At 41.0% G+C, this 63,885-nt stretch overlaps 2 protein-coding genes across 2 annotated transcripts; one reads left to right on the plus strand and one right to left on the minus strand.

The window, feature by feature from the left end:
• The first annotated feature begins 42,271 nt into the window (after nucleotides 1-42,271).
• On the plus strand, nucleotides 42,272-42,789 carry LOC122723116 (protein DOWNY MILDEW RESISTANCE 6-like). Its single transcript, XM_043954072.1, has 2 exons — nucleotides 42,272-42,478; nucleotides 42,556-42,789. The coding sequence occupies exons 1-2, from the start codon at nucleotides 42,272-42,274 to the stop codon at nucleotides 42,787-42,789; spliced, it is 441 nt and encodes a 146-aa protein (XP_043810007.1).
• A 1,128-nt stretch (nucleotides 42,790-43,917) lies between these two features.
• Nucleotides 43,918-47,297, minus strand: LOC110625905 (caffeic acid 3-O-methyltransferase). The gene is made up of 4 exons (XM_021771599.2): nucleotides 46,721-47,297; nucleotides 44,599-44,909; nucleotides 44,443-44,507; nucleotides 43,918-44,373 (listed from the first exon to the last, which is right to left on the minus strand). Exons 1-4 carry the CDS (start codon nucleotides 47,137-47,139, stop codon nucleotides 44,071-44,073), a joined length of 1,098 nt encoding a protein of 365 aa, XP_021627291.1. The 5' UTR covers nucleotides 47,140-47,297; the 3' UTR covers nucleotides 43,918-44,070.
• Nucleotides 47,298-63,885: the final 16,588 nt, after the last annotated feature.

Consider the following 63,885-nt stretch of genomic DNA (forward strand, 5'->3'; position numbering starts at 1 on the left):
TGGTTTTGGCCTATGTGGGTCATAAGCTATCTATGTGTGTTTTGATGTTGTTTTTGGAGTTTAATCAAGCTATTAAGCTCCTTTGTGCATGGTTAAGGGTTTATGCATGTTTTGGTAAGGTTGGGTGCTTGTTTTGGGGTGTTTGGAAGGTTTGGGAGGCTTGAATGCATGTAAAGCTGAGTTCTGCCCTTCTGGGAAGAACTCAGGTTCGGCCGCCGAAGGTGGTTTCGGCCGCCGAACCTGTCTGTGGATGCATGGTTTGGCCGCCTAACCTTGCCCCCGAAAGTTGAGTTTTGGCTTGAAAGCAGACTTTCGGCCGCCGAAGGAAGGATTCGGCCGCCGAAAGTGTCTGACTTTCGTCTCTGGAGTGGGACTTTCGGCCGCCGAAGGTGCCGCCGAAAGTGCCCTAGTTTCGTCTCTGGAGAGAGGGTTCGGCCGCCGAAGGTGCCGCCGAAAGTGCCCTGTCCAGCCTTTTCAAGGTTGTTTTCTATGCATGTTTAAGTGATGTTTTAAGGGGTTTTTGGGTAGCTGTTTATGAGTTGTTTAGAGTGTGTTGGCACCTCATTCGAGTCCACCTGTGTAGGATCGGACCCGAGGGATCGAGGAGGCCATCAGTGTTAGCAGTTGCAGAGTCAGTTCAGCGTCTGCCAGAGGTGAGTAGAACTCAACTTAATCTTTTATTTTATGAAATCAAATGCCTAAAGCATGCTCATGCATCATGTTTATATGTAATAGGTTGATTGCACTAGTTACACGAATATGAAGCATTGCATTATTTACTGTTGATGGAGATTGGACCAAGGACGACCCCACTAGCCCGAGAGATGTTGTGAGACCTGGCCAGGCCAGGCATACATTTACAGTTGTTGTAAGACCTGGCCGGGCCAGGCATACGAAGGTTGTGAGACCCGGCTGGGCCGGGCATACTGAGAATGGAAGGGATGTTTTGGGGTTGGGTCCAATCCGTGATATGATTTGTTTGTGCTGTGACGCATTTCATGAAAGCATGTAATTAATGAACTGTTTTCTTTGTTTCTACTCACTGGGCTTTTTAGCTCACCCCTCTCCCCTAACCCCAGTGTTGCAGGTTTGAGGTTGATCGGGAAGTCTCAAGAGTAAAGGCTTTGCTTTTGTAATAGTATTAGCTTAGTACTTTTAGTGTGGACATGTAATGTAATTTGAGATAAGGTTATGTAATGTAAAGTATAGTAGAGTTATGTTTATGGATTAGTACTGTGCTTGGCCCTGAGACTGGGTTAGTCCCTGTTTAATACATGAAGTATGTTTTGGTTTATTGTTGAGTTATGTTTGAACTAATCTTGTGGCATGTGTTGTTTACCACGCTATAGTAATGGATGAGGACCCTAGAGGAGGTCTTATGTTTGTAGTTTGATGCATGCACAGGTTAGGTTCTAGTTCCTTGGATGTAATCCCAGCTTGATGTATGTTATGTTTACCCAGCTAGAGTTTTGATGAGGGCTCTAGTAGGGGATCCTTTTATGTTTTCAGTTATGTCGCATACAGGTCAGGCTCGGTTTGCACATCAGATGTTTGAGTTTTTATGTTAAAGTTTTGATCATGTATGGGATTTGACCAGGTGATAAGAGGTTTGTTTGGCTTGCTACGGGTCCCGGCGGCCTTAAGCCGATCTGGATCCTAGCGCCGGTGGCGGTTCGGGATGTTTTTCCTGATGAGCTTCCAGGTTTACCACCTGCTAGGGAGATAGAGTTCGAGATAGAGTTGGTGCTTGGAACTAGACCGATCTTTATCCCTCCCTACAGGATGGCCCCAGCAGAGTTGAAGGAGTTGAAAGAACAGTTGCAAGAGCTGGTAGAGAAGGGCTTCATCCGACAGAGTACCTCACCTTGGGGTGCTCCGGTCTTGTTTGTGAGAAAGAAGGATGGGTCCCTCAGACTTTGTATCGACTACAGGCAGTTGAATAAAGTCACTACCAAAAATAGGTACCCTCTGCCAAGGATCGATGATCTATTCGACCAGCTAGCAGGAGCGGGTTGTTTCTCCAAAATAGATCTAAGATCGGGGTACCATCAGCCAAGGATAAGGGATGAAGATGTGCCGAAGACAGCTTTCAGGACCAGATATGGGCATTTTGAGTTCCTTGTAATGCTGTTCGGGTTAACCAACGCCCCTGCAGCATTCATGGATCTCATGAACAGAGTATTTAGCCAATACCTGGATCACTTTGTTATTGTCTTCATAGATGATATCTTAGTGTATTCTAGGAACGCAGAGGAGCATGCCCATCATTTGAGGTTGGTTCTGCAGACTTTGAGGGAACATGGCTTGTATGCTAAGTTCTCTAAGTGTGAATTCTGGCTGAGGAGCATTTCGTTCTTGGGGCATGTAGTGTCAGAGAATGGGATAGAGGTAGACCCCAAGAAGACAGAAACTGTGGCTAACTGGCCTAGACCCACTTCAGTGACAGAGATCAGGAGTTTCTTGGGTTTGGCAGGTTACTACAGGAGGTTCGTTCAGGACTTCTCAAAGATTGCAGCTCCTCTGACCAGACTGACCAGGAAGAATCAGAAGTTTGTGTGGACCGACCAGTGCGAAGAGAGTTTTGAAGAGCTTAAGAAGAGGTTGACTTCAGCACCAGTTTTAGCTCTGCCATCTAGTGATGAGGACTTTACAGTCTTTTGTGATGCATCCCGTGTGGGACTGGGTTGTGTACTAATGCAGAATGAGAGGGTGATTGCTTATGCTTCTAGGTAGCTGAAGAAGCATGAGTTGAATTACCCCACACATGACCTGCAGATGGCAGTAGTAATCTTTGCACTCAAGATGTGGAGGCACTACCTCTATGGGGTTAAATGTGAGATCTTCACGGATCATAAAAGCCTGCAGTACATCCTGAGTCAAAGAGATTTGAATTTGAGACAGAGGAGATGGGTGGAGCTGCTGAGTGACTATGATTGCAAGATTCAGTACCATCCGGGTAAGGTGAATGTTGTGGCAGACGCCTTAAGCCGGAAATCACTCGGTAGTTTATCCCACATATCGGCAGAGAGGAGGCCAGTAGTGAAGGAGTTTTACAAGCTCGTTGAGGAAGGTCTTCAGTTGGAGTTGTCTGGTACAGGTGCTTTGGTAGCCCATATGAGAGTGGCACCCATGTTTCTAGAGCAGGTGGCTCAGAAACAGCATGAGGATCCAGAGTTAGTGAAGATTGCCAGGACTGTTCAGTCAGGCAAAGATAGTGAGTTCAGATTCGATAGCAAAGGGATCCTCCGCTATGGGAGCAGACTATGTGTACCAGATGACATAGGGGTAAAAGGAGACATTATGAGGGAGGCTCATAATGCAAGATACAGCATTCACCCCGGAGCCACCAAGATGTATCAAGATCTGAAGAAGGTTTATTGGTGGCCAGCTATGAAGAAAGAAGTGGCACAGTTTGTGTCAGCCTGCGAAGTATGTCAGAGGGTGAAGCTGGAACATCAGAAGCCGGCTGGAATGCTTAACCCGCTACCTATTCCAGAATGGAAATGGGAAAATATTGCTATGGACTTCGTAGTGGGGTTACCGGCGGCGTCCAACAGAGTGGACTCCATATGGGTGATTGTGGACAGACTCACCAAATCTGCTCACTTCATTCCTGTCAGGAGTGGCTACTCTGTGGACAAGTTGGCGCAGGTATATGTGGACGAGATCGTCAGGCTGTATGGGGTTCCTGTTTCGATAGTGTCAGATAGAGGGCCCCAGTTCACCTCCAAATTTTGGCGGAGTCTGCAGAACGCCATGGGTACCAGGTTGGATTTTAGCACTGCTTTCCATCCACAGACGGACAGACAGTCAGAAAGGACCATCCAGACCATAGAGGATATGCTTAGAATGTGTGTGCTGGACTTTGGCGGTTCTTGGAGGCAGCATCTACCTTTGGTGGAGTTTGCCTACAATAACAGCCATCATGCTAGCATCGGGATGGCTCCATATGAAGCTTTATATGGAAGGAAGTGCAGATCACCTGTTTACTGGGAAGAGGTTGGAGAAAAGGCCTTGGCAGGGCCTGAGCTTGTAGAGATTACCAGCAGGGTAGTACCCATAATCAGAGAAAGAATCAAAACTGCTGCAAGCAGACAGAAGAGTTATGCAGACGTCCGCAGAAGGCAGTTAGAGTTTCAGGAGGGGGATCTGATATTGCTCAAGGTGTCTCCTATGAAGGGAGTGGTTCGCTTCGGGAAGAAAGGTAAACTAGCCGCACGATACATCGGACCCTTTGAGATCTTGCAAAAGATTGGGAATGTGTCGTACAAGCTGGATTTACCTGCTTCAATGGAAAGGATCCATCCGGTTTTCCATGTTTCAATGTTGAGGAAGTTTGTGTCAGATCCGAGCAAGGTTCTTAGTGAGCCTGATGTGGAGGTCCAAGAGGATCTCACCTATGTTGAACAGCCAGTACGGATCATAGATACCCAGATCAGAAAGCTAAGGAACAAGGAAATCCCGATGGTGAAAGTCCTGTGGAACCACCACAATTTGGAGGAATGCACTTAGGAGACACGGGAGTCTATGCTCCAGCAGTACCCTCATCTCTTTTAAGGTTAGATCCCTATGTGTTTATGTGCTATGTATGTATGTTATGTTTTATGCCATGCTATGTGTGCTAGTTGAGGTACATTCGGGGACGAATGTTCTTAAGGGGGGGAGAATGTAATACCCGGCTAGACTCCGGTATCGGAATTCCTACCGTCCGGTGGAATCTCGGATGTCGGAAGCCTCTAGTAGGGTAGAAACATGTTTTCATAAAATGTTTTAAGGTATTTCATGGTTTTAAGTAAAATGGAAATGAGTTTTTGCATTAAAACAACCTTGGAGGAAAACTCAGGTTCGGCCGCCGAACCTCAAGTTCGGCTGCCGAACATGCATGCCTTCGGGAGCGCCTTTAGGCCCCCGAAAGCACAAGTGAGGGAAGTCCAGGTTCGGCCGCTGAACCTCAAGTTCGGCCGCCGAACATGGCATGCATGCGGAGGCACATTCGGCCCCCGAACGTGGCCTGGCCAGCCACTATAAAAGGGTCCCTTAGCCGAAAACGGGCGAGCTTTTTCCCATTTTCGGCCAAGGTGAGCTTTCCGCCGCCCCTCACCGATCTTTGATGTTTTCCTCTAGATCTTTCAAGTTTTTCACTTGATTTAACTTCGTTTTGAAGATTTGAGCTTTTGAGCAAAGTTTTGGAGCTTTGAGGTTCAAGAACTCGAATCTCTTCCAACTCCAAGTTTGGTCACCTCTACTCTCGATCTTCAAGAGGTAAAAGTCGATCTCTAGCTTATGTTATGTTTTAAGTAAGTTTTATGAAGTTCATGGGGGTAGAATGCATGTTTAGGTCATAGTTATGTTTATGGGTTTTTGGTGTGATTTTTGAACAATGTGAGTTGCTTGTGTATTGTAGTTGGGGTTTTTGATGGTTTGATGCCCCTAGGAACTTGTATGTTTGCTTGTGTATGTTTGGGAATGTTGTAGAATAGGTTTATGCATGTTTGGATGAGGTTGGAGGCACAAATGCATAAGGGAGCTGAGTTTCTGCCATTTTGGGAGAAACCAGGTTTGGCAGCCGAAGGAACTTTCGGCCGCCGAACGTGCTTGTGGAGGCAGCCTTCGGCTGCCGAAGCTTGCCCCCGAAAGGAGACTTTCATCTCTGTCTGGGACTTTCGGTCGCCGAAAGTGCCGCCGAACATGCATGAGTTTCGCCTCTGTCTGGGAGTTTCGGCCGCCGAAGGTGCCGCTGAACCTGCCTGACTTTCGGCTCTGGAGGGACTTTCGGCCGCCGAACCTGCCGCCGAAAGTGCCCTGTCCAGCCCTTTCTTGCATGTTTTTCTATGATTATTACATGATGTTTGAGGGGGTTTTTGGAGAATAGTCTAGAGTTATGTTCACGTATGTTTGGTCCCTCATTTGAGTCCACCTGTATAGGTTCGGACCCGAGGAACCGAGGACCCCAGCAGTGAGTCTGTTGCCCCAGTGTCTGGTCGGAGCTACCCAGAGGTGAGTGCAATAACTTATTATGTTTTAAAGAAAAGAATGAACTTTTCAGCATGTTTCACGCATCATGAATGCCATGTGATGAATTAGGTTGCTTGCATTAGAATTCACGAATATGTTGCATTGCATATTTTTATGTTGATGTGGATGAATGTTGGATGATCCATAGCCCTCGATCTATGATATGACGATGTGATATGTACGGTACGGAATGTAAGACCAGTGGGACCCATTCTACGTTCGCTAGCACTATGTAAGGGAAAGACCAGGACCCATTCTACGTTCTGGCACAGTTGGACACTGTTATGTTATGATATGTAAGGGAAAGACCAGGACCCATTCTACGTTCTGGCACAGTTGGACTATGTAGAGGGCTATTGGTGACAAGTTCATCCTTGATGTGATTAGCTGTGATGTGATGCATTCCATGATCCATATGATTTAAATGTTTTTATTATTCTGCTCACTGGGCTCTAGTAGCTCACCCCTCTCCCATTTCCCTAGGATTGCAGGTACAGGGTAGACCAGGAGGTTTACAAGAGTAATGAAGTCTGGTTTATGTAATAGATAGTGTGGACATGATAAATGTATTAATGTTATGTAAAAGTACAGTTTCAGTCATGTAATGATATTGAGGATTAGATATTGTGCTTGACATTGTGTATGAGGTATCCCTTTTATTACATGATCAAAAATGTTTTATAATGTTCATGAAAGCCAACTCATCTCATGTTGTATCGCCCGTTGGGGCATTGATGAGATCCCACAGAGGGATCACGATTATGATTATGACTATGTACATGTATGTTCAGGTTGAGTTGGATGTTTGAAGGAAAAGTTTTAAATTTTTATGCATGTTGTTGATCATGTATGGGATTATACAGGTTTACAGGTTATATGTTAGGCTTGCTACGGGTCCCGGCGGCCTTAAGCCGATCTGGATCATAGCGCCGGTAGCGGTCCGATTTTCGGGTCCTTACAGCCTGTAACCCCACTACGAAGTCCATAGCTATATTTTCCCATTTCCATTCTGGAATAGGTAGCGGGTTAAGCATTCCAGCCGGCTTTTGATGTTCCAGCTTCACCCTCTGACACACTTCGCAGGCTGACACAAACTGTGCCACTTCCTTCTTCATAGCTGGCCACCAATAAACCTTCTTCAGATCTTGATACATTTTGGTGGCTCCGGGGTGAACACTGTATCTTGCATTATGAGCCTCTCTCATAATGTCTTCTTTTAGCCCTATGTCATCTGGTACACATAGTCTGCTCCCATAGCGGAGGATCCCTTTGCTGTCAAATCTGAATTCACTGTCCTTGCCCGACTGAACAGTCCTGGCAATCTTCACTAACTCTGGGTCCTCATGCTGTTTCTGAGCCACTTGCTCCAGAAACATAGGTGTCACTCTCATCTGGGCCACTAAAGCACCTGTACCAGACAACTCCAACTGTAGACCTTCATCAATAAGCTTGTAAAACTCCTTCACCACTGGTCTTCTCTCAGCCGTGATGTGGGATAGACTGCCTAGTGACTTCCGGCTTAGGGCGTCTGCCACGACGTTCGCCTTACCCGGATGATACTGAATCTTGCAATCATAATCACTCAGCAGCTCTACCCATCTTCTCTGTCTCAAGTTCAAATCTCTTTGACTCAGGATGTACTGCAGGCTCTTATGATCTGTAAAGATCTCACATTTTACCCCATAGAGGTAGTGCCTCCACATCTTGAGTGCAAAGATTACTGCTGCCATCTCAAGGTCATGTGTGGGGTAATTCAACTCATGCTTCTTCAGCTGCCTAGAAGCATAAGCAATCACCCTCTCATTCTGCATTAGTACACAACCCAGTCCCACACGGAACGCATCACAGAAAACTGTGAAATCCTCATTGCTAGCTGGCAAAGCTAACACTGGTGCCGACGTTAACCTCTTCTTGAGCTCTTCAAAACTCTCTTCGCACTGGTCGGTCCACACGAACTTCTGATTCTTCCTGATTAACCTGGTCAGAGGAGCTGCAATTTTTTAGAAGTCCTGAACGAACCTCCTGTAGTAACCTGCCAAACCCAAGAAACTTCTGATCTCTAACACTGAAGTGGATCTAGGCCAGTTAGCCACAGCTTCTACCTTCTTGGGGTCCACCTCTATCCCATTTTCTGTCACTACATGCCCCAAGAATGAAATGCTCCTCAGCCAGAACTCACACTTGGAGAACTTGGCATACAAGCCATGCTCCCTCAAGGTCTGTAGAACCAACCTCAGATGATGGGCATGCTCCTCTGCATTTCTGGAATACACCAAGATATCATCTATGAAGACAATAACGAAGTGATCCAGGTACTAGTTAAACACTCTGTTCATGAGATCCATGAATGCTGCAGGGGCGTTGGTTAACCCGAACGGCATTACAAGGAACTCAAAATGCCCATATCTGGTCCTGAAAGCTGTCTTTGGCACATCTTCTTCCCTGATCCTCAGTTGATGATACCCGAACCTCAGATCTATTTTGGAGAAACAACCCGCTCCTGCTAGCTGGTCGAATAGATCATTGATCCTTGGCAAAGGGTACCTATTCTTGGTAGTGACTTTGTTCAACTGCCTGTAGTCGATACAAAGTCTAAGGGATCCATCCTTCTTTCTGACAAACAAGACTGGAGCACCCCAGGGTGAGGTACTCGGTCGGATGAAGCCCTTGTCTACCAGCTCTTGCAACTGTTCTTTCAACTCCTTCAATTCTGCTGGTGCCATCCTGTAAGGAGGGATAGAGATTGGTCGGGTTTCAGGCATCAGTTCTATCTTGAACTCTATCTCCCTAGCAGGTGGTAAATCTGGCAGTTCGTCTGGGAACACATCCAAAAAATCTCTGACTACCGGCACCGAGGCGGGCTCTCTAACCTGACTGGTAAGCTCTCTCACATGAGCCAAATACCCCTAACATCCCCTCCTAAGCAACCTACGAGCCTAAAGAGCTGATATCAGACCTCTAGGTATACCCCTCCTGTCTCCCCTGAAGACGACTTCTGACCCATCCTGACCTCTGAACCTGACTAACTTGTCCCTGCAGTCCAAGGTAGCACCATGGGTAGATAACCAGTCCATCCCTAGAATGACATCAAAATCTGTCAAATCTAGAACCACCAGGTCGGCGGACAAGCATCTTCCCTCAAAAAACACAGGACTACACTGGCAGACTGACTCTGCCACTGATGGATCACACTTGGGTCCACTGACACAGAGGGGACACTCTAACCCAGACGTCATCAAGCCCACTCTCTCTACGGCTCTCGGTGCAATAAAAGAATGAGATGCACCAGGGTCCATCAAGGCATACACATCTGAACAACCAATGACTAAGTTACCTGCCACCACGGTGTTAGATGCATCTGCCTCCTGCTGTGTCATCGTGAAGATCCGTGCTGGAGCTGATGGACCTTCACCTCTGAAACCCGCTGAAGAAGAGGCTACCCCTCTCCATCTACCTCTGCCACTGGCCTGAGTCGTGGCTGGAGCTGCTGGCTGCGCTACACTACCTGAAGCTGTCTGCTGGGACTGTGCCATCGGGGCTGCTCTTGGACATTCTCGAGACATATGCCCCTCCTGACCACATCTGTAACAAGCTATTGTCCCAAACCGACATACTCCCCTGTGTGGCTTACCACACCTTGCACAAACTGCATTATCCGCACCAGAGCTTGAGCCACCTCCAAATCCCAGACTGGACTTAACCTTGTTCCAGAACTTGTTCTTCTTGGACTTCCTAGAGCCTCTGTCCCACTTTTTACTACCTGAAGCTGCTGCACTCATAGAAGAAGAGCCTGGGGTCTTAGAACCAGAAGGCTGTGCCACTGACTGCTTGACTTTCCCCTCGATGATAGCACTAGCCTCCATCCTCCTAGCCATATCCACTATGGCATGGAAGCTCTCCCTATCTGCGGACTGGATCAAGGAGGAATACCTGGAGTGAAGTTTCATGATATACCTCCTTGACTTCTTCTGATCTGTGTCAAGAGTTTGCCCTGCAAACGGCAACACCTCTAAGAATCTGTCGGTGTACTCCTCTACACTCATTTCCTCTGTCTGCCTTAACTGTTCAAACTCAATCATCTTCAATTCTCTTGAACTGTCAGGAAAGGCCCATCCTGCAAATTCATTTGCAAACTCCTCCCATGATAGGCTGTCCAACCTCGGGCTCACATAGTTCTTAAACCATTCACGGGCCTTTTTGCATTTTAATGTGAACCCAGCCATCTGAATGGCTCTACTGTCATCCGCCCCTATCTCATCTGTAATGGTTTTGACCCTCTCAAGGTACATAAATGGGTCATCACCGGTTTCAAACTGGGGAGCACCCAGCTTCATATAGTCGGTCATCTTGACCTTGCTCCCACCAGATGAGCTAGGCTTAGGCATATGGGTTGCTGGAACTGTGGGTTCTGCTGATGGTGGAGGAGGTGCAACATTTTCTGAGGTAGGGTTTGCTGGATTTGGATAGTAAGGTGGGGGTGGATACATTGGGTATTGTGAATATGATGGGTAGTAGGGTGGGTATGGCATGTGTGTGGGATAAGGGGTAAAGCTAGGGTAATCCGATGTACCTCCCATCGAATACCCGGAATTTTGTGAGAAGTGTGGGTAGTGGAGTGGCTGAACAAATCCCGAGGCCTGAGTGCCTCCTTGGGACTCTCCCATTCCCTCTTCTGACATGCTGACTCCTAGACTGCCATCCCTCCTCTGCTCTACATCCATATCATCCCCCATGTCCTCTGACATTCCTCCCTGAACTGTTCCCCTCACTGATCTGCTCCTACCCAGATCCAGAGACCTTCTAGGGTCTCTTACTGCTCTTTCTCTGTTAGACCTACTAGACATTGTCCTAGGCAATGTGGGAGGACGGGCGCTCATGCCCTCATCCTCAGGTGGCACTCCAGTCAATCGTGCAGATCGACGAGTTCCTCTCATCCTGTTTTCTGAAAAACAGCACAAAACACATAAACATTAGCATCATATGGTTCATGTGGGCACACATAAACCCGCATCACATACATATCATTCATATCATAACATTAATGCACATGTATATAATCATGGCATTTCACATCATTATACAAGACAGGACTCCACATCCTATCCTAGTGGACATGACCTTTCCTATTGTGCTTGACCTTCTATAACATCTATGAGCCCGACACTCTAGGTCCGATCATATGAACCTAGGGCTCTGATACCACTCTGTAACGACCCGAAAATCGGACCGATACCTGCACTAGGATCCAGGTCGGCTTAAGGCCGCCGGGACCCGTAGCAAGCCTGACATGCAACCTGTGAACCTGTTTAATCCCATACATGATCAACAGCATACATAAAATTTTAGAACTTTTCCTTACATTCATACACCAAACTCAACCTGTGCATGCACTAAATATAATCATAATCATGACCCCTCTGTGGGATCTCATCAATGCCCCAATGGGCGGTACAATATGTGTTGAGTTGGTTTACATAAACATTATAAAAAGATCTAGGATCATGCATTAAAAGGGATACCTTATACATAGGTCAAGCACAACCTCTAATCCTCAATGTCATTACATTACATAGCTATTCATAACTTTACAATTCATCATGTCCACAACTTCTAACTATTACATACACAGACTTTACTCCTGCTGACCTCCTGGTCTACCCTGTACCTGCAAACCTGGAGAATATGGGAAAGGGGTGAGCTACTAGAGCCCAGTGAGCAGAATAATAATAACTATTTAAAACACATGCTATCATGTAATGCATCACATCACAACCATATCACATCAAGGATGGACTTGTCACCAAGGGTCCTCTACATAGTCCAACTGTGCCAGGGGCGTAGTGCAGGCCACACCTGGTGTAATACCCGGCTACATTCCGGCATCGGAATCCCTGCCTTCCGGCGGAATCTCCGTTAGAATCTGGAATTCTGAAGATGCCAGAGGTTTCTAGAGGGGTGAAATGTGTTTCTATAATGTTTTCACTTGATTTCATGGTTTTAAATAAAAAAGAATTGAGTTTTGAAAAGAAAAGACCAAGGAGGCATTTGCCAGGTTCGGCCGCCGAACATGGGAAGGCTTCGGGAATGCCTTTGGCCTCTGAAAGTCTTGTTTGAACGAGCCAAGGTTCGGCCGCCGAAAGTCAAGTTCGGCCGCCGAACATGCATGAGTTTAGGGGGCACGTTAGGCTGCCGAAGGTCTTCGACCAGGCCACCTATAAAGGGCCCTCAGATCGGAAATGGGCGAGTTTTCTCCCCTTTCTCGAGCTCAGGTGAGTTTTTGTCCTCCCTTGGCCGTTTTCATGTTTTTCTTCATCTCATTCATGTTTTCATGAGTTCCATGGTTATTTTGAAGAGTTTTCAAGCTTAGATCAAGTTTTGGGAATTTGGAGACCCAAGGAGTTGGTTTCTCCCATCTCCAAATTAGAGCTCGCACAAACCCTCGATCTTCAAGAGGTAAGTGTGGATCTATGCTTTCTTTTACATTTCATGAAGTTTTAAGTAAGTTTTAAGAGGTTTTAATGGTTAAAGTATGGGTAGATATGCATGTTAGGCTTTATGTGGGTTTTATGCCCAATGTATGTTATGTGATGCTCATGCATGTTTATATGATGCTATGTTGAATGTTTAGGCTAGGTTATGCATGTGGGAGAGTGTATGCATGATTGGGAAAGAGCAAGTGAGATTATGGGTTGTTTTGATGGTTTTGGCTTATGTGAGTCATAAGCTATCTATGTATGTTTTTGATGTTCTTTGGTTGAGTTTAAGCTTGTTTAAGCTCCTTTGTGCATGGTTAAGGGTTTATGCATGTTTTGATAAAGTTGGGTGCTTGTTTTGGGGTGTTTGGAAGTTTTGGGAGGCTTGAATGCATGAGAAGCTGAGTTCTGCCCTTCTGGGAAGAACTCAGGTTCGGCCGCCGAAGGTGGTTTCGGTCGCCGAACCTGCCTTTGGATGCAAGGATGGGCCACCTAACCTTGCCCCCGAAAGTTGAGTTTTGGCTTGAAAGCAGACTTTCGGCCGCCGAAGGAAGGATTCGGCCGCCGAAAGTGCCTGACTTTCGTCTCTGGAGTGGGACTTTCGACCGCCGAAGGTGCCGCCGAAAGTGCCCGAGTTTCGTCTCTGGAGAGAGGGTTCGGCCGCCGAAGGTGCCGCTGAAAGTGCCCTGTCCAGCCTTTTCAAGGTTGTTTTCTATGCTTTTTAAGTGTTGTTTTAAGGGATTTTTGGGTAGTTGTTTATGAGTTGTTTAGAGTGTGTTGGCACCTCATTCGAGTCCACCTGTGTAGGATCGGACCCGAGGGATCGAGGAAGCCATCAGTGTTAGCTATTGCGGAGTCAGTTCAGCGTCTGCCAGAGGTGAGTAGAACTAAACTTAATCTTTTACTTTATGAAATCAAATGCCTAAAGCATGCTCATGCACCATGTTTATATGTAATAGGTTGATTGCACTAGTTACACGAATATGAAGCATTGCATTATTTACTGTTGATGGAGATTGGACCAAGGACGACCCCACTAGCCCTAGAGATGTTGTGAGACCTGGCTGGGCCAGGCATACATATACAATTGTTGTAAGACCTGGCCGGGCCAGGCATACGAAGGTTGTGAGACCCGGCCGGGCCGGGCATACTGAGACTGGAAGGGATGTTTTGGGGTTGGGTCAAATCCGTGATATGATTTGTTTATGCTGTGACACATTCCATGAAAGCATGTAATTAATGAACTGTTTTCTTTGTTTCTACTCACTGGGCTTTTTAGCTCACCCCTCTCCCCTAACCCCAGTGTTGCAGGTTTGAGGAAGATTGGAAAGTCTCAAGAGTTAAGGTTGTGGCTTTGTAATAGCTTAGTTTGTTAGTGTGGACATGATGTATTGTATATTGATATAATGTTTTGTAAGAGAATGTAATGTAAAGTGAAGTGGAGATATGTTTATGTATTAGAACTGTGCTTGGCCCTAAGACTTGGTTAGTCCCTTGTTAGTACATGATGTATGTATGGTTTAATGTTGAGTTATGTTTGAACTAAACTGGTGGCATGTGTTGTTTACCACGCTAGTGTTTGATGAGGACCCTAGTGGAGGTCTTATGTTTGTGGTTTGATGCATGCACAGGTTAGGTTCTAGTTCTTTGGATGTGACTCCGGCTTGATGTATGTTATGTTGACCCAGCTAGAGTTTTGATGAGGGCTCTAGTAGGGGGTTCTTTATGTTTCCAGTTATGTCGCATACAGGTCAAGCTCGGTCTATACATCAGATGTTTGAGTTTTTATATTAAAGTTTTGATCATGTATGGGATTTGACCAGGTGATAGGAGGTATGTTTGGCTTGTTACGGGTCCCGGCGGCCTTAAGCCGATCTGGATCCTAGCGCCGGTGGCGGTTCAGGCCGTTATAGAGGGGTATCGGTTCCGGGTCGTTACAGAGAGAGTGGTATCAGAGCTTTGGGCCTCATTAGTACGGTGTGTAGAGCAAAGATGCTCAAGGATTAGAGATATCCCACATCAGAAAGAGGTTAGCTTAGAGGTCATAGAAGGGCAAGCACAATAGGTAAAATCATGTCCACTAGGATAGGATGTTGAGTCCTGTCTTGATTGAAGATGTGAAATGCCATGATTTTATGCATGTGCATTAATGTTATGTATGTTATGTTATGTATGTTGCAGGTTCATGTGTTTTCATATGAACCGTATGATGCTAATGATTGATTGTATGCTTGTGTGTTGTTCTTCAGAGGAGCCAGAATGCAAAGTGCTCGTCGATCTGTGGAATCGACTGGAGTTCCATCTGAGAGGGAAGGTATGGACACCTTTCCCCCTGCTCTGCCAAGAGTCGTGGGGAGTCAGCAGATGGGGAACATCAAGGGACCCTGGAAGGTCTTTTGATGTAAGCAGAGAAGGAATGGCTCCAAGAAGGATGTCAGCTAGTGCGAGAGAAGTGGAGTTGGATGTTCAGAGAAGATATGTCAGTTTGGGAATCAGAGTGTCAGAAGAAGGTATGGGAGATTCTTAGGAGGATGCTCAGACTCAGGATTCCAGAATCTCAGGTTCAGGAGGGATTGATCCCTCCACTCTGAGTATAGACTCCACGAAAAGCAAGAAGTGGGGTAGAACCCTGAGGGGGAAGAAGAAGAAGTTGTGGAGTCGGTTGAAGTCTAGTCTGGGTTTAGGTGGTGGTTCGAGCTCTGGCTCAGGCAGTTCAAGATGCTTGAGGTGCGAAAGGCCACACAAGGGAGTCTGCCGTTATGGGACTAATCTATGTTACAGGTGCGGATAGGAGGGGCACATAGCACGTGAGTGTCCCACTGCGCCCGGGTTGGCTCCGTCCCAGCGGACAGATGCAGGTAGAGCGGCTCAGCCAGCAGCTCCAGCCATGGTTCAGGTTAGCGGTCGAGGCAGAGGAAGAGGGTCAGCCTTTTCTTCTGAAGGTTCCCGTGGAGAAGGTCCGTCAGCTCCAGCTCGGATCTTCACCCAAGCTCAGCAAGAGGCAGACACATCGAACACAGTGGTGTCAGGTACGCTCACTTTTGAATGTTCTGATGTGTATGTTTTTGTGAACCTTGGTATTCTCTTTCTTTAGATGCTCTAGGATTCGTCGAGAGGTTGAGTTGATAGTTTTTGGGCTAGAGTGTTCTCTTTGGGTCAGTGGACCCGAGTGTGATCCATCTGTGGCAGAGTCAGTCTGCCGGTCCAGTTCTGTGTCAGTTGAGGGTAGATGCCTTCCACCCAACTTTGAGGTCCTGGACTTGACTGTCTGGATGTCAATCGAGGGATGGATCGATTTCTGCTCGTGGTGCTATCTTGGTCTGTAGAGACAAGGTAGTTAAGTTCAGAGGACAGGATGGGTCAGAGGTAGTCTTCTGAGGGAGCATAGTAGGGATGCCTAGAGGTTTGATGTCAGCCTGTCAGGTTCGTAGGGTGCGTAGGAGGGGTTGTCAGAGGGTTCTAGCTCTTGTTTGAGAGTTTAGCCGTCAGGTCAGGGAACCAGCCTCAGTGTTAGTTGTTAGAGAGAGTTCTTAGTTGTTTTCCTAGGCTAGTTGTCAGGTTTACCACCTGTCAGGGAGTTAGAGTTTGGAGTAGGAGTGGTGTCTGGAACCAGAACCATTTCTTTCCTTCCCTACAGGATGGCGCCTGCGTAGAGAGAGGTAGTAGTCAGAGTAGAGGCGAGACTTGGTAGACAGGGGTTTTATCCGACCTAGTACCTCACCCTGGACTGTTCCAGTGTGGTGGTGGAAAAAGAAGGATGAATCCTTGAGACTTTGTAACAACTGTAAGCAGTTGACCAAGGTCACTACCAAGAGCAGGTATTCCCATGCAGGATGGATGATCTATTGGGACAGCTAGTAGGAGCTGGTTGTTTTCCAAGATAGATCTGAAATCCGGGTACTACCTGTGAGAGTTAGAGTTAGTTTTGGGTTAGCAATGAGCAGAAGCCAGTTGGTAAAGATGAAGAGAGAAGAGTAAGGATCAGAGTAGCGCAGTGGAAGCATGTCGAGCTTCAGGAGTAGGTTGGGTACTGCTAAGGTGTTTCTTTTGGTAAGGGTGATTTCCTATGGAGAAGTCCATTCGGATTTTCGGATTCCTGTGTTATGGAAGCTCGTGTCAGATCCAAGTGAGGTTCTTAAAGAACCAAAGGTGAAGGTCTCAAGGGATCTCACCTATGTTGAGCAGTTAGTGCGGATCATGGACACATAAGTTAAGAAGTTGAGGAATAAGGAAATCCCGATGGTGAAAAGTTTTGGAAATCACCACTGGTTGATAGTGAGTGTTTGGGAGACCCGGGAGTTTATACTCCAGCAGTGCCTGTGTCTCTCTTTTAGGAGAGAGATTTTTAGGTTTTGCTTGCTGGTTTGCTTGCTTGTTTATGTATGATTGATGCTATGATTTGAGATGCTTGTTTGTTTGTGAAACATTCGGGGACGAATGTTCTTAAAGGGGGGAAGAATGTAATACCCGGCTAGATTTCGGCATCGGAATCCCTGCCTTCCGGCGGAATCTCCGTTGGAATCTGGAATTCTGAAGATGCCAGAGGTTTCTAGAGGGGTGAAATGTGTTTCTATAATGTTTTCACTTGATTTCATGGTTTTAAATGAAAAAGAATTGAGTTTTGAAAAGAAAAGACCAAGGAGGCATTTGCCAGGTTCGGCCGCCGAACATGGGAAGGCTTCGGGAGTGCCTTTGGCCTCCGAAAGTCTTGTTTGAACGAGCCAAGGTTCGGCCGCCGAAAGTCAAGTTCGGCCGCCGAACATGCATGAGTTTAGGGGGCACGTTAGGCTGCCGAAGGTCTTCGACCAGGCCACCTATAAAGGGCCCTCAGATCGGAAATGGGCGAGTTTTCTCCCCTTTCTCGAGCTCAGGTGAGTTTTTGTCCTCCCTTGGCCGTTTTCATGTTTTTATTCATCTCCTTCATGTTTTCATGAGTTCCATGGTTATTTTGAAGAGTTTTCAAGCTTAGATCAAGTTTTGGGAACTTGGAGACCCAAGGAGTTGGTTTCTCCCATCTCCAAATTAGAGCTCGCACAAACCCTCGATCTTCAAGAGGTAAGTGTGGATCTATGCTTTCTTTTACGTTTCATGAAGTTTTAAGTAAGTTTTAAGAGGTTTTAATGGTTAAAGTATGGGTAGATATGCATGTTAGGCTTTATGTGGGTTTTATGCCCAATGTATGTTATGTGATGCTCATGTATGTTTATATGATGCTATGTTGAATGTTTAGGCTAGGTTATGCATGTGGGAGAGTGTATGCATGATTGGGAAAGAGCAAGTGAGATTATGGGTTGTTTTGATGGTTTTGGCTTATGTGAGTCATAAGCTATCTATGTATGTTTTTGATGTTCTTTGGTGGAGTTTAAGCTTGTTTAAGCTCCTTTGTGCATGGTTAAGGGTTTATGCATGTTTTGGTAAAGTTGGGTGCTTGTTTTGGCGTGTTTGGAAGGTTTGGGAGGCTTGAATGCATGAGAAGCTGAGTTCTGCCCTTCTGGGAAGAACTCAGGTTCGGCCGCCGAAGGTGGTTTCGGCCGCCGAACCTGCCTTTGGATGCATGGATGGGCCACCTAACCTTGCCCCCGAAAGTTGAGTTTTGGCTTGAAAGCAGACTTTCGGCCGCCGAAGGAAGGATTCGGCCGCCGAAAGTGCCTGACTTTCGTCTCTGGAGTGGGACTTTCGGCCGCCGAAAGTGTCCGAGTTTCGTCTCTGGAGAGAGGGTTCGGCCGCCGAAGGTGTAATACCCGGCTAGACTCCGGTATCGGGATTCCTACCGTCCGGTGGAATCTCGGTTGTCGGAAACCTCTAGAAGGGTAAAAACTATGATTTTATGAAATGTTTTCATGTATTTCATGTTTTTAAGTAAGAAATTTAATGAGTTTTTACATGAAAAGTCTTTGGAGGAAAACCCAGGTTCGGCCGCCGAAAGTCAAGTTCGGCCGCTGAACATGCATGCGTTTTGGAGGCACGTTAGGCCCCCGAAAGCATGAGTGAGGGAAGTCAAGGTTCGGCCGCCGAACCTCATGTTCGGCCGCCGAACATTTGCATGGATGCGGAGGCACATTCGGCCCCCGAACGTGGTCTGGCCAGCCACTATAAAAGGGTCCCTTAGCCGAAAATGGGCGAGCTTTTTCTCCCCATTTCGGCCAAGGTGAGCATTCCTCCATCCTTCCCCAATCTTGAGTTTTTCCTTCCTTTTTCCCTGATCTTTACAAGTTTATAACTTTGTTTTTGAAGATCTTGGAGCTTAGAACGAATTTTGGAGCTTGGAGACCAAAAGTTGGAACTTCTCCCATCTCCAAGTTTAGATCTCCTCAACCCTCGATCTTCAACAGGTAAGAGCCAATCTTAAGCTCAATGTATGATTTAAACAAGTTTTATGAAGTTTTAAAGGGTAGAATGCATGTTAGGGTTTATGTTAAACCTATGGGTTTTTTATGACTTTTTGAACAATGTAGCTTGATTGTGTGTGATTGAAGTATTGTAGATGGGGTATATGCATGTTTGAGGCCCCTAGGAACTTGTATGCATGCTTTGGTTGAACTATATGCATGTTTGGAAGGTTTGGAGGCGAAATGTGCTAAGGGAGCCAAGTTTCTGCCCTTTGGCAGAAACCAGGTTCGGCAGCCGAAGGTACTTTCGGCCGCCGAACATGGCTGGGGAGGCAGGCCTTTCGGCTGCCGAAGTTGCCCCCGAAAAGAGACTTTCGTCTCTGTCTGGCACTTTCGGCCGCCGAAGGTGCCGCCGAACCTACCTGAGTTTCGTCTCTGTCCAGGACTTTCGGCCGCCGAAGGTGCCGCCGAAAGTGCCCTGTTCAGCCATTTCTTGCATGTTTTCATGTGATGTTTTTAGGATGTTTTAGGGGGTTTTTGGGGAGTATTTTAGAGTCATGTTCATGTATGTTTGGTGCCTCATTTGAGTCCACCTGTGTAGGTTCGGACCCGAGGAACCGAGACCCCCGGTTGTGAGATAGTCGTTCAGAGTTCGTTGTTAAAGCTTCAGTTACCATGTGAGTGGAACAACCCCCTTAAGCTTTAAAGTAAATAAATGAATGAATCATAAAGCATTGCCCATGCATCATTATGCCATGCAATATTAGGTTGTTTGCATTAGAATTCACGAATATGTTGCATTGCATACTTTGTTGTTGATGTGGATGAATGTTGAATGATCCATTAGCCCTTGTATGCCATGATAGCCTATGTGAGTCCAGGTGTGCCTGCTACGGCTCTACGCCCCTGGCACTATGACTGATTATGGAAGTCCGGGTGTGCCTGCTATGGCTCTACGCCCCCGGCATGTATAAGTAAGAAAAGATTGGGGCCTAAATGGTGACAAGTTCATCCTTGTTGTGAAATGTTTGTGTTATGGCGCATACATGAAAGCATGAATAAGAAAAAGAAAGAAAAAGCTATATGATAATAATAATAATAAAATGAATAATAATATACCTAAAAATGGAGGAATTAAAATAAATGTTTTTAGTTTCTGCTCACTGGGCTCTAGTAGCTCACCCCACTCCCTTTATCCCCAGAGTTGCAGGTACAGGATAGATCAAGAAGTCGGCTAGAGTGAAGTCAAGTCATGTATGTTGTAATAGATAGTAGTGGACATGAGCATGATGTAATGAGTATTTATGACTATGTAATGTAATGAATGATTTGATGATGTATTGAGGATTATAGTAGTGCTTGACCTAGAGGTGTGTGAATCCCCACTATGTACAGAGTGTTTAATGAGTAATGATGTTAATGACCATGATTATCCAAGCTGTTATGTATGATGATGATACCCCATTGGAGTATTTGATGAGGACTCCAGTGTGGGGTTTATGTATGATTTTGTGCATGCACAGGTTTTGCTTGGATAAGAGAAAAGAAAAATTTTTACAGATCATGTATATGTTGTTATGTATGGGATTCCACAGGTTTACAGGAGGTATGTAGGCTTGCTACGGGTCCCGGCGGCCTTAAGCCGATCTGGATCCTAGCGCCGGTAACGGGTCGGATTTCCGGGTCGTTACAGAGTGGTATCAGAGCCCTAGGTTCATATGGTCGGACCTAGAGTGTCGGGCTCATAGATGTTATAGAAGGTCAAGCACACTAGGAAAATCATGTCCACTAGGATAGGATGTAGAGTCCTGTCTATATGATGATATGATATGCCATGATGATATGCATGTGCATAAATGCTATGATGTGATGCTATGTATGTGATGAGGGTTCATGTGTTTCCACATGAATCATATGATGCTAATGATTGCTTGTGCTATGTGCTGTTTTTCAGAAGATAGAATGAGAGGAACTCGTCGATCTGCACGATTGACTGGAGTGCCACCTCAGGACGAGGGCACTGATGCCCGTCCTTCAGCATTGCCTAGGGCAATGTCCAGTAGGTCCAACAGAGACAGAGTAGCTAGAGACCCTAGAAGGTCTTTGGATCTGGGTAGAAGCAGATCAGTAAGGGGAACAGTGCAGGGAGGAATGTCTGAGGATATGGAAGTAGACCAGAGGAGGGATGGCAGTCTCGGTGTGAGCATGCCGGAAGAGGGCATGGGAGAATCAGAAGGAGGCACTCAGGCCTCGAGTTATGTCCAGCCACATCACTACCCACCCTATTCACACCATCCAGGGTATTCGATGGGAGGTACATCGGATTACCCCAGTTTTAGCCCTTATCCTCCACATATGCCATACCCACCTTACTACCCACCATACTCTCAGTACCCCATGTACCCACCTCCACCTCCCTATACCAGTACAGCAAACCCTAACCCAGGGGATGTTGCACCTCCACCACCACCAGTACCTACTGTCCCGGAAACACCAGTACCCAAACCTACCTCATCTGGAGGGAGCAAGGTCAAGATGACCGATTATATGAAGCTGGGTGCTCCCCAGTTTGAAACCGGTGACGATCCGTTCGTGTACTTGGAGCGGGTCAAGGCAATTACAGATGAGATAGGGGCTGACGATAGTAGAGCCATTCAGATGGCCGGGTTCACGTTTAAGTGCAAGAAGGCACGGGAGTGGTTCAAGAATTATGTGAACCCGAGAGTGGACAGCATGAATTGGGAAGAGTTTGCAAACGAGTTTGCAGGATGGGCTTTCCCTGATAGTTCAAGGGAATTGAAGATGATAGAATTCGAGCAGTTGAGGCAAACTGATGACATGAGTATAGACGAGTACACAGACAGGTTCCTGGAGTTGTTGCCATATGCTGGGCTGAATTTGGACACAGATCAAAAGAAGTCAAGGAGATATATTATGAGGCTGCACTCCAGGTATTCCTCTTTGGTACAGTCAGCAGAGAGAGAGAGTTTCCATGCCATAGTGGATATGGCTAGGAGAATGGAGGCTAGTGCTATCGTTGAGGGGAAGGTAAAACAGTCAGTGGCACAGTCTTCGGGTTCCAAAACCCCAGGTGGGGAAAGGGTAGACTCTTCTTCTCTAAGTGCAGCAGTTGCAGGCAGTAAGAAGTGGGACAGAGGCCACAGAAAATCTAAGAAGAATAAGTTCTGGAACAAGATCAAGTCAGGTCTGGGTTTAGGCAGTGGCTCAAGCTCTGGCGCAGAGGTTACAGCATGTATGAGATGTGGGAGACCACACAAGGGAGTATGTCTGGCAGGGACAAACACATGTTTCAGATGCGGACAGGCGGGTCATTTGGCTCGAGACTGTCCTAGAGGAGCCTTTACAGCACCGTCTCAGCAGACAACCTCCGGCAGTGTGGTGCAGCCAGTAGCTCCAGCCGCAACACAGGCCAGTGGCAGAGGCAGAGAGAGAGGGTCAGCCTCTTCATCAGCAGGATACAGAGGTGAAGGTCCATCAGCTCCGGCACGGATCTTCACTATGACTCAACAGGAGGCCAACACATCCAACACCGTGGTGGCAGGTAATCTCATCATTGGTTGTTCTGATGTGTATGCCTTAATGGACCCGGGTGCATCTCATTCTTTTATTGCTCCGAGAGTCGTGGAGAGGGTAGGATTGATGGTCTCTGGGTTAGAGTGTCCCCTATGGGTCAGTGGACCCAAGTGTGACCCGTCAGTGGCAGAGGCAGTCTGCCAATGTAGTCCAGTTTTCATAGAGGGAAGATGCCTTTCCGCCGACCTGGTGGTTCTAGATTTGACAGATTTTGACATCATTCTAGGGATGGATTGGTTATCGACCCATGGTGCTACCTTGGACTGCAGAGACAAGGTAGTCAGATTCAGAGATCAGGATGGGTCAGAGGTCGTCTTCAGAGGAGACAAGAGGGGTACACCTAGAGGTCTGATCTCAGCTCTTCAGGCTCGTAGGTTGCTTAGGAGGGGATGTCAGGGGTTTCTAGCTCATGTGAGGGAGTTAGATAGTCATGTCAGAGAGCCCGCCTCAGTGCCTGTGGTGAGTGAGTTCTTAGATGTTTTCCCAGACGAGCTGCCAGGGTTACCACCTGCTAGGGAGATAGAGTTCGAGATTGAGTTAATGCCTGGTACCAGACCGATCTCTATCCCTCCCTACAGGATGGCACCAGCTGAACTGAAAGAACTAAAGGAACAGTTGCAAGAGCTGGTAGATAAGGGTTTCATCCGACCGAGTACTTCACCTTGGGGTGCTCCGGTTTTATTTGTGAGGAAGAAGGATGGATCCCTTAGACTTTGTATCGACTACAGACAGTTGAACAAGGTCACTACCAAGAACAAGTACCCTTTGCCGAGGATCGACGATCTATTCGACCAGCTAACAGGAGCAGGTTGTTTCTCCAAAATAGATCTGAGATCAGGGTATCATCAGTTGAGGATAAGGAATGAAGATGTACCGAAGACAGCTTTCAGGACCAGGTATGGGCACTATGAGTTCCTTGTGATGCCGTTTGGGTTGACCAACGCCCCTGCAGCATTCATGGACCTCATGAACAGAGTATTCAGTCAGTATCTGGATCACTTCGTTATTGTCTTCATAGATGATATCTTAGTGTACTCCAGAAATGCAGAGGAGCATGCCCATCACCTGAGGACAGTTTTGCAGACCTTGAGAGAGCATGGCTTGTATGCCAAGTTCTCCAAGTGTGAGTTTTGGCTTAGGAGCATTTCATTCTTGGGGCACATTGTGTCAGAACAGGGTATTGAAGTAGACCCCAAGAAGGTAGAGGCTGTAGTTAACTGGCCTAGACCCACCACAGTGACCGAGATCAAGAGTTTTCTGGGTTTAGCAGGTTACTACAGGAGGTTCGTTCAGGACTTCTCAAAGATTGCTGCTCCTATGACCAAATTGACAAAGAAGAATCAGAAGTTCATATGGACCGATCAGTGAGAGGAAAGCTTTGAGGAGCTTAAGAGGAGGTTGACTTCAGCACCGGTGTTAGCTCTGCCGAAAAGTGATGATGACTTCTCAGTATATTGTGATGCGTCCCGTGTGGGACTGGGTGGTGTGCTAATGCAAAATGAGAGGGTGATCGCTTATGCTTCTAGGCAGCTGAAGAAGCATGAGCTGAATTACCCCACACACGATCTTGAGATGGCAGCAGTCATCTTTGCACTCAAGATGTGGAGGCATTACCTCTATGGGGTAAAGTGTGAGATCTTCACAGATCATAAGAGCCTGCAACACATCTTGAGTCAGAGAGATTTGAATTTGAGGCAGAGGAGATGGGTAGAGCTGTTGAGTGACTATGATTGTAAGATTCAGTACCATCCGGGTAAGGCGAATGTTGTGGCAGACGCCCTAAGCCGGAAATCACTCGGCAGTCTATCCCACATTTCAGCAGAGAGGAGGCCGGTGGTGAAGGAGTTCCACAGACTTATGAGTGAGGGATTACAGTTGGAGTTGTCTGGCACAGGTGCCTTAGTGGCTCAGATGAGAGTGACACCCGTGTTTCTGGAGCAGGTAGCTCAGAAACAGCATGAGGACCCAGAGTTGGTCAGGATAGCCAGAATGGTTCAGTCAGGCCAGAGTAATGAGTTCAAGTTTGATGATAAGGGGATCCTCCGCTACGGGAACAGATTATGTGTGCCAGATGACATTGGTCTGAAGGGAGATATTATGGGGGAAGCCCATAATACCAGGTATAGTGTTCACCCTGGAGCCACCAAGATGTATCAGGATCTGAAGAGAGTGTATTGGTGGCCAACTATGAAGAAGGACGTGGCACTGTTCGTGTCAGCCTGCGATGTGTGCCAGAGGGTGAAACTAGAGCATCAGAAGCCGGCTGGAATGTTGAATCCACTACCGATTCCAGAGTGGAAATGGGAGAATATAGCTATGGACTTCGTAGTGGGGTTACCGGCGACGTCCAACAGATTGGACTCCATATGGGTGATTGTGGACAGACTCACCAAATCTGCTCACTTCATCCCTGTCAGGAGTGGTTACTCTGTGGACAAGTTGGCGCAGGTGTACGTAGATGAGATTGTTAAACTGCATGGGGTCCCGGTGTCTATAGTGTCAGATAGAGGGCCCCAGTTCACCTCCAGGTTTTGGCGGAGTCTGCAGAACGCTATGGGTACCAGATTAGACTTCAGTACTGCCTTCCACCCACAGACAGACGGACAGTCAGAGAGGACCATCCAGACAATAGAGGATATGCTCAGAATGTGTGTGCTAGATTTTGGCGGTTCTTGGAGGCAGCATCTACCTTTGGTGGAGTTTGCCTACAATAACAGCTATCATGCTAGCATAGGGATGGCTCCATATGAAGCTTTGTATGGGAGAAAGTGCAGATCACCTATCTGCTGGGAGGAAGTAGGAGAGAGGACTCTTGCGGGTCCGGAGTTAGTAGAGCTTACCAGCAGGGTGGTACCCATAATCAGAGAGAGGATCAAGACTGCTGCTAGTCGGCAGAAGAGTTATGCAGATATCCGCAGAAGACAGCTAGAGTTTCAGGAGGGGGATTTGGTTTTGCTCAAGGTGTCTCCTATGAAAGGAGTGGTTCGATTCGGGAAGAAGGGTAAGTTAGCTCCACGGTACATCGGTCCTTTCGAGGTGCTTCAGAGGGTCGGTAATGTGTCGTACAAGCTAGACTTGCCTGCTTCGATGGAGAGAATCCATCCGGTTTTCCATGTTTCTCTGTTACGGAAGTACGTGTCGGATCCTGGAAAGGTTCTTAGTGAGCCTGATATGGAGATCCATGAGGATCTCACCTATGTAGAACAGCCAGTGCGGATCCTAGACACTCAGATCAGAAAGCTGAGGAACAAGGAAATCCCGATGGTAAAGGTCCTTTGGAACCACCACAACTTAGAGGAATGCACCTGGGAGACACGGGAGTCCATGCTCCAGCAATACCCCCATCTGTTTTGAGGTGAGTGTTAGTTGTTCTATGTGTTGCATGTATGAGATATTGTATGCCATGTTGTATGCTATGATTGATGCCATGCTTTGTAAGTTAGTTGAGGAACATTCGGGGACGAATGTTCTTAAGGGGGGGAGAATGTAATACCCGGCTAGACTCCGGTATCGGGATTCCTACCGTCCGGTGGAATCTCGGTTGTCAGAAACCTCTAGAAGGGTAAAAACTATGATTTTATGAAATGTTTTCATGTATTTCATGTTTTTAAGTAAGAAATTTAATGAGTTTTTACATGAAAAGTCTTTGGAGGAAAACCCAGGTTCGGCCGCCGAAAGTCAAGTTCGGCCGCCGAACATGCATGCGTTTTGGAGGCACGTTAGGCCCTCGAAAGCATGAGTGAGGGAAGTCAAGGTTCGGCCGCCGAACCTCATGTTCGGCCGCCGAACATTTGCATGGATGCGGAGGCACATTCGGCCCCCGAACGTGGTCTGGCCAGCCACTATAAAAGGGTCCCTTAGCCGAAAATGGGCGAGCTTTTTCTCCCCATTTCGGCCAAGGTGAGCATTCCGCCATCCTTCCCCAATCTTGAGTTTTTCCTTCCTTTTTCCCTGATCTTTACAAGTTTATAACTTTGTTTTTGAAGATCTTGGAGCTTAGAACGAATTTTGGAGCTTGGAGACCAAAAGTTGGAACTTCTCCCATCTCCAAGTTTAGATCTCCTCAACCCTCGATCTTCAAGAGGTAAGAGCCGATCTTAAGCTCAATGTATGATTTAAACAAGTTTTATGAAGTTTTAAAGGGTAGAATGCATGTTAGGGTTTATGTTAAACCTATGGGTTTTTTATGACTTTTTGAACAATGTAGCTTGATTGTGTGTGATTGAAGTGTTGTAGATGGGGTATATGCATGTTTGAGGCCCCTAGGAACTTGTATGCATGCTTTGGTTGAACTATATGCATGTTTGGAAGGTTTGGAGGCGAAATGTGCTAAGGGAGCCAAGTTTCTGCCCTTTGGCAGAAACCAGGTTCGGCAGCCGAAGGTACTTTCGGCCGCCGAACATGGCTGGGGAGGCAGGCCTTTCGGCTGCCGAAGTTGCCCCCGAAAAGAGACTTTCGTCTCTGTCTGGCACTTTCGGCCGCCGAAGGTGCCGCCGAACCTACCTGAGTTTCGTCTCTGTCCAGGACTTTCGGCCGCCGAAGGTGCCGCCGAAAGTGCCCTGTTCAGCCATTTCTTGCATGTTTTCATGTGATGTTTTCAGGATGTTTTAGGGGGGTTTTGGGGAGTATTTTAGAGTCATGTTCATGTATGTTTGGTGCCTCATTTGAGTCCACCTGTGTAGGTTCGGACCCGAGGAACCGAGACCCCCGGTTGTGAGATAGTCGTTCAGAGTTCGTTGTTAAAGCTTCAGTTACCATGTGAGTGGAACAACCCCCTTAAGCTTTAAAGTAAATAAATGAATGAATCATAAAGCATTGCCCATGCATCATTATGCCATGCAATATTAGGTTGTTTGCATTAGAATTCACGAATATGTTGCATTGCATACTTTGTTGTTGATGTGGATGAATGTTGAATGATCCATTAGCCCTTGTATGCCATGATAGCCTATGTGAGTCCAGGTGTGCCTGCTACGGCTCTACGCCCCTGGCACTATGACTGATTATGGAAGTCCGGGTGTGCCTGCTACGGCTCTACGCCCCCGGCATGTATAAGTAAGAAAAGATTGGGGCCTAAATGGTGACAAGTTCATCCTTGTTGTGAAATGTTTGTGTTATGGCGCATACATGAAAGCATGAATAAGAAAAAGAAAGAAAAAGCTATATGATAATAATAATAATAAAATGAATAATAATATACCTAAAAATGGAGGAATTAAAATAAATGTTTTTAGTTTCTGCTCACTGGGCTCTAGTAGCTCACCCCACTCCCTTTATCCCCAGAGTTGCAGGTACAGGATAGATCAAGAAGTCGGCTAGAGTGAAGTCAAGTCATGTATGTTGTAATAGATAGTAGTGGACATGAGCATGATGTAATGAGTATTTATGACTATGTAATGTAATGAATGATTTGATGATGTATTGAGGATTATAGTAGTGCTTGACCTAGAGGTGTGTGAATCCCCACTATGTACAGAGTGTTTAATGAGTAATGATGTTAATGACCATGATTATCCAAGCTGTTATGTATGATGATGATACCCCATTGGAGTATTTGATGAGGACTCCAGTGTGGGGTTTATGTATGATTTTGTGCATGCACAGGTTTTGCTTGGATAAGAGAAAAGAAAAATTTTTACAGATCATGTATATGTTGTTATGTATGGGATTCCACAGGTTTACAGGAGGTATGTAGGCTTGCTACGGGTCCCGGCGGCCTTAAGCCGATCTGGATCCTAGCGCCGGTAACGGGTCGGATTTCCGGGTCGTTACAGAAGGTGCCGCCGAAAGTGCCCTGTCTAGCCTTTTCAAGGTTGTTTTCTATGCTTTTTAAGTGTTGTTTTAAGGGATTTTTGGGTAGTTGTTTATGAGTTGTTTAGAGTGTGTTGGCACCTCATTCGAGTCCACCTGTGTAGGATCGGACCCGAGGGATCGAGGAGGCCATCAGTGTTAGCTGTTGCGGAGTCAGTTCAGCGTCTGCCAGAGGTGAGTAGAACTAAACTTAATCTTTTACTTTATGAAATCAAATGCCTAAAGCATGCGCATGCACCATGTTTATATGTAATAGGTTGATTGCACTAGTTACACGAATATGAAGCATTGCATTATTTACTGTTGATGGAGATTAGACCAAGGACGACCCCACTAGCCCTAGAGATGTTGTGAGACCTGGCTGGGCCAGGCATACATGTACAGTTGTTGTAAGACCTGGCCGGGCCAAGCATACAAAGGTTGTGAGACCCGGCCGGGCCGGGCATACTGAGACTGGAAGGGATGTTTTGGGGTTGGGTCCAATCCGTGATATGATTTGTTTGTGCTGTGACGCATTCCATGAAAGCATGTAATTAATGAACTGTTTTCTTTGTTTCTACTTACTGGGCTTTTTAGCTCACCCCTCTCCCCTAACCCTAGTGTTGCAGGTTTGAGGAAGATTGGGAAGTCTCAAGAGTTAAGGTTGTAGCTTTGTAATAGCTTAGTTTGTTAGTGTGGACATGATGTATTGTATATTGATATAATGTTTTGTAAGAGAATGTAATGTAAAGTGAAGTGGAGATATGTTTATGTATTAGAACTGTGCTTGGCCCTAAGACTTGATTAGTCCCTTGTTAGTACATGATGTATGTATGGTTTAATGTTGAGTTATGTTTGAACTAAACTGGTGGCATGTGTTGTTTACCACGCTAGTGTTTGATGAGGACCCTAGTGGAGGTCTTATGTTTGTGGTTTGATGCATGCACAGGTTAGGTTCTAGTTCTTTGGATGTGACTCCGGCTTGATGTATGTTATGTTGACCCAGCTAGAGTTTTGATGAGGGCTCTAGTAGGGGGTTCTTTATGTTTCCAGTTATGTCGCATACAGGTCAAGCTCGGTCTATACATCAGATGTTTGAGTTTTTATGTTAAAGTTTTGATCATGTATGGGATTTGACCAGGTGATAGGAGGTATGTTTGGCTTGTTACGGGTCCCGGCGGCCTTAAGCTGATCTGGATCCTAGCGTCGGTGGCGGTTCGGGCCGTTACAGAGGGGTATCGGTTCCGGGTCGTTACACCTGGTCTTTCTCTTACATAAAACATAACATACATGTCCAACTGTGCCGGGGGCGTAGTGCAGGCCACATCCGGTCTTTCCCTTACATAGTGCCAGGGGCATAGTGCAGGCCACACCTGGTCTTACATATCATATCATATCTCATCATACTGAGGACCAATGGGTCATCCAACATCCATCCACAACAACATCAAGATATGCAATGCAACATATTCGTGAATTCTAATGCAAACATCCTAAAATATCACATGGCATTTATGATGGATGATTCATGTTAAAACTTTAATTATTTAAAACATAAGAGTTTATTCTACTCACCTCTGGCTAGCTCTGACACTAACTGAAGCAGCTGACTCACTGCTGAGGTCCTCGGTTTCTCGGGTCCGAACCTACACAGGTGGACTCAAATGAGCGACCAAACAACTAGAACATAACTCTAAAAACATCCCCCAAAAACCCTCTAAAACTCCTCAAAACATCCATGCAAAAACATGCAAAGGAAGGCTGGACAGGCCACTTTCGGCGGCAGGTTCGGCGGCCGAAAGTCCCTCCAGAGCCAAAAGTCAGGCAGGTTCGGCGGCACCTTCGGCGGCCGAAACTCCCAGACAGAGGCGAAACTCATGCATATTCGGCGGCACTTTCGGCGGCCGAAACTCCCAGACAGAGACGAAAGTCTCCTTTCGGGGGCAAGCTTCGGCAGCTGAAGGCTGCTTCCACAAGCATGTTCGGCGGCCGAAAGTCCCTTCGGCTGCCGAACCTGGTTTCTCCCTTAGTGGCAGAAACTCAACTCTTCTGTGCATATACGCCTCCCATTCTATCCAAACATGCATAAACTTATTCTACAACACACATACACAAGCATACAAGCTCCTAGGGGCTTCAAACTATCTAAAACCCCATATACAACACATCAAACATGCATTTGCAAGCCACATTGTTCAAAAACACAACATAAACTCATAAACCTAACCATAAGCTAAACATGCATTCTACCCCACGGATCTTCATAAAACTTACTTAAAACTTGCAATGAGCTTAAGATCGGCTCTTACCTCTTGAAGATCGAGAGAGAGACGACCTAATCTTGGAGATGGGAGATTCTCAACTTCCTTGGGTCTCCAAGCTCAAAACTTGCTCAAAACTTGAAAATCTTCAAAACAAGATGAAAACTTGTGAAAATCGTGAAAGATTTGAAGGAAGAACTCAAAGATTGGTGAGGGGCAGCGGAGAGCTCACCTTGGCCGAAAATGGGGAGAAAAGCTCGCCCATTTCGGCTAAGGGACCCTTTTATAGTGGCTGGCCAGGCCACGTTCGGGGGCCGAACGTGCCTCCGCATGCATGCCATGTTCGGCGGCCGAACTTGAGGTTCGGCGGCCGAACCTGGACTTCCCTCACTTGTGCCTTCGGGGGCCTAAGGCACACCCGAAATGCCTGCATGTTCGGCGGCCGAACTTGAGGTTCGGCGGCCGAACCTGGGTTTTCCTCCAAGGTTGTTTTCATGCAAAAACTCATTTCCTTTTTACTTAAAATCATGAAATACATTAAAACATTTTATGAAAACATGATTCTACCCTACTAGAGGCTTCCGACATCCGAGATTCCACCGGACGGTAGGAATTCCGATACCAGAGTCTAGCCGGGTATTATAGGGGTGAGCTACTAAAGCCCAGTGAGCATAACATTAGAACAATTTAATAACATATGCTTTCATGAAATGCATCACAACACAAACAATTCACATCACGGATGGACTTGTCACCAATAACCCTCTAAATATCTAATGTGCCCGGCTCTCGACGGAGCTCCTCAGGACTTCCTCTTAAACGCAACATAATGCCAGGACGCGTGGACATGGGCAGCCCTGGACTTCATTACATAATGCCAGGATGCGTGAAACTGGGCAGCCCTGGACTTCATTAATCATCATAACATCTCGAGGGCTAATGAGTCATCCAATATCCATCCACATCAACAGCATATTATGCAATGCATCATATTTGTGAATTCTAATGCAAAACATCCTAATTCATAACATGGTATTCATGATGCACGAATATGCTTAAAATTTAGTTACTTTAAAACATAGAGTTCAGTTCTTCTCATCTCTGACTGACGCTGGACTGACTCTGAACAGCTAACACTGCTGGCCTCCTCGGTTCCTCGGGTCTGATCCTACACAGGTGGACTCACATGAGAGACCAAACATACTCTATCAAAACTCTAAATATCTCCCCAAGAACCCCCTAAAACATCATTAAAACATGCATAGAAAACAGGCAAAGGAAGGCTGGACAGGGGACTTTCAGCGGTAGGTTCGGCGGTAGGTTCGACGGCTGAAGGTCCCCACAGATCCGAAAGTCAGGCACTTTTGGGGGCAGGTTCGGCGGCCGAAGGTCCTTCCAAAGTCGAAAGTCACCAACCTTCGGCGGCAGATTCGGCTACCGAAACTCCCCTCCAGAGCCGAAAGTGCAAACTTTCGGAGGCCAATTTAGGCGGCCAAAACTGCCTCTACAGGCAGGTTCGGCGGCCGAACATTGCTTTGGCGGCCGAACCTGGATCCTCTTGGGTGGCAGAACCCGATTCTGCCATCCCACATCTAGCCTCCCAAACCCCTCCAAACTCATATTCAACACACAAAAGCATGCATAAACACATCATCAAGCATATAGGGGCATAAACTAGCCTAAACCCCCAACATAACATCACCTTTAGCATCACATTTCTCATTAGACTAACATAACCCTAACATTTTACAACTAGCCTAAACATGCATCAAACACCCTTAAAAACCCTCAAAACTTACTTAAAACATAAAAGAAGGCAAGGATCAACACTTACCTCTTGAAGATCGAGAGTAGGCATGACCCAACTTGGAGATTAGGAGGAAATGAACTCCGGAGGTCTTCAAGCTTCTAAAATCTTAATTTTGAGCTTAAAACTTCAAAACAAAGGTAGAAACCCATCAAAACCATGAAGGATTGAAAGAAAACATCAAAATCAACCATGGAAGGGCATGGACTCACCTTTGCCCGAAAATGGAGAGGAAAACTCGCCCATTTTCGGACATGGGGCCTTTTATAGGTGACTGGCCAGACCACCTTCGGGGGCCAAAGGTACCTTCACAACTCTACCATGTTTGGCGGCCGAACATGAGGTTCGGCGGCCGAACCTGGTTTTCCTTTCTTGGTATTTTTCTTTCAAAAACTCAATTCTTTCTTTCTTAAAACCATAAAACATGTAAAAACATTTTAGAAAAAACACATTTTACCCCTTCTAGGAGGTTCCGACATCCGAGATTCCAAATTTCGACGGAGATTCCACCAGAGAATTAGAATTCCGATACCGGAGTCTAGCCGGGTATTACACTTATATAGTAAGAAGAAAACAAATAAAACCCTAAGACACTCTTCTTAGACCTGGCCGAAACACATATAAGGCCCAAGCGCAATAACACTCTAAAATAATACAACAAACACATAAGTATTAAAACATAAGCCCAAATACATGGCTCAACACTCTAAAACTTAAAAGATAAAATATGGCCAGAATACAAGCCCAAACAAAGCTAAAATAAAATAAGTGTTTAAATAATAAAACATAGTAAGCCCATCACAACAAACCTGAATCTTTACAAAAGCCTTACTTGATCTTCACTTTAGGCTTCCCTTTGTGTAGTTTTAGCCCATAGGTTTGATTAGGCTCCCTAAGCCTATGATTGCAAGTGTTGCACCAAATCTGTCTCATATGAGTTGAAGCACGCCCCAAATATATATGGATTATATGAAGATGATTTTAAACTCCTCTTAGATCCATTTGAATAATATAAGTTTGCTCCACACTATTGTTAGAATTTTGTCCTATTAGATCCGTATCATTCCCTCTTTCTTTAGAAAAGATTCGTCCTCGAATCTTGCTGATATTTATGTCAAGAAGGAAAGCTTTAGGCACCCATGTATCTTTAAAGACATCCTCTTGAATAGGTGAAAATAGTATAAAACTTTCGTCATAGATGTTTGCATCAACAACCTGCACATCAAGAACAAATGAACTAGACATAAAAATATTAATCATATAAAGATCTTGTGGATGTGACCCATTCTCCTCTACAACTTCCAAAACAGTCTCATTCACCTCCTCCACCTCATCAATCACGTGCTCCTCATGTTCATCATCATTCACAACCTCTTCTATAAGCTCATTAATGGAATTTTCAAGAATAACTACATTAGATTCATGCGTTACAACTTCCTCTTCAAGTTCAATCTCTATCGAAGTTGAGATTGGAACATTAGCCTCTTCTTCCTCCTTTTCTTTCTCCATCTTCCCTCCTTGAACTAGTTTTGATTCTTTTTCAGCCTCTTTATCTTCAAACTCACTCTTTCCTCTCATTTTTTCCACAAAACTCAAGCTCTCACTCCCCTTTGCGGCCAAGGCCGAAGCCTCCCTCTTCCTCTCCAGCATCTTTATTTGATCAGTATATACCTCTTGAGGTGATAAAGGAGCGAGCATAACCTTTTGTCCTTCATAAGTGAAGGAGTACTTGTTATTGAACCCATCATGTTGCACCTTTATATCATATTGCCACGGCCTACCCAACAACATATGGCTTGCCTGCATAGGTACCACATCACACAATATCTCATCCTTGTACCTACCAATAGAAAATAGTATAACCACTTGACGTGTAACCCTAACCTCACCACAATCATTCAACCATTGCAATCTGTATGGCTTAGGGTGTTTAATAGAAGTCAAGCCCAATTTCTCCACCATATACACACTAGCCACATTTGTGCAACTACCCCCCATCAATAATGAGAGTACACACTTTTCCATTAACCAAACACCTAGTGTGAAATATGTTTTTCCGTTGTTCTAGGCTTTCTTCCTTAACCTGGATATTTAGAGCACGCCTAGCAATAAGCATCTCACCATGTTCAACAAGCAATACATTTTTTTTCTTTACTCATCCTACGTTAAATCAACAAAGAATAAGAAGAACTAGCAAATATTGTGTTAGAAGAGAAAGCACTCAAGTCTTTGCACTCTTACCACTCTTTTGCTGATTCTTTAATTGCACTTCAGAAACTAAGGTCAACCAACCACAAGGTGCGTTCAATGAAATAAAGAAGAAAACATAAAGAAAGAAGGAAGCATACAAAACTAGAAAGAAAACGCTGACAATTTGGAAAGTAACACAAGAACTAGGATTTGTGCTACTTGAAAAATATCACCTAGAGTATAGACACAAGTAAACAATATTCCAGCAATGTCAAGGAAGTAAAAGCAAGCTTAAACAAAAAAATGAAACTTAGAATTCAAATAAAAAATGAACCTACGCAAATTAAATATGGATCTATTTAAATCTCCCCAAAAAAAGGCAAATATCAAAACTCCACAAATAGAATAAAAAAATATTAAATTTCACTCAGTGCAGCATCATGGACAAAAATCCTTGCATTAAAAGAAGGATTTGATATCAAATCAATTTAGATGCAGTTGCCTTAAATGTGCACCTTAAGGAATAGGCAGATTTCTTTTGTCTCCTAAACTGGATTCAACCCAATTCAAAATTTAAAATTGATTCCCATAAATTACAGCAATCAATTGAGATAGATAAGAAATATAGATAAAAATGAAGCATATCACAATTTCGGCTAGATCAAGATAAGTAAGGCAAAGGCGATTTTTTATTTTATTTTATTTTATTTTTTTGGATTTTGATTGTTTTTTTGTGATGATTAATAATCAAGAAGGTGTAGCCATAGATACACAAACTTTTACCGAAAATAAAAAAGGAAGAAAAGAAAAACTCAAAAACCCTAGATCCTAAGATAAATCAGAATTTACCTCACTTTGGCTCTGATACCAACTGACGCGGAACCCTATGACACAAGCCTCAAACCCACACGCACAAGTAGATACGGAATCCAAAGATTTGATATCCTATGGCACCCCAAATCTAGAGAAGCTGAAACACCAATGATCGAAGGATTTAGATGAGAATTTTACAAATGCCACAACAAATAGTTGATAAGTTAGCCAAGATTCCTGGTGCAATTGATGAAAGCAAATCCTCACTCTCAGTCAAAGCAATACACGCTAAAAGCATGAAAGGAATTCTAAAAATTTTGATTAAAAGCTACCTCTTACAACTGTTTCTTATCCTTATATAGTAAGGAGAAAACAAATAAAACACTAAGACACTCTTCTTAGGCCTGGCCGAAATACATATAAGGCCCAACCTTAATCACACTCTAAAATAATACAACAAACACATAAGTATTAAAACATAAGCCCAAATACATGGCTCAACACTCTAAAACTTAAAAGATAAAATATGGCCAGAATACAAGCCCAAACAAAGCTAAAATAAAACAAGTGTTTAAATAATAAAACATAGTAAGCCCATCATAACAAACCTGAATCTTTACAAAAGCCTTACTTGATCTTCACTTTAGCCTTCCCTTTATGTAGTTTTAGCTCATAGGTTTGATTAGGCTTCCTAAGCCTATGATTCCAAGTGTTGCACTAAATCTGTCCCATATGAGTTGAAGCACGCCCCAAATATATATGGATTATATGAATATAATTTTGAACTCCTCTTAGATCCATTTGAATGATATAAGTTTGCTCCGCACTATTGTTAAAATTTTGTTCTATTGGATCCGTATCACCTGTAGTCATCAATCATGTGCCTACAAATCTCCAACAGAATTATCAGGAAGGTTACAAGATCAAGATAGACCTTCAAAACTTTTCTTGTTTATTGAATGTGGAATCTGTTCTTGATTGACTGGCAGAGGTTGAACATTTTTTCGAAGTTATAAACGTGGAAGAGGATCATAAGATTCCAATTGTGGCCTATAAGTTAAAAGGGAGTGCAACAACCTGGTGAAATTCGATTCAAAACGAACGCTATCGAAGGAGGCTGGAACCCATACGAAATTGGGTGTTAATAAAGCAGATGATTGAACAACGGTTCTTACCTAGCAATCACGCTCAGGTTTTGTATAACCTATATCATGACTGTATACAAGGAAACCGAAGGATGGATGAATATACCGAAGAGTTTTGAGGTTGCAGGCGAGGTGTGAAAACTGTGAGAATGAAGCCCAGTAGGTTGCTCATTATCAAAGGGGCCTGAATCACGAAATTCACTGTATGATGGGAGTAGCTACGATTTTCACCTTGGCAGATGCTATTGAGATGGAAAAAAGGGCAGAAGAGCGTGTTGATTGGCAGTAGGGGTGTAATCATATCAAGCCGAGTCAAGTCGAGTTTTATAAAGTTTAAACTCATTTATTAAAAAATTTTATAAGCTCGAGTTCAAGCACGACCTCGACTCAAAAATTAAATACTATAATCGAGCTCGACTCATGAAAAGTTCGTTTAAACTAATAACGAGTCTAATTCAAAATCGAACTCGAAAGCTCGATTAAAAAACTTGTTTAAACTAATAATGAGTCTAATTGAAACTCGACCTCGAAAACTCAATTAAAAAGTTCGTTAACAAAATTTAATTCATTTAAATTTTTAAATATTAAAATTTTAAACTAAAAGATCAAAAAAGACTTTAATAAAATTAAATGTTATTTAATTAAAATCTATTGTAATTAAATCCTTAATTTAAAATACAATAGAAAGTGATATCTTTATTTATAGAGGAGTTTCACCCCTCCATTTCTATAAGTTTTCGACGTGGAATAGAAGATATTGTTTCAGTAACTTTCAATACCTCACATGCAAAATAATCTTCAAATACTAATAATAAACTTTTAATTAATTATATAAAATATATTTAATATAAAATTAACAATATAATATTAAATTTAATAATTATTTATTTAAATATTTATATTACATAAAAAATTAATTAAAATATATATAATAAATATATAAATCTATATATAAACCGTCTATACAGGTGGGAGAAAGAGAGTTTTTTTTTAAAAAAAATTACATAGTTTTAATTAAATTTGTATAATTTTATTGTTAATATCAATAGATATTTTTATATAAAATTTATCAATATATTATCATTGATTATTCATATATCATCATTTCATTATTCATATATTATTATTTATTTTTATTTAAATATAAAATTTATATTAAATTATTTTATATTTTATAAAAAATACTATATATCTAATATAAATATAAAATATTACATAAAATAAATATATTAATATAAGTATAATCAATTTAAACTATATAATTAATTATATATATACATTATATTCAAATTTTATCAATAGAATCATATTGATTTATATTAATAATAACAATAGTTTATTAAGAGATTTAATAGTTTAAAATGGGTGTTTATTTAGAAAGACATATAATGAAAAATAAATATATAAATTAATAACATAGTTATATAATTAAGAAATGGAAATATAAAAATTAACAATATATATGATAAATAGAATAAGTGGGGTGTAATCGAATCGAGTCGAGTCTCTTAACGAGTCTGCTCGATAAGCATCTTAACGAGTCTGCTTGATAAGCATCTTAACGAGTCTGCTCGATAAGCATCTTAACGAGTCTGCTCGATAAGCATCTTAACGAGTTTGTTCACGAGTCTGTTCACGAGTATCTTAACGAGATTATTCACGAGTCTCTTAACGAGTCTGTTCACGAGCCACTTAACGAGTCTGTTCACGAGCCTCTTAACGAGTCAGCTCGCGAACCTTAACGAGTCGAATACTACTGAGCTCAAGTTTAGCTCGTTTAATAAACGAGTCTAAAAATTAAGCTCGAGCTCGGCTCATTTAGAAATCGAATCGAGCCCGATCAAGCTTTTATCGAGTCGAGCCTCGCATAGCTCACGAATAGCTTGGTTCGTTTACAGCCCTAATTGGCAGTTACGACAGCCGTACAACCGGAATTTTAATTACAGAAATTCTGGTTCGACAGGGATGCAACAGTATAGAGGCAATTACAGTGGGCAGCCTTCTAAGGTTGTAAATTCTGGCAATCCTCATAATACTATGAAAGAAATGAGAGACAGTAAAGGAAAGGTAGTCACCACTACAGCAAACAAAGGAAGCAGAACCAATCCTTATCAGAAGCCAACGGGAGACATATGTTACCGCTACAGGCAACCTGGTCATCGATCAAATAATTATCCAGAATGTAGAGGAGTTAATACTGATCGCCAATAGATTAATGTAGTTGAGCAGGTAGTTGAAACTAATGAGGAAGTGGATGACAATGACGGATCTATTGCTGGTTCTGAAGATGGAGAGGTCACCTATATGGTGAAGAAAATCTTATGCTCAACAAAACAAGAGGATGAGACGCAAAAGAGAAAGATTTTTCAGGCAAAGTGTCGAGTAGGAGAGGCAATTTATAGAATAATTATAGATAGATGCAGTTGTGAGAATTTGATTGCTAAGTAATTGGTGGAGAAATTGCAGTTGCCTACACAGCCGCACCCTTCGCCATACAAAGTCAGATGGATTAAGGAAGGTCCGACAATTGAGGTTAACAGAATCTACAGTGTGCCTATTTCGATCGGTAAATCTTATACTGAACCTGTTAATTGTGATGTTGTGGATATTGATTGCTATGAAATTTTGCTAGGTCGCCCTTGGCAATTCGATGTTGATGCTTTGCATAAGGGGAAGGAGAATTCATACATATTCACGTGGAATCAAAAGAAGATTATTATCTTGTCTTTCGGTTCTGCGAAACATTCTAAAGTGGAAGGGAAGAATGATGTTGCTGTTTTCACGAGAGTGCAGAGGCTATCAGGTGCAGTTGAGAAATCTGGAGGCACATTGGCTTTATTGGTGAGAGCAAAATGTGCAATGGAGGATGCACCATCTTTACCACCACCCATCTGTAATACCCGGCTAGACTCCGGTATCGGAATTCCTACCGTCCGGTGGAATCTCGGATGTCGGAGGCCTCTAGTAGGGTAGAAACATGTTTCCATAAAATGTTTTAAGGTATTTCATGGTTTTAAGTAAAATAGAAATGAGTTTTTGCACAAAAATAATCTTGGAGGAAAACTCAGGTTCGGCCGCCGAACATGCATGCCTTCGGGAGCGCCTTTAGGCTCCCGAAAGCATAAGTGAGGAAAGTCCAGGTTCGGCCGCCGAACCTCAAGTTCGGCCACCGAACATGGCATGCATGCGGAGGCACGTTCGGCCCCCGAACGTGGCCTGGCCAGCCACTATAAAAAGGTCCCTTAGCCGAAAACGGGCGAACTTTTTCCCCATTTCCGGCCAAGGTGAGCTCTCCGCCGTCCCTCACCGATCTTGAGTTCTTTCCTTCCAATCCTACTCGATTTTCATGAGTTTTTACTTTGTTTTGAAGATTTTCAAGCTTTGAGCAAAGTTTTGGAGCCTTGAAGTTCAAGGGAACTCAACCCCTCCCATCTCCGAGTTTAGGTCATCTCTCTCTCGATCTCCACGAGGTAAGAGCCGATCTTAAGCTCATTGCATGTTTTAAGCAAGTTTTAAGTAGATCTATGGGGTAGAATGCATGTTTAGCTCATAGTTAGGTTTATGGGTTTTATATGTGTTTATGAACAATGTGAGTTGCTTGTTGTGTTGTAGTTGGGGTTTTTGTTGGTTTGATGCCCCTAGGAACTTGTATGCTTGTTTGTGTATGTTTGGGAATGTTGTAGAATAGGTTTATGCATGATTGGGTAGTTTTGGAGGCAATGTGCATAGAAGAGCTGAGTTTCTGCCACTGAGGGAGAAACCAGGTTCGGCAGCCGAAGGAACTTTCGGCCGCCGAACATGCTTGTGGAGGCAGCCTTCGGCTGCCGAAGCTTGCCCCCGAAAGAGGACTTTCGTCTCTGTCTGGGAGTTTCGGCCGCCGAAAGTGCCGTCGAACATGCATGAGTTTCGCCTCTGTCTGGGAGTTTCGGCCGCCGAAGGTGCCGCCGAACCTGCCTGACTTTCGGCTCTGGAGGGACTTTCGGCCGCCGAACCTACCACCGAAAGTGCCTTGTCCAGCCCTCTCTTGCATGTTTTTCTATGATTGTTTTATGATGTTTTAGGGGGTTTTTGGGGAGTAGTTTAGAGTTATGTTCTTGTTTGTTTGGTCCCTCATTTGAGTCCACCTGTGTAGGTTCGGATCCGAGGAACCGAGGACCCCAGCAGTGAGTCAGCTACTCCAGTGTCTGGTCAAAGCTACCCAGAGGTGAGTGGAATAACTTATCATGTTTTAAAGTAAATAATGGACTTTTCAGCATGTTTCACGCATCATGAATGCCATGAGATATACTAGGTTGTTTGCATTAGAATTCACGAATATGTTGCATTGCATGCTTTATTGTTGATTGATGTGGATGAACGTTGGATGATCCAAAGCCCTCGATCTATGGTATGACGATGTGATATGTACGGTATGGAATGTAAGACCAGTGGGACCTATTCTACGTTCGCTGGCACTATGTAAGAGAAAGACCAGGACCCATTCTACGTTCTGGCACAGTTGGACACTGTATTGTTATGCTATGTAAGGGAAAGACCAGGACCCATTCTACGTTCTGGCACAGTTGGACTATGTTGAGGGCTATTGGTGACAAGTTCATCCTTGATGTGATTAGCTGTGATGTGGTGCATTCCATGATCCATATGATTTAAATGTTTTTATTATTCTGCTCACTGGGCTCTAGTAGCTCACCCCTCTCCCATTTTCCCCAGGATTGCAGGTACAGGGTAGACCAGGAGATCCATAAGAGTAATAAAGTCATGTGTATGTAATAGATAGTGTGGACATGATAAATGTATTAATGTTATGTAAAAGTACAGTTTTAGGTATGTAATGACTTTGAGGATTAGAGGTTGTGCTTGACTATATGTTTAAGATATCCCTTTCAATACATGATCTTATATGTATTATGATGATTATGCAAAACCAACTCAACTTATGATGTATCGCCCATTGGGGCATTGATGAGATCCCAAAGAGGGGTCATGATTATGATTATATTTATATACAGTGCATGCACAGGTTGAGTTGGTGTATGAACGAAAGAAAAGTTTTAAATTTTTATGAATTTTCTTGATCATGTATGGGATTAAACAGGTTTTCAGGATTGCATGTTAGGCTTGCTACGGGTCCCGGCGGCCTTAAGTCGACCTGGATCCTAGCGCCGGTAGCGGTTACACCATCAAAGAGCTGTTGAAGGAGTTTCCTAAGATAGTAGAGGAATCATCCAAACTTCCACCTCTGCAGGATATCCAACATCAGATTGATCTTATTCCTGGATTAAAATTACCGAATCTGCCTCATTATAAGATAAGTCCAAAGGTAAGTAAAATCCTCCAACAGGAAGAATTACTGAAGAAGGGGCATATTCGGGAGAGCATTAGCTCCTACGGAGTACCTGCTCTATTAGTTCTAAACAAAGATGAGACTTGGAGAATGTGCGTGAATAGTAAGGCCATCAACAAAATTACAGTTCAGTATTGATTTTCTATTCCACGACTGGATGACATGCTGGATCAGCTATTTGAGTCTAAAGTCTTCTCTAAAATCGATCTTAAAAGCAGCTATCACCAAATTCGGATCAAAGAGGGAGATGAATGGAAGACCACCTTCAAGACTAAGGAAGGCTTGTATGAGTGGTTGGTTATGCCTTTTGGTTTGACGAATGCACCTAGCACTTTTATGCGACTCATGAACCAAGTTTTGCGTCCTTTCTTACGTAAATTTGTGGTTGTTTATTTTGATGACATCTTAATTTTTAGTCGCAGCGAAGAAGAATATTTATAGTATCTCCGTCAAATCATAACAGCCTTGCAAGAAAGTGACCTAGTTATTAATCTTAAGAAGTGCATTTATATGACGGAGCGCATGCTGTTCCTGGGATTCATTGTTAATGCAGAAGGGATACATGTTGATACAAAGAAAGTAGAAGCAATACGGAATTGGCCCATCCCCGAAACTATTTTTGAAAATCACAACTTTTATGACCTTACTACTTTCTATCGACGGTTTATCAGAAATTTCAGCAATATCGTTACCCCAATCACAGATTGCTTGAAGAAAGTTCGCAGCATATATTCTTATTCAACAATCTTATCATCTCAACTGATTATTTATGCTAACTGAATGAATGGTTGCAGGCGCTGAGTAATGGCAAGTACAAAAGTGTATGGCATAGAGCCGTTGTTAATGCAGAAAAAGCTAGGATGTCGGTTGCTTCCTTCCTTTGCCCACATGATGATTCTGTAATTAGCCCAGCAACTCAACATGGAGTTGGAGCCATGTATAGGGATTTCACTTATGCTGAATATTATAAAAAGTTTTGGAGCAGGAACTTGGATCAAGAGCATTGTTTGGAACTTTTCAAGAACTAGCTTCCTAATATTCAAGAGCATTGTTTGAATATTCTTATCTATTTCTGCAAATTTCCTATATATGTTACCATCAAGGACATTGGTCATTCAATGTGAGGGACACTGCACTATAATATTCAAATAAAGTTAATGCTCAGCATCAATCGTCTAATTTTTTATGATATTCAAGCAAGTGAATGCTTAATTTAGCAGAAAACATACAAAATCAAGACCGATTTGGATAGAAGATTGAAAATGGTCTAGATTTAACATTACCAATAAGTACAGAGGTGAACAGAAAAGATGTATTTAGGCATTTCCTCAAACATGTGGTGATGTTGTATGTTCTTCCTCGGTCCATCGTCAGTTATAAGGATCCCTTACTCCTAAATAATTTTTAGACAGAGCTCTTTTGTTTGCAGGGCATGAAGCTAAGTCATGACTTTTGAGGTCTGTTAAAGGAAGTGATATTTTTGCTTCAAATTTTCTACAAGTTCCAAGAATTTCTAGTTTCTGTATTTTGTTTGTGTTAGCTGCAAAATAGGTATGATTGATTAGCTTGTAAGACTAGTATTCTAAGTAGGGTGCTCCATTTCTCTTTCATTTGATTAGGTAGAAACCATGTGAGTTTAACTCTATAAATAGGCTTGTCTTGCTGAAAATATGCATGAAAAGAAAGAAATAAAAGATCAGATCTTGTTCTAGCAGATTTCTCACTCATTTGCTTAGTTTTTTCTCCCTCCAAATCCGACAATGTCTCTGTTTTGCCCACTGAAATAATACCACCTGTTACCACAAAAGGATCCAAATACCAAGGGCAACCAGCGTTGCTGCTACCAGATCTTCGCGGAGAGAACACCGTAGATGAAGGCCAAGAGAAGCCGACGGCCACAATTGAGGCGAGTCTCACCAATTGCTACTCCACAAAGAAAGGCCACTGGAGGAGAGCTAGAAAACACAAGCATAGTGCCAAGGAAGGGATGATTTGTGTTAAAGGAAATTATTGGTACCACTGCCACTGGAGGAGAAGACACAACAAGGAGCCAAACTCCACATATTTGATTGAGTTATTTGGAGCAATGATGAATCAAGTTGAAGTAAGACAAGGATGCTAAGACAAATTCACATCCACATGCCACGCAGAGAACATCTTTAAGTAAGCAATTTATTTGATAGAAGTACAGTATTACAATCGTGTCGTAGCTCTCATTTGTTTATTACAGAAATTACATATACTGTGAAAGCAACATTTGAAAATCTCATTTCACAAACTTCAGAAGTTAAAAAATCCAAAGTATGCTCTCAGGCACTCTTCAAGAATTCCATCACATAGGTATGGAAGGCTCTGCACACCACTCTGAAACCTTGAAATCCAGCTCCCTTGGCCAATGCCTCAAATTCCTTTTCAGTTCTCTCTTTCCCACCTGGGTTGTGAGCCAACATGATGCAATCAATGTGGACCACTGTCTTGGTGGCGAGGCTGTTATCTGGCGCCACCGGAAGAATGCATTCTGCTACTATCACCTTCCCATGTGGTGGCAGCGCATTGTAACAATTCTTCAAGAATTTTAAGCAGTGTTCATCACTCCAGTCGTGGCATATCCACTGTAAAAGAATCATGACCGCTCATTACATGTTCGGCAAAAGGTTTCAACAGGATAGTTGCAAGCTTACCTTCATGAAAATGGCATCTCCTTTAGGAACACTAACGAACATGTCTCCACCAACATGCTCCACTCCTACAACCAACATCACAACTCATGACTATCTCAGAATTAAGCAGAATATTAAGAAGAAGATCATGGAGTTTGGAAGAGAATTCCTAAATACCAGGATGGGGTGGAGCGTCGTCAATAACATGGGGCAAATCGAAGTTAATGCCTTTGATTGAAGGGTATTTGGAGACGATCATGCTGAGGACCGCTCCAGTTCCACCACCAACATCCACAATGGAAGAAAGGCCTTGGAAGCCTTCGTAAGTCTCAAGAATTTTCTTCATGGTAATGGTTGAGTGGTCAGCCATTCCCTTATTGAAAACCTTGTTAAATCTTGGATCTGTGCCATGATATTCGAATGCTGTCATTCCATATGCCTTGTTAAATGGAATGCCTCCTTCAAGAACTGCATCTTTCAAGTGATACCTATAATCAACACAGCCATTGGTTTCTTATAATCATGCATTTTAGATTTGCATAAAATTTTGTTTTTGTGTTTGAATTCAATGTAATTGTTTACTGGACGGATCCACGGTGGGGCATGGGAGCTATGGGCCTTCTAAAAATTTTCAAATTTTGCAGGAATATTTAGATAGTTTTAGATATAGTAGAAAAATTATCATTAAATCTCTGTTTAAAAAATTTATTAGTTAGTATTTATTTTAAAATTACTCCATCCAAATATTTTGTACTTAATAAAATTAATTTTTTTTAATTTTTTTATCAAATAAATCTTTATTTACCTTCAATATTATTTAATTCATTTAATTTTAATTATTTATTTTATTTTATTCCTCCCATTTTCTATTTTTTTATTCTAAAAAAATTATTTCCCATCTTTAAAATTTTAACTCCAATATGTAAATTTTTTTTAAATTTATTGATTCATTGTGTAATTTAATTTTATAAGCTATTTTTATTATTAAGAAGAAATTATCTCACTTAATTAATTTTTAATTTATTTATATAATTAAAATTATTTAAGAAACAAATTTTAAATTTTAAATTTTTATAAATAAAAGTATTTTATAAATAATATTTTATTAATTAATGAGTTTAATGAACTATTTAAATTTTTAAAAAATAATTTAGTTTTAAAAATATAAATTTAAGGGGTAATAAATTAGATAATTTAAATTTAAAAATATTTAAAAATAATTCAAGTATTATTTTTATAGATAATAGATTAAATTATTTAAATTTAAAAAAATAAAATGAAAATATTATTTCTATAATTTATAAGTTAGATAATTTAATTTTAAAAAATAAATTTTATAATAAATATTATATTAAATAATTATATCACTTTAATCATATTTTTTATGAATTTATATGTTACCGCTTAGTGAATTTTTTTTTTCTATAATAAATATTATTAAAAGTTGATTTTTTAGAAATGAAAATGTTATTAATATATTTTAATAAATAAATAAATTATAATTTAATTATAATTTTTTATAAATTTTTTAAATATATATTTATTTTATATATTTTATTTTACAAATTGAACTTTCTAAATAAAATTTCGTATTTACCATTTGATTTAGAATTTTCAAACAAAATGAAATAAAATAAAACATAATAAGAAAAATAAACTTCCTTTTTTATTTAAGTGTAATCTTTTGATTCTTTGCAAAATTATCTTAATCAAAATAATCGATGAATTGATTTTATCTGTTATAAAATATTCAATGAAAATCAGTAAAAAATTTTCCAATACGCAGAAAGCATCATTTTACTTTCAGTTCAAAACATTATTTGAAATATTTTTATTTAATATTTTAAAATTTTTATAACCGAAATATATTAAATTAAATTTAACTATTTTAAATTAATATATTTATTGCATGCATAATTTCAAATATAAAATAACTTTAAATATATCATCAAATATAATTTTAAAGTAAAAGTTAATATATTAAAACTTTAAAAATATTATATATATATAACTTGAAAAGGAGGTGCAGAGTGAAAATGGGAAAACGGTGCGTGTGATTTTCAAAAATGTATACACGCGTGCGTGGTAGGTGAAGTTTTAGTTGCGGACTAGTTATGAAAATTGAGAAAGTGACGAAATTGGTGGGCAGCTAAATTCTTTGTCGTAAACCGCAAGTGGCAGTGGACAAAGATCATTTCATTTCAGGCGTGGTAATCCTTTCCTAATTCCTCATTCATCATTGCCTCCTCCATAATTAAGCTTAATTCTAAACTATAAGATGAGAATTAAAGATAATTACCAGCTTTCCATGAGGACTTTGTCCTGGTTCATCAGACAAAGGGCGGCAATAGAGACGCCATCTTCATTCTTCGTCAAGAATTTGCATACAGGAGCAAGACCATACAGCCTCTCAACTTTGCCATCAGGAAGGGTTCTCAGAGAAAATTTAAGTATGGAGTAGCTGGCTAAGAGTCGCAAGATACGGTCCAACATCACTGGAGCATCTGGATTGCTGGTGGGCAACTGAGAAGCGATGTCGGTCGGCGACAAGAACGCACCAGGACCAGCTTTACCGATGATTTCAAGCAGGTCGAGCTCAATAGCAGATTTCAAGACCATAGGGAGTACAGATGCGCTAGTTAGTTGCATAGCAAAGAGATTTGCCTCTTCGTCTGAGATCTGAGTAGGAGTCATTTGAGTTTCGGCGGTTGAACCCATGATGAACAGAGTTTCAAGAAGACGGAAGAAGAGAGAAGAGAATGAAAAGAAAGAGTTTTTGGTATATGGGTTTCAAGAAGAGTGGTGTCGAAGTAGTTATATACGTGGTGATTTGCTCAACTACCTCCCTAGAGCTATAGGCCCCCATGAAAAAGGTCAAGGTTCCCATCAAACCATGAACTAAATTTAAATACTTGTATAATTACTGTATAATTAACAAATAATTTGTAAATTATAACTTTTATTAGATCATAATTAGCAATATTTTTTAATAAGATAAATATTGAAATTAATTTTAAATAATCAATAAAACCTGAAAAATCCTTAAATCATATTCAAATTCATTTGGTATTTTTTAGTTGTTAGTTAGGAAATTATTGTTAGAGAATTAATTTAAACTATATAATTTAATTATTATTAAAAATTCTTTCCCTAATACCTAGAGAGAAGGTTTTCTCTGAGGTATTAATTTGTTTATATAAAATTAAAATTTTTTTTCTTTAATTTATGATTTAATAGCTAAGAAGTCAAAGTATCAAAGAAAAAGTTAAATATCCAGGGGAAGGCAGACAAAAAAAAAAGTAGGATGTTGTTTTGGTGATGTGCATGTAGATTCCTATGGGGGCTGGTTCAAGCCTTGAACCAGTTCAAGACCAACCACATTGATTTTTGGTTCCCTTTTGAAGTCTTTAACCAAAGTCAATATAACCTAGATTTTTTTTATTAATAAAAAATTAAATTAGTGAGGCGATATATGAATCAAATAAATTACAATTAAATTGTACCAAAATCGATTAATTAAAAATTAAATTGAGTGAATATCGAATATGTGAATACAGAAAGGCTGAATTGATGGACATTGGATTTCGACTTTGGAGTGATAAGGAGCATACATAAATGGGAGGTGAGTGAGGAGATTAGGTGGTTCAGGGTATACCAGGGCAGAATGACGGTTATGCATCACTAGAGAATAAAAGAAAAAAGGATAAAAGAAGGAAGATATGAGCCAACCAGACCAAGTTCATAAATACATACCTTGAGCCTACCCTCTATTGGATCTCAGGATATCAATTGGCGCCGTTTGTAGGGAGCGAAGAAGATTTTTTCGTCATTAGAGTTATCATGTTTTGTAGTTCATGGTCAATCACCGCAAAAATCATATTGAAAACACCCCAAATAATCCGAACTCTGCTAAAAAAGGACCACAGTTCTCATTTTTCAGCCTACCGCCCTATTGAATCATCCACCTGTGTTGTTTAACCCTTCACTAAGCTCAGCAGGGACTATGCCTCTAACCACCCTATTTGACATGAACTACAAAACATGGCTCTCCAACTCTAAAGCACTGCTTATTGGCTAGGGCAGATGTTGCAACAAAGGAAAATTAGTACTCCATTGAGCATACCACCAGTAACCGAAGGGTTCAATGTTAATGAGTCTTAACCCACATTAAACCACCAAGCCCTTCAGCAAAGCCGCAGGAGGATAGGCGATTGAGATGGAGAAGCTAACAGAAGGAATGAGCCTGTGGCCAAAGTAAGAGGCCGAGTAGTAAGGGAGCTTTTTGAGAACGATGGGCAGAAAGCTATTTTTTTGAGCCAACAAAAAGGTCAAAAAGTGAAGAGTTGGAGAGAAACTACCGCCTGAAGAAAAGGCCAAGGAGACAACAGGTAGATGTAGATCAAAAGCTGGAGAGATTGAAGGAGCAACTGCTAGCAAAACTGGGGGCATGAGACAACAGCAACCTTCTGCTACCAACCTCATCCCCATTCGTGAGATAGGTACAGAAGGAAACCATCCCCAAAAAATTCATGATGCCGACAATGGTTGCGTATGACAGCATTGAAAACCCCCGGGAATACGTCTTGAACTATAAGACGTTCATGGAGCTGCAGACCCACTCAGATGCTTTGATGTGCAAAGTTTTTCCAACCACCCTTACTAGGCCAGTCCAAGCATGGTTCAACAGCCTAGAGGCAGGAAGCATTAAAAGCTTTATGGACCTAGCCAGCGTGTTTATTAGCAGGTTCATGTCGGGGTCCCAGCCGAAAGGAAAACGAGCTACTTAGAAATAATTCGGCAGAGGATGAATGAATCTCTGAGGGAATATGTGGCTAGGTTCAACTCTGAGGCTTTACAAATTCTCGAGCTCGGCGAAGCCAGAGCAGTAGAAGCCATGCAAAAGGGTACTACCTCCCCATAATTTTTTGGATCGCTGTGCAGAAAGCCGCCCACCACCTTGGCAGAGCTGATGAAGAGAGTAGAAAATATATAAAGCAAGATGATGCCTTGACCACTAGCAGATTTGCCAAGGAAGCACGAGACAGAAGACAGACTGGGGAGGATAAGTAGCTAGACAGGCAGGAAATGAGGCAGGACCGGGGGCCTGAAGCATTGAGCAGATATCAGTGGGAGAGAAAGGAGCAGAGACCTTATCAACACTGGATTCCCGAGGTAATCACTCCCTTGAATGCGTCCAAAGTCATAGTGCTCGTGGCAGTCCAAGACAAGGATTTCATACAGTGGTCCAAGCCGATGAAGGCAGAAGCAACTAGAAAGACTCGGATAAGTACTACCAGTACCATCAGACTCATGGCCATGATACAAATGATTGTTACCAGCTAATAAATGAGATAGAGAGGCTCATTAAGAGAGGACACCTCAGGAACTTCATGAAAAAACTGGAAGGCCAGAGACGATAGCAGAATGCAGTAGGGAAAAGGCCCCAGAGACAGGCAGGGGGACCAATGAATGACACTCCAGTGGGACAATCAACATGATTGTAGGAGGGACTAGAAGTCGTATGAGTAGAAGAGGGAAGAAGAGAAGTAGGAACGGGGAGGGAAGCAAATGCCGAAGTAATGTAGATTGTGAAGCATTCCCCAATGACCATCTCTTTTTCTCCGGATGATGCCCAGGGGGTGCAGATGCCTCATGATGATGCTTTGGTCATAGAGGTTGTCATCCATAACTTCAGGGTCCGAAAGGTTTTAGTAGACGAGGGCAGCAAGGTGAACCTATTGCCCTACCGGGTCTTCGAGCATATGAACATAGCCGAGAAACAACTAGTCAAGGACCAGACTCCAGTTAAGGGGATAGGGGGGACTCCAATTGTAGTAGAGGAGAAAGTAAAAGTGGCCCTCACCCTAGGGGAATCACCTCTATCCCGAACTCACTATGCAGTGTTCCTTGTGGTGAAGTTACCTTTGAACTATAATGCCATCTTAGGAAGGTCGATGTTGTACGACTTTAAAGCAGTAACCAGCATCTGGTATCTGATCATGAAGTTTCCAATGGAAGTAGGGGTAGGGGTAGTCCGGGGAAGATAGGAGGAGGCCAGAGCCGTGTACCTGGCCACAGTGGAGGAACCAAGCACCCAACTGGAAGAGGTAAACCCTAAAGTCATAGAGATCCGAGATGAGAAGAAAGAGGCCAGGACTGAACCAGTAGATAAAATGGAGACCTTCTCATTGTCCAAGGACGAAAGTGACAAGGTCTTTAGCATCAACTCAGATCTTGAAAAGGACCAAAAGGAGGTTGTGATGGCTCTAATTAGAGGACATGCCTCAAGCTTCGCTTGGAAGCCCTTAGACATGCCGGGATTGATCCTAACGTGATGACCCACAAACTGAACATTCTCGCTGGGGACAAGCCGGTAAAGTAGAAGAAGAGAGTGTTTGGGAAGGAGAAGCAACAAGCCATGATAGAAGAGGTGCAAAAGATGGAGGAGGCCAAGTTTATTAGGAAAGTAATGTACCCACAGTGGTTAGCCAACCCTATGTTAGTAAAAAAGGCTAATGGAAAATATAGAATGTATATAGATTTCACCGATTTAAATCAGGTCTGCCCTAAAGATTGTTATCCCCTCCCAGATATTAATAAAATGGTTGACTTTAAGACCAGGTTTGATTACTTATCGTCCCTAGATGCTATGTCAGGGTATCACCAGATCCCTATGGACAGGTTAAACGAAGAAAAGACCTCCTTCATAGCTGAAGATAGGACATACTGCTACAGGGCTATGCCTTTCGGGTTGAAAAATACCGGGGTAATGTATCAAAGGTTGATGAATAAGATCTTTAAAGATCAAATAGGGAGAAACATGGAAGTATATGTCAACGATATGGTAGTTAAAATTCAGACCTTCCAGCAACATCTGGCCGACTTGGAAGAGGTCTTTGGGGCATTGCAACGATACATAATGAGGTTGAACCTGAAAAAGTGTACTTTCTTCATCAAAAGGGAAAATTTCTGGGCTACATGGTCAGTGGAAGGGGCATAGAGCCAAACCCAGAGAAAGTAGAAGCTATACTGGCAATACTTGAGCCAACTTGTGTAAGAGATGTGTAGAGGCTTACAGGAAAGGTGGCAGCACTCAACAGGTTTATGTCCAAATCAGCAGAAAGATGTCTACCTTTCTTCAAGAAGCTGAGGAAAGTCCTGAACTTTCAATGGACAGAGGACTGTCTAGAAGCTTTCAGAAACCTCAAGCTCCCCGAATGTGCTTAGTAGCCCCTTGGCAGGAGAGAAACTGTTAATTTATTTGGCAGCATCCGAGCAAGCAGTGAGTGCCTTGTTGGTGAGAGAGAAAGTAGGGAACTAGAAGCCTATCTTCTACGTTAGCAAGGTGCTTAGAGATGCCGAGGTTAAGCACATGAATAGTGAGAAGCTAGCATTTTCTTTGTTGCTGGCAGTAAGGAAGTTCAGAATGTATTTGGAAAGCCACCAAGGGGTAGTAATGACTGGCCAACCCTTGAAGAAAATCTTACACTGGCCAGAGACTTCAGGACGAATGCTAGCCTATTCTATTGAAATTAGCTCGTACTACCTTATTTACCGACCTCGAACGGCTATCAAAGCCCAAGTCTTAGTTGACTTTATAGTTGAATGCTCTTTCAATTCGGATAAAGAAGAATAGAGTGAAGCATCACAAAATCGCACCTCAAAACTAGCTAAGGAGACGAAACCCTTAATGAGGTGGGTGACCGGTCTCAGAACATGACCGTCGGCACCACAAAACCAGTTAAGGAGATGAACGCCCTAGTGAGGTAGGTGACTAGTCTCGAAACATGACTGCTGGCATCACAAAACCGGTTGGAGAGATGAAGACTCCAATGAGGTGGGTGACCGGTCTCAAAATATGACCGTCGGCACCACACAACCAGTTGGGGAAATAAGGGCCCATAACGAAGGCCCAACATCAGCAAGGCTAAAATTGACTAAGAAATACACTGCCAACCTAAGAAGGAACCTCAGCACACATAAGACTCAGCAAACAAACAAGAACCTAGCTTCGACCTCACAAAAAGAGCGTGGATCATACAGGAAAAGAAACATGGTTCCAACCTCACCAGAGAGCTCAAATCATAGGAAAACGATATGCCGATCTCATAAAAGAGCCTGGCGTGTAGAGAAACTGGCTTGAAGCATGATGTTGACTTCACAGTAAAGCTCGACACATAAAAAATTAACCTATGGCATTATAAATGCCAACTTAATGACAGAGTATTACCCACTGAAAAGCTAATTTAAGGCTGACATAGCCAAAACACCATGACGACCTCGAAAATAAGCTCAGTGCCTTTAAGGCCTAAAGGCAAGCAAAGGCAAGGCAAAATCAAAATAAAAATAAGCCTTACTACGAAGCCCTATCAACAAGCACACTAATAACAGGAAAAATCATAAAGGAAACACACCTAAACCTGAAGGCAGGACTATATGAAAATTAAATAGCTCAGCTAGCTAAAGGGCAGTACGAGCTGAAATAAGGAGCTGTGAAAAAACTAAACCCAGCTCAGATAAAGGTTTCAAGAAAATAGAAGGCAAAAAATGCTAAGACATTCAATTAATAGAAAAAATAACACAATGGAAAAGGTGCCATACAGGTAAAACAAGATTAGCGAGCTGCCAGCTCAATGAAGTTCACAGGCTTTACACATAAAAACAGCCTAAGTATGTAAATACAAGTAAAGCAAGTTAACGAGCTGCCAGCCCGGTGTAGTTCACAAGCAATACACATAAAAATAACCTAAGTATCAAAATACAAGTAAAGCAAGTTAATGAGCTGCCAGCCCGATGCAGTACACAAGCAATATACATAAAAACAACCTAAGTGTAAAAATGCAAATAAATCTAATAAATAGGAAAAATAAATAAACAGAAGAAAAATAACAAAAAATCAAAATTTTTATTAATTATTGAAGTGAGTTACAGAGGTTGTAGGGGAAGAGAGAGCAGAATTAACTAAATAATTTACAAGGTCATTACACTATCTCCCCCTTGAGGCCCAGAAGGCAAGCGAGGAGCATGCTTAGGCAAAGGGTTGTCATCCTCTCCGAGCACACCTCCTCACTGTCAGAGTCCACTTTAGGGGCTCGTAGATCTGCCAACAGAGTGGAGAGGGCATCCCTAGCCGATTTAAGGCCCCGATTATGGCCTGAAGCAAACATGCGGAAGGCCTCCTTGTACATTTTCTCTTTCATCTCCCTAGAGGCCTGATACTCTTCCAATCGCGCTTCACAAGCCTGCTAGATCTTGCCTTCAGCTCTGCAGAGTCCTTGATTTCTCGCAAACTCTCCTCACAAGCTTGCTAGACCCTATCCTCTACAGCTCGGACATCCCTTAATAATGCAGAACACCTCTTCTCCAGAGCAGTGACCTCTTGATGGAGTTGTTGTTGCTGGAGATGAAATACCTTCGCTATCGAAGCCATGCCTTTCAGGTCTTCGATATGCTTGTTGAACTCCTGCTGCAGGATAACAGTGCAAACTAAGGCCTCATCACATTGGGCCCTGGCCTCATCACGTTGATGGCAGGACTCCTCTAAAAAGGACAACTATGCTAAGGCCTCGTCTTACTGAGACTTAGCTACGAAAACTCATTGGGAGGCCTGGGCAACCTCCTCCCTCATCTCCCCCAGTTACTTGGTGAGGTCCTTAATAACCCCTTGGAGTTCAATGATTCGTCCGCGGGCCTCACCAGTGGCAACGATGTTTTAATCCCAGTGCTCCTCAGTGATGTGTTGCTCCACCAAGTTCTAAAAAGACCGATTTCGGGCATCTATTTCCAGGATTACCTCGAAGGGCTGCCACAGAAAAACAAAGTTAAAAACCTGAAGAAGTTAGAAATACCCTTGAAAATGGTAGATGGCTTATCATCAGGAACATCTCCCTCAAGCAGTCCCTGAGGTTATCTAGAGAGTGAGTGTTGAACATTGCCTGTTGCTTAGTGGAACGGGCAAAGTGGCTTATGAGAACTAGAAAACGGGGATTCGAGACAACTGAAGTTCCATCAAACATCTTCTCACAGAGCATCTAGGCTACCAAGGCCGGCGAAGACTCATGAGTTAGCTTAGCAAAATTCAAGATCTTGTTGTCTAGAGTTGACGATAGCTGCTCCACGGCTTTCTTTCCCTTATCGGCGGAGGGGGGAGGGGCTATCCTCGTAGGCTCCGTAGTATGAGCCCGTTTGACAGCCCTGCCTTAAGTAGTAGGCTCTGAAGTTCAGGCTCGCTTGCTGGCTGCCTCTCCAATCACTATAGCTCGCACAGCCTAGAGAGGTGGGATGTCCAAAAGGGCAAGTCCAGTGCTCTCTTTCAAATTACTCTCGGCAGACACAGCGAGTGCAATGGGCTCCTTGGAAGCTAGTGTAGGAGCAGCCAGAGTCTTGGTTGGAGCTGGCGCTTTGGCAAGAATGGACGTCCTCGAGATGGCAGACCGAAAACTCCATACTCTAGGCACCAACACTAAAGTAGGGGCAGGGGCAGTAGAACGGTTTGCAACTGCTGGGTCCATCGCTTGAAAGACCTCCCGAGTTACGTCAGCCACCTTCTTATTAACCTTAAAGGCTACTAAGCTTGCCCTCATACTTTTTTGAGATAGGAAAAAGTTCTTCGGGAACTTGATGTTATCCATCAGAACAACAGAAGCTGAAAAAGAGATGTCAATCCAGTTAGAATTCAAAATAATGAAAAGAAAATGCAACAAGGAAGAGAAATAGAAAAATAATAATATTAGCTTCCCGACAGTCCCGAAGGTTAGACATGAACATGTACTTTTCGACGTCATACTTCTTCCTTACAAAGGTCAATCGAAGAAGGTAGACTTGGTCCAACAGGGTCAACCTGGGGAAGTCGTTGCAGCCCTGAGGGACTTCCTCCCAAGAGAGACCAACATCCTAGTTGATCCACGAGCTCTCTTTCAGCTCAACAACCACAAAGGCCTCAGCCTAACCTTTTATCGAGTCTTTGTACCTAACGAAGATAGATAACCCTGTCCGGGGATCAAAGTAGTAAAATCTGTGGTTAGACCGAACGAGGTAGAAGAAGGTGGAGAACAAAGCGACAGAGAGGGCAAAACCCCAACACAGACAAACTGATCAGACCAAATTTAGACCATTTTATTATGTTGTTATTAATGTTAATTTACACTTTTCTGCTTAATTCTGTGGTTTTGATCTTATTTTGCAGAAAATGGTGTAAAGAGGTAATTTGGTGAAAATGCTCTTAAAACTGCCTAAAATAGGATAAAGGAGAACAAGCATGTTTGCACAAGTCAAGTTGCAGCTGAAGAGGAGATAAATAAGAAAAGTACATTCAGCAGAGTAATTTGAAATTCAAATTTCAAATCTTCAAGAATTCTTTCCCTTATTGAGGAACCCAAATATCAAGAAGATGCTCTTGCCTCCTAAGGATTCAAAATTTGAAATTCAAAGGAGGACATTCAAAATTCAAAATTCAGCATTCAAAATTAAAAATTCAAAAGAAGGCTCCACTTCATCAAGGAAATCTAGAGCAACACTTTCATGCTATAAAAGCATCAAGCAAGCTGCACGCCCCCCCTTGGACTCTCTCTCCCATTCGGATTGCAAGCAAGCCGCACCTCCTCCAAGCCGATTGGTTCTTCTTTCTTCTTCTCTTTCTTTTATTTTTTGTTTTGTTTCAGTCATGAGTGGCTGAAATCTCTTTTTCTAGTTGAAGATTAGGTGAAGTTTTAGTTGTTTTTATGGATTGGGAGATCTGGACATATATTGTTTATCTTTTGTTTATCAATATTTATGCAATTTCATGCTTAATTCCATTGTTGCTTTGTTGTTTAGATCAATAGGGCCCATTGATTCTTGATTGCAAAGTAATAATTTGTTAGTTTGGATAGTTTTAAGTCCGTAATTGCTTGAATTATTCAAACACAAGTAACTCTTGGTGTAAAAACTAAGGAAATTGCATGATCTAGCAATATCACCATACGTTTGGGTAACTAGAATTAGGTCTCTCTATTTCTTAATGCAATTGACAGTTGTTAGATGCCAAAGGTCCAAGGACGTTCCTTGGCAACTTGTTGATTAGTAATTAATTAGAGAACGTTCCCTAATTGATTTATGCCTAAGGAGGGATATGGTGGTGAGAAGCGTCTTCCATCTCCATAACTAATTTATTGAATCAAATAAAGGAATCTTTGTGTCAATGATCAATCCCAACAACTGAAGTGGATCCGATTATTCAACTAGAGCTTTTCTCATATTTGAATCTTCTTTACTTTTATTATTTGCTTTATTTTATTGCTTTTAGTATTAGTTTAATTCATCAATCTCAAAACCCCCTCTTTTATTTTACTTTCAGTTTATTTACTTGGTCTTGATAAGGAAAATAGGTAAGTATCAATTCCCTGTGGATTTGATCCTTTTGCCACTATCTGCAGTTGTAAAATTATTGATAACTAAAAAGATTATTTTTGACCGGTTTCGACAACCGCACAGTCACAAACAGACTCAAAGCAGCATATAAACATAATAGAATTGGGAGACAACATATAGGGAGTCATTCTGAAGTGACAGAAGACCTCAATAAAGAAATGGGTAAAAGGAAAAGTCAGTCTGAAATCAAGCTGCTTGACCAAGAAGACCAACCTGCACCATTGCTGAGCGTCTATTAAGCCCGCAGGAGGTGGATTGGGAAGGACAATCCTTTCATTAGGAAGAGGAGCTCTAAACCTATAAATCGTGGTATCAACGTAGTCGCTAGAGAAGAAATCGGAAAAGGAAAAAGGGGTAATGGAGGACACCAGACCCACGACATCGAGGATTCTAACTGAAGCTGTGAGAATAGTAAGACGTACCTCAAATTAAGAAAGCAGAGATTATACAAAAGAAGGAGAGCAAGATAGCAGCGCCATAGGAAGAACCGTGAGTGAAAGCAAATGTGTGAATTTAAAATGGGTAAGAGCAGAGAGAAGACGTTTTGATAAAAGCACTCCTAGAGCCACACAGTCATAATTGGAGTTTCGGGATTTATCCCCTCATTAATCATGGAATAATTAGCAAGCAGGTAAAAGGGTACCCGATAACTATTGGGTCTCGAATATCCAGGCCATAGCTAAGCCCATGTAGGGAGGCCGGACCGTAGCTTCATAAAAGCCCGCTACGCAGATCCATCCACTAGCGCGCGGCCCTGACCTCGTGCAAATAGGTAGGATAGAACAGGATTCGAGCCTATCGTAGGAAAACCCAGCTCAATTGACTTGATGAATTAGTGGGGCAAACATACCCTTATAGATCCGGGGATCGTGTCCACATGGCGCCAGAGGAAATTAATTGGCCACCTGACAATGGAAAAAGGCACAGTACATCTACATCTTCGCATGATAAGGACAGGATGTAGCTCAACCGACTTGATGGGTTAGTGCAACAAACAGACTCCTATACATCCGGGATCATGTCTACATGGCGTTGAAAGGAATTAAATAGCCACTTGACAATAGAAAAAGGCACATACATCTACGGCTCCGCATGATAACGATATGGTATACTAGGTCAGGACGACGGTTATACATCACTAAAGGACAAAATGAAAAATGATAAAAGAAAGAAAATATGAGCCAACCAAACTAAGTTTACAAATACATATTTTGAACTTACTCTCTATTAAATTTCTGGACACCAGACATTAAAGAATGTCCCTCCATAATAGCACCGAAAACAAAGAGACAAATGAAAAGAGCTAATAATTTTTAAAAATATGGCCGTTTCAAAATTTCGTAATTGTTTAGGCACTTTAGCTTGAGTGGATTAAAGTAGTGGTGTGTTCTTTTCTAATCAGAGGATCGAGTTTTATCCCTCTTCTTTTAATAAATTATCCTTTAAGATCTTGATAAATGCTTCTAAAGGATGAAAAAAGGAAAAAACTCCATAGTTTAGTTATTATTATTCGTGTCAAATTATACGGACTACTTTATAATTTATGGAAAAATAAATGCTGGCAGATAAACCTGTGGAATTAGTCAACTGGGTAATTAAAGCTCCAATATTTTATACCAAGAGAAAATGATGGGGAGATTGCAATGAAGAATGGAAATCAAATAAGTGGGTGAGTGGACCCCACCAATTTGACAGGCGACCTTCTTTCTTGTTTCTTAATTCTTAATTATGAGGTTAATTGTTTTTATAATTTTGATGTAAACTTTCACTTTCTTCAAATCCACTCCTCCTTCACACCTTCTGTCCCAAAACAATTCTTAGCCCTAATTCAATCAAATAACTACACTAAATATATTGATTTAGAATTCTTATTGTCAAAATATTTTAAATATAAGTAATAGACAATAGTTTTTCAATAAGATAAATCACTAAATACAACATTACAAATAAATGACAAAATTCATTGACCATTAAACAACACACCAAAACTTTGAATTAACTCATTCAAAGGAACTTATTATCTTAATTGCCTAATTAAATATATATATATATATATATATATTTTAATAAAATAATATAAAGAAAGTGAATATATTACTTAATAAAATAGAAAAATGAGGAGAAAGTGTAAACGTAAAAAACAAGCGTGGAACGTTGATTTGATTGGGCAATGTCTAACCAATCGCAATAGGTAACATCTCACCTACTACAATACGTCTACATCTACTGATTTTCTGCAGCAGCAACTATTTTAGACCTCAATCATTTGACCCTTCTTCTCCTATTGCGATTTTATTTTGGATAAATAACTATTTGATTACCATTGTATAAAAAAATTTATTAATTAATTTTTTAAATTAAAAATATTTATAAAATTTTAAAAAATTTATTAATTACTCTTTCTATTAATTTTATGTATTATTTATTTATAAAAATTTTAAAATATTTTAATATAAATAAACTGATTAATAGATATTTTTATAAAATTAATAGATTAATTAGTAAAAATTTTTAATAGTATTAACGATTAAAATTAATAAAATAATTAATTATTTATTTTTTAAAATTTTAAAAATAATTTAATGTATTTTTTAAAATGATGAACCAATTAAAAGTTTTTATAATATAAAAATTAAATTTATAAAAAGGGTAGAGATTATTGTTATTATTTAATTTGTTCTACTTTAATAAAATAAATTAATATGTTTTAAATTTTTAACATGAAAAAAATATTTATTAAAATTTAATTTTAATTTAATTCGTTACATTTTATTTTTCTTGTATAATTTCATTTTTATACTTATTACCATTTAATTATTTTTTTTTCATTGTTTTTGTTATGATTGATTAATAATAAATTTGAATAAAATATTATTTTGTGAATAAAAAATATAGAAATTTATAATCTTGAGGAGAGCATTATATTCATAAGATTTTAGTATAATCTTACTAGAAAACTTAACTTGGACGTAATTTTTTTTATTAAATTAAACTGTAATTTTTTTACAATATCTTTACCATTTTTTTATATTATTATTTGCCTCAAAGTCAATGGTAGGAAAAATTCAGAACGAAACTTTCTACCAAACATTCATTAATTAAGAACAATTAGATATTTTTGAAAATATCATTTTAAATGATATTTTTAGAAGTAAAATAATATTTAGAGATAATTTATTATTTAGTCTACTTTAATAAAATTAATTAATTTTTTTTATTAATAAAAGTATACTAAATATTTTTTAATTATTTAATTATTTACATTAATTATATAAATTAAATAGTTATTATTTTTAAATTACATATGATATTGTAGTTGTGTAAGTTTAGGTGAAAAGAAAGACGTTCCTCCCCTTTTATTCATTTTTTTTGTTTATGACGTCTAACTGCCTCTTTATTACAGTGTTATTTTTTCCTATCATTTAAGTCTGTATATACAGGTGTGTTTGAGTCTCTCTCTATGTCAGACGACCATTTAATTATCTCGGCGCGCATGCGAATAGGGCTGTGAAATAACTGGATCAGCTTTTCTCCTTCACGTCACATCACTGGATTGGACTGTCTCGTGTTAGATTTAGGTCTGAGGTCTGCCCAGCCTATTTTCTCGACTGGATTAGGACATGCAATCTGACCTGACTCGCTTTAAGAAGGGCTTGGTAGGTTTTAGGTCTGTCTTTTTCATTTGAGTCTGACCTTATTCAAAAGGCCCGACGGTATATATATCAAATAATTATTATTGAAAAATTAAGGGATTACATTATTGTTGTTTTGAAATTATAAAAGTTTAAGAACTATATTTTAAAATTATAAATACTAATTAAAAAAATCATTTTAATTATTTTACACATAATTAACAACTTACATGGATATTAAGATCAAATGGTTGATTATTTAAAATGAAATGGATTAAATAGTAAATCTTTTAAAAAATACTATGTAATTCAAAACTTTAATATTTATTATATTAACTTACATTTAATATTAATATTTTATAATAATATTATTATTAGGATTGATTGAAATTTTCTGTTTAACACTGAAACCAAAAAGAAAAAAATACACATAAAAAACTTAAAAAAGCAAATTACAAATTTAACATTGGAAAAAAAAATCTGTAACTTTATATTTATTTTAAAGAGGAAAAATGAGTGTTTTGAGGTTTTCATATTTTCTATTTATAGGTAAGGGAAAAATACGTTGAGGGTAATTTTTCTTTTGAAAAATGTGAAGCGTCATTATCAAGGACATCTTATCACTTCCAGTTAAATCAAGTTATCGATATATTTGTGAAAACTCACGTCAAAAATATTCTTTCAATTGGATTTTCCTTAAAAAGAATAATTTATTTTTTATAGTTTAAAAAAAATTAATAATTTGATATCGAGAAAAATAAAATTTTATAGAAATTTTGTGAATTTAGAAAAAATTTAGGTATAGAGAATGGCAATTCTCCTTTTATCTGTTTCCTTTTATCTGCTAATAGTGACGTATAACAAACTGTCTATCATTGAGCCACCTGTCATTGCCATGTTGATTCGGACGTACGAAAATATCATATTCCTGCTGCATGCATAACGGTCTTTGATTCTCCACGGGTATCCATGCTGATGGATCCACCAGACGGATGGGTCGGTCTCCTTCTAAGTTCCGAGCTGGGCTGGAAGATAAGATTAAAATTGAGGCCAATGAGGATCTGCTTGATGAGCCGTACGGGCTGGACGGACCTGATTGAGAGATTTAGATAGAGTCCGGTCTCAAGGCTGAGTGGACCGGATTAGGTCCATGCGGGAGACTTGAAAACCTCCAAATAATGGGTTATTATCATGGGCATGACTCCAGACCGGGTGAAGAAATCCAGCAGTTATAAAAAATAATTATATGTAATTTTAAAATAATAATTATATGAACTTTCACAAAGGAGTAAATAATTAATGATATGAAATAATATAAAACATTCAGTTTATCTTTAATAATAGAAAAATTAAGAAATTAATTTTACTAAATACATCATTAAATAAAGGTCAATTAACTGAAAAATACTTTATATTTACATCATCATACATTTTACTTTAAATGAATAAATTAGTTGAGTGTAATTTTGCTAAATTTTCAAAATCAAAATTAAAAATAAATAAACGTTAACTTTATTTTATAATTATAATCATAAATATTTTATAATAAATATGTTATTTAATTCAGAATAATAACATATAAAAGAAAGAGTGAGAAATAGCAGCATATTATTTTATAGCTTAGCTTATACTTGGCAAAATATTAATGTAAAAAAAAAAAGAGAAAAAAGAAGAAGGAAACCTTCACTTATTTTTTCATTCTCTTGCTTGAATAAAAGAAAATTAAAAAATGAAAATAATTTTATTTTTTGAAAAGCTAAAAATATGAAAAGAAAAGAAAATATTACAATTTTATTTGACCTACTACAATACATCTACGTCTACTGATTTTCAGCAGCAGCAACTATTTTAGACCTCAATCATTTGACCCTTCTTCTCCTATTACAATTTTATTTTGAATATAAAAAAATTATTAATTATTTTTTAAATTAAAAATTAAAATATTTATAATATTTTAAAAAACTTATTAATTAATCTTATCATTAATTTTATCTATTATTTATAAAAATTTTAAAATATTCTAATAAAAAAATAATTACTAGATATTTTTATAAAATTAATTAATAAAATTTTTATATTATAAAAATTAAATAGTATTAATATTTAACAGTTAAAATTAATAAAATAATTATTTATTTATTTTTTAAAATTTTAAGAATAATTTAATATATTTTTTAAAATTAATAAACCAATTAAAAATTTTTTATAATATAGAAATTAAATAATAAAATTTTCTCCCTCTTATTTATAATTTTATTTATAAAATAGGGTAGAGATTATTGTTATTATTTAATTTGTTCTACTTTAATAAAATAAATTATATGTTTTAAATTTTTAACATGAAAAACAAATATTTATTAAAATTTAATTTTAATTTAATTTGTTACATTTTGTTTTTCTTGTATAATTTTATTTTTATACTTATTACCATTTAATTATTTTTTTCATTTTTTTTATTATGATTGATTAATAATAAATTTGAATAAAAATATTATTTTGTGAATAGAAAATATAGAAATTTATAATCTTGAGGAGAGCATTATATTCATAAGATTTTAATATAATCTTACTAGAAAACTTAACTTGGACTTAAATTTTTTTTTAATTAAATTAAACTGTAATTTTTTTTTTTTGCAATATCTTTACTATTTTTTTATATTATTTATTTGCCTCAAAGTCAATGGTAGGAAAAATTCAGAACCAAACTTTCTACCAAACATTCATTTAAGAACAATTAAATATTTTTGAAAATATCATTTTAAATGATATTTTTAGAAGTGAAATAATATTTAGAGATAACTTATTATTTAATCTATATAGTTTAATAAAATTAATTAATTAATTTTTTTATTAATAATAATATATTAAATATTTTTTTATTATTTAAAATCATTAATTATTTAGTCATTTACATTAATCATATCCTAAATTTAGATGGAGAGAAAGACGTACCTCCCCTTTATTCATTTTTCCTGCTTGTGACGTCTAACTATCTCTCTATTATAGTGTCATCTGTTCTTATCATTTAAGTTTGTATGTACAAGTGTGTCAGAGTCAATCTCTATGCCAGACGGCCATTTAATTATCCCGACGTGTATGTGTGTAGGGCTGCAAAATTACTGGATTGATTTTTCTCTTTTACATCATATCATCAGACTGGACTGTTTCCTATTGGATTCGGGTCTAAAGTCTGCCTAGCCTGATTTCTCGATTGTGTTAGGACATGCAATCTGAGTTGACTTACTTCGAGAAGGGCTTAATAGGCTCTAGATCTGCCTTTGAGCCTGAACTTATTCAGAAGGCCCACAGTACATATATTAAATAATTATTATTGAAAATTTAAGGGATTACATGATTGTTATTTTGAAATTATAAAAATTTAAGAACTATATTTTAAAATTATAATTACTAATTAAAAAAATCA

This window comes from Manihot esculenta, chromosome 1 (genome assembly GCF_001659605.2).
Source record: "Manihot esculenta cultivar AM560-2 chromosome 1, M.esculenta_v8, whole genome shotgun sequence".
NCBI classification, from domain to species: domain Eukaryota; kingdom Viridiplantae; phylum Streptophyta; class Magnoliopsida; order Malpighiales; family Euphorbiaceae; genus Manihot; species Manihot esculenta.

What these genes read in the sequence shown, in the direction of transcription:
- LOC122723116 (XM_043954072.1), top strand. Translation starts at nt 42,272, where the DNA reads ATGACGGAGCGCATGCTGTTCCTGGGATTCATTGTTAATGCAGAAGGG. An exon ending in TCACAGATTGCTTGAAGAAA is followed by an intron (nt 42,479 to 42,555) that starts GTTCGCAGCATA and finishes GAATGGTTGCAG; the next exon opens with GCGCTGAGTAATGGCAAGTA.
- LOC110625905 (XM_021771599.2), bottom strand. Translation starts at nt 47,139, where the DNA reads ATGGGTTCAACCGCCGAAACTCAAATGACTCCTACTCAGATCTCAGAC. An exon ending in AAAGTCCTCATGGAAAGCTG is followed by an intron (nt 44,910 to 46,720) that starts GTAATTATCTTT and finishes TGTTGATTATAG; the next exon opens with GTATCACTTGAAAGATGCAG. An exon ending in GAGATGCCATTTTCATGAAG is followed by an intron (nt 44,374 to 44,442) that starts GTAAGCTTGCAA and finishes ATTCTTTTACAG; the next exon opens with TGGATATGCCACGACTGGAG.